Source organism: Anabrus simplex, chromosome 1 (genome assembly GCF_040414725.1).
Source record: "Anabrus simplex isolate iqAnaSimp1 chromosome 1, ASM4041472v1, whole genome shotgun sequence".
Lineage (NCBI taxonomy): Eukaryota > Metazoa > Arthropoda > Insecta > Orthoptera > Tettigoniidae > Anabrus > Anabrus simplex.
Window position 1 is genome coordinate 699,458,218 of NC_090265.1, and position 72,089 is coordinate 699,530,306.

The following is a 72,089-nucleotide window of genomic DNA, read 5'->3' on the forward strand; positions in this document are numbered from 1 at the left end:
TGGGAAAAACTCCCACGTCCTCCATATTCTCCTGACTTGACGCTTTTGAATTTTCATCTATTGCGTTTCCTCTAGAATGCAAAGTTTGGCGTTTCATTCAATAATGACTTAGAATTGAAGGCTTGGTTGGATTATTTCTTCGAGTCGAAACCAGATGATTCCTACCATCAAGGCATTGAAAAGCTTGTTGAACGTTGGGAAGAAGTTGTAAACAACAAAGGAGAATACATTATCGATTGTTTGATGTACATATTTTGTTCATTAAAAACGCCATGACTTAAGGGCCATCCAGGTTTAATATTTGGTTACTCTGAATTCTCTCTAGAATACCTACTGCGTGAAGTGTTTAAACTGTAAACTGCACACCTACCTAGAATTTTCAGGTCGTCTTCGTCATTCCTATCGTCCTGTTGAAAAAGAAGAGAAAAACATTTATACACATTTAGCACAAACAAAATGACCATCTTTAGTGAATCCCAAATTACTGGTTCAATGGCGCTATGTGACAGTGCAAAGAAAGAACTAAGGGTGCGCATAGATGTGTGCTGAACTGCCGAGCAACACATTCCTTGGTAAGCTGTGAAAGCAGGCATTAAAAGATCAGCGGACCTTGCAGACACACATCCACAGCTTCAGAGAATTAGTACTTTAGGCAAATAAATGACTAACTGAAACAAGTAATGTTGTGTTCCTGGCTCATTAGGAGCAACTGGGAACAACAAGTTTACATTCTGCTGATAAGTTGATTTTGTAGAGCAATCTACTGGGCAGGCATCAAACGATCACCGAAGACATCTTTCACAGAGTCATCTAGTATAGAATACAGTTAAACACAATGAACGCAGCATCTCATTTGCGACATCAGGGATTTTGCGTGTGCGTGTCCAGAGACAATTAGTTATATAAACCACCTGGACATAAAGATATAGATCGTTTTCCAAAATCATGTATGTGTGTATTGAAGCCAACTGGTTCATGTCATTGGCATGTGAATATAATGTAATGTGAGTAATATTTGAGAAGGTAGAGTTCATATTTAAGCATTATGTATGTAGCAATCTGGCCTGCTGAATCATATCTTTAATGGCACGCGTGTAGAGGATTGGCGGATGATGCATCATAAAGAGTGTAACGGAATTTTTCTTTTGGAAGAGAGAGAAACTTGAGATTGAGATGAAACAGAGCTAGTGGGATTAACTGGTGGAAATTTTGAACCGACAGATCATAAGGCAGCACGTAAAGGAAGAACTGGTTTAGTCGCAGTAGTGCCAATGTGAGAACACTACAAAAAAAGTTAAGTCCAGAAGAGCTGATTCATCATCATCATCATCATCATCATTTAACAGTTCCACTTTCCCAAGTACTGTTGGCAAGCCTCTTCCATTCTGTCTTATTGAGATGCGTTATGGTGTTAATGACGTCCTTCAGTGCCCTTCCCTGATCTGCAATGTCTATCTTTATGACGTCCATCCAGTGGGTTCGTGGTCTTCCCAACCATCTGTTTCCCTGCTACATGTCACTCCAAGTTAACATATGCTGTCCTTGTTGGCTCCATCCTCATTACTTGCCCAAACCACCTCAGTCTGGACATGCTGAACCGATCTAACAATGATGTAACAATCCCAACTTCCTTCCTAACCACATCATTCTTCAACTTGTCCACTTTGGTTTTTTGAATTGTGGACCTAAGGAATTTCATCTCGGATGCCTGCAACCTTGATGAGTCTTTCTTAGTGAGGGTGCAGGTTTCAATACCATAGGTTAAGATTAGTATGAAGTACTGACTGAACATCACCAGCTTTGATTTCTTTGGTACTTTGGGATCCCAGAGGAGTGTTCGTAATTGCTGGTCGAAGTGAGAGCTGTTCTGCACGCCATTTGCCACCCCCTTTGTGGCTAGTGTATCTCGAGATATTACACTGCCGAGGTATGTAAAGCTTTTCACAACTTTCTAGTGGATAGTTTCCTAGCATGATGTTCGCTGGTCGTCTCTCTCTGTTTATTGCCATCACTACTGTTTTGAGTTCAATTATCTTGGGATTGAACTCCTGGAACTTAACCTTCCATTCATTGAATTTTGACTGTACTTGTTCCTCAGTTTCTCCCCAGATCATAACATCATCAGCAAAGGCCATTGCATTTAACTCACCACAGGTTTTCTTGGATGTTCTTCATTATGTCATCCATGAGGGTGATAAACAATAATAGGATAGTACACTGCTTTGCTGGATTCCACTTTCGGTCTTGAACCAGAATGTATATCCGTCACCCAATCGCGCACAGCTGGTACAGTTCTCATACAGCATCTGAACTTCCTCACCAGTCCCTGTGGCACATTCTTTTTTCTCAGGCATTCCCATATATTCTCTCTTGCAATGCTGTCATATGCCTTCTCAATGTCAAGGAAAACCATAAAGAGATCTTTGCCTTTTCCCAATATTTTTTCATGAACATACGGACACTGAAGATTAGGTCTGTTGTGAATCTGTTAGGGCTGAAGCCATACTGTTCCTCTTCGAACTGTGGCTCTAAGATGACTCGCAATCTGCTCTCTAAGATTTTCTCAAGAATCATAAGCCCATGATATTCGCTGGTCGTTCCTCTCTGTTTATTACCATCGCTACTGTTTTGAGTTCGCTTATCTTGAGTTTGAACTCCTGGAATTCCTGGTGAATATCAAGCATAAATAAGACCCTTATGATTCTGTAAAAATGTCATTAAAATATCCTGGCAGCTTGTGTAATTAAATATGCGATTACCAGAGACAGGAATTGTGTGTAATAATGTAGGGGAATCCCTAACGTATGTTCTGTAAGGCACGCAGACTGGAAGATACCATGTAGGAACTCACTCTGAACTGTGAAATTGAACGTGTCGGACGTGTTCTTAAGATCGTCGCCAGAAAACATGGAATTATCATTGGACATTTCTGAAGACAGTAATAAAAACTTGAACTTAGTCTACAGGGATTTTTCCTTAAGGGAAATGATAATGATAAATTGTCACAGACTAATAATTATAGCGATGTGAAGTGTCAAGCTACTTGATATTCGAGCAGTATTAGAATCGATAAATAATGACGTTGCGAGTCAATCTAGAACTTCAATCTAAATAAAATTGAATAATAGATTCCGGTAAAGAATAGTATACAGATTGAACTGTTATGTGAATGGAATCTTAAGAAGGAGTATTTTATTGTGTTTCTTTAACTTGTATGATAATTGATTGTATGCTTTTATGCTCAGTGTATTTCGGACTATGTGGGACACGAGTTTATAAATTATGCCATAAATCAGATTGTGTCGGAACAATGTACTTCAAGAGAAGAACCATGGAGGAGAGCCCTGAGGATGGTCGTATTTCCAACATGATAATGGAGTGAGCACCGCATCAATGGGCCGACCCCATGGCTGAAATGATGAATTGCTGAATCATGGACCAGCGCAGGCAAGGATGAGTACAACTGATTTTATTTAATCTCACATTAAATGCATGCCAAGCTGCCTGAAAACATTTGTATATAGTAATTTCTTGCATTTAATATTAAAATTTGTTGATTTAATTTCGTAGCAAGGGTCAGTTAGATTAGTATAGAGAGTTTGTGGTACTAATGCCTTGGGGGTGTTTATATTTGTGTATATAAATTTTGTGTGATAATGTTAATTTGATCTTCAGAATATATTCTTAAGCGTGTGTTAAATTATTATTCTTACAGTGATATGAGCGTGTGTTAGTGTAATGTTAATAAAGACGAGATGGCATTAAGTACATTTTGAGTAGTTTGTGGAGCATGTTAGTCGTATGGCATGTTGCACGATTATTTTCGCTTTTCGAGAAAGGTTGGTTAGTGATGTGCTACGGACTCGAACCAGTGACCATCGGTGAATATTACGGTTTATATTTAAAGTCATCGTATGAGGATAAGTGATTTGTAGAGCCCTGCACGGATGCGGATATCTGTGGATAAATCTATGCATATGTGCGAAGTTAGTGTCTTGGCGGATACAAACTATATGCCAGTGGGGATAATTTTGCTGATAATTTCCAAGAGAATGACGTTTATCGATTTTCACTCAGGTATACTCTTACTTGTAGTTAGGCAACCCTTGACATTTGTATGCTAGAATGGTGATATAAAGAGCCTTCAGACCATAAAGCCGTAAATCTGATCTAAGCCTAACTGGCCTCTGCGCGCAGTTAGTGGAAGAAAGGTCAGTACGTCGGTAGTTATCGCAAGAGAGAATCCCTCATAACCTGTGACTGTAGGGGTTCTGGTGACTCGTGTCATTTCTATTGTATTATGTTAACAGATCTATCCGTTTCAAAACCTTGGGTATAATATACTGTAGGTAAATATTTATAATAACCGCGGATAACCATTTGCGGATGCGGATAACCTTTCTCGGATGTGGGTGTGGATGAAGGATGTTATTTTCTATACCCGCGCAGGGCTCTAGTAATTTGATTGTGGTCAAGCTAGCGATCTGGGCTGTGAAGTAGTTCATGTTTCTCATTGGTTCTTTATTGAGTTTATTTTGTGCTTTATTGAGATATGATATTTAACATTCAGAATGTTAGTGAGAGAAAGGAAACGAGTGATAAATCTGAGAGGAGATATTATGAAAATGATAATTGAGGGCAAGATATTGAGTATTCCTGAGTATAGATTTTGAGGAATATTCTTGTGAATCCTGGTGAGATCTGAACCAGTGAATATTACGAGCCTGAGAGAGGCCAGATTATAGATATATAGATAGATAGATAGATAGATAGATAGATAGATAAATGTCTTTATTGGCGTAGTTAAGGCCATTGGGCCTTCTCTTACACTAAACCAATTAGTATAGATTAAAGTCATAAGTAATACTACCGTAATTAATACTAGAAGACACAATTAAAACACAATCAAAATACAACTGAAATAAAATTCTACCACAGTAGGACATACATACAACAGCAATAATAATAATAATAATAATAATAATAATAATAATAATAATAATAATAATAATAATAATAAAAATAATAATAATAATAATAGCTAGTAATGATATTGTAGTAGCACGATCACTGAAAGGCCAGAAATTCACAGGTCACTCGCATCCTGTTTTACCTCTTAACGCTCTGTTAAATGACACTGTAGTTGGTATTCCTCTGACGTCGTCCGGTAAACGATTCCATTCTCGTGCGGCAGACACCGAGAATGAGCTGTTATATGCGGCAGTTCGATGGTGAGGGATGATGAGCAGGTTGGATGTTTGAGCCCTTGATGTCTGTCATGAACATTTGAGAAGTAATGGAAACGTGAAGAAAGGTAGGATCGGGAAGATGTAGTAAGAACTCGATGGAGGAGAGACAAAGTATGATGGTTACGGCGAACATGGAGTCGCGACCACTCTAATTTTAGGAAAGATGGTGACACGTGGTCATATTTTCTTAAACTGCATATATATCCCACATACGCATTTTGAGCGTGCTGTAGCCTTAGGGAAAATTGCGGCCTGACGTCATTGAATACATCATCACAATAGACAAAATGTGGTATTACAAGGGCTTCAATTAATTTCTTTTTAAGCTTTATTGGAAATATATATTTATATTTATATAAAGAATGTACAGCTGAGTAAACGTTTTGACAGATATGTAAGATATGTGCAGACCAAGTCATGCGTTCGTCCATGATAACACCGAGATTCTTCACTTGTGATACAAAAGGAATTGGGACATCCTGACAACGGACGTTTAGTTATACTTGTTATTTGACTTTGATGGCCAAGAAGGTTTACTTGCAACTTTTTAGGGTTCAATTTCAGGCCGTGCGCAGCAGACCAATCACTAACAGACTGTAAGTCAATATTTAGTAAATCGATATTTTCCTGGAGGTCTCGTGCTGTAGAGTCGGTGTAGAGTTGAAGATCGTCAGCGTACATATGGTATTTGCAGTGTCTTAAATTGTATGATATGTCATTCACAAAGAGTGCGAAAAGAAGAGGACCAAGTACAGAGCCTTGAGGGACTCCTCTCTTCACGTGGCTCCACGAGGAAACGATTCCATTATTACCTTTCACACATTGTTGACGTCCGTGAAGATAAGAATGCATGCAAGCAATCGTACTCTGAGAAATATGTAGAGCCTTCAGTTTTACAAGTAAAATGTCAATGTCTACGCTGTCGAAAGCTTTACTGTAATGTAGTAGTACCAGAACTGTGAATCGTCCTCTGTCTATTGTTTGTCTAACATCCCCAGTCACTTTAAGTAAGGCTGTAGTTGTATTATGTCCTTGTTGGAAACCGGACTGAAGAGGATTAAGGAGATTGTGCGTTCGAAGGTACTCAGACATTTGTGTATGGACTACATACTCTAAGATTTTTGATAAAGCTGATAAAATACAGATTGGACGATAGTCTCCCTCGTTCGAAGGCGTTTGACTTTTCGGAAGAGGTAGCACAATAGCCTTCTTCCAGAGAGTTGGATATGTGGAGTATAGAAGAGAGAAATTGATTATATGAGTTAAGGTTGGTAATATACAATCAACCATGTCAGTCCCTATGTCATCAATTCCTTTTGCTTATTCTGAGGACTGCTTTTCTGACTCGGAGGGGCGTCACGTGACTGAAATAGAATTTCTCTCTGTCAGGAGTAGGGTGTGTACCATAATAATTCATAAGTCTCTGTTTGTCGTCATTTCGTACTGCGGAGCAGTTAGCAGTAAAGTACTCGTTAAGAGTCTCGAGAGGTACTGTAATTTCTTCTCTGGTCTTGTTCTTCGTAAGTCCAAGCTTATTAATAGATTTCCGAAATGTCGTCGCTGTTCTACCGGCGGGCGTAATAAAACTGTAAGCGTGTCGCAATTTAGCATTTCTTATTTGTTGTGTTGTCTTATTTCGTAACTTCCTATATTCGCCAAAGTTTTGTACGGTAGGGTCATTTTTGTACTCTCTGTGAGCGCAGTCTCTTTGTTTCATAAGTTGTCTAATTTTGTCATTTAACCACGGGGAGGGTCCTTTCGATATTCTCGCTCGCCGCTTTGGGGCATGCTTGTCGAATAGTTCCGTTACTTTGCTATTAAAGAAGTCAACTTTTTTCATCTAGATTGTTATAGTTCGTTATGTCATGCCAGGGTATTTTTCCCGCGTCCTCTGACGTCACTTGTCGATTTCAACAGCCACCGTATGTCGCCTCAGACCAGCTACCCTCTCCCGTCCTTCCGCTGCCCCTACTCCCCTCACCCTCTAGCACAAACCTTGACCAAAGTACCGCGAGTATCCTCAAGAATTTCGCCTCGCAACATCCCAGAGCCCTACACGTCTGTCATATATTTTTCAATGGTCGATAGGTGATGAATTTCTGGGAGGGTTTCGGTGGCCGGAGGTTATACGAGATGTATATTGCGTCATGTGCGGATATACCAGGTACGGAGGTTTGACCAACATTGAAAACTCTGTCTGAGTTGCTGGTAACTATAAGATCTAATAGTGTGTGCGAAAGAGATGTATGGTGAGTCGGAGAGAGAGGTAAGATTTCCATATTATAGGCTTGAAACAATGTTTTGAGTCGTGTGGATTCGGAAGAAGTTGCGTCAGTTAAGTCCGTATTTAAATTTCCCATAATTATTGTGTGAGGGTAGTCCGGCAGTAATTTAGTCAAGTCAGCTTCAAAATCCTCTAAGTGACCTGTATTCGGAGGTTTGTAAACTACGGTACTCCTACAAGCGCTTTAATCCCGTTCGTTGTTATTTCTACGAGCATGTATTCCGGTTTTCTCTCATATCTGCCTGGTGAATCACCGACCAACTTAGGTTTGAGGCTAGTTAGGAAATAGCCACATACCCCTCCACCCCGCTTGTGAGTGCGGTATTTCTCAGAAGCGAGTAGCCTTCAAGATGACACAAAGAAGACTGGCTATTGTCTGTTAACCATGACTCAGACACTAGCAGGACATGGAAAACAGGTGGAGTGAATATTTCAACAATCTCGTCCATTCTGTTGGCTGCTAATATACTTTGCGCGTTTATATGACAGACGTGTAGGGCTCTGGAATGTTGCGAGACGAAATTCTTGAGGATACTAGCGGTACTTTGGTGAAGGTTTGCGCTAGGGGGTGAGGGGACTAGGGACAGCGGAAGGACGGGAGGGGAGAGGGTAGCTGGTCTGAAGCGACATACGGTGGCTGTTAAAATCGACAAGTGACGTCAGAGGAATTTGTTTTGTTACTTGTAAATCTTGCCAACTTGGAACGATGAAAATTAACAAAATGTAGAGATAAACACAAAGAGCTAGGAGGAATTTAACGTTAATTGAAGTAGTGTAGTGCAGAAATATAATCAACTGTGCCTAGAATTACCTATTATTTTAAAGCGCGACTAAATTAAGGGTGTTGTATCTAAATTAATAAAATAAAAATTAAAAGTATTTAAAATTGAAAGTTATTAAATTAATCATAAGGAAATAAGAAAGTAAATGCAATTATTTAGTAAAATATATAGATAAATAGTTGCAAAAAAAATTTAACTAAGCTAAACGAAAATAAACGATCATTCACTAAACTATTCTAAAATATAACGATCTTGAGAGAAATAAATATGGACTAATCTAGGAATATAAACACTCAGTTCGGTGCACTCAGTTCAGTGAATTGTTACATTTAACTGCTGTCACTGTCCTTAGGAATGTCACTCAGCCGGTTAATTCTAATTTTACTGCCATCTGGTTTCTTAATAATGATGTCTCCACTCGAGGTCCAACAATTGCTCTGATTAAAGCGGAGAATAGCTGCCTTAAGAATTGACAACCTGGTGGAGGTTAGATCCTCGCGAATAGTTACTGGGGTACCTTTCAATTTTCGCTTACTGCGAAACACTTCCTGCCTTGTTCGATATGATGTGAATTTGACAATGATTGGCCGAGGTTTCCCTGGAGATTTAGGTCCGACTCGGTGACTCCTATCAATGTCTCGCAAATTCACATTCACACCTATCTCCCTAAAAACATTTATCGCAAGTTCGTCCGTATTTTCACTTACACTTTCCTGTACCCCAAAAATTCTAACATTAGCTCTTCTACTGTATTGTTCCAGTGAGTCACATCTTGCAGCAAAGTCTTCCCTCATCTCACGGATTTCTTTATCCCTTCTTTCGAGTTTTGCGTTCAATTCTGCCACAATTTCAGAATTGAACTGGAGAGATTTTTCTAATTCCTTTATGACGAGTTCCGTCACACGCTCCGATATGGCGGCTACTATTTTTTCAAGGAACTTACCAGAGCTGATGGTTTTGTTTAGTATCCTGGTGACTGCCTCTTCAACAGGGTTGGCACGGCTGCGGTTGGCACTACTGCTCTGGTCACTGGTGTTGCGCTTGCTACGGCACATATTGCCTGAGAAATCACTACTTAATATTGGTGAACTGATTGTTACAATGACTGATACTCCCTGGTTTGATTCAACAATGTATCACACACTCGAGTACCACTTATGATATAGCTCCCTTTAGAATAACACCTAATTCACTGAAACTGAGGAACCGGTCTTACGCACGTCCGTCACCCATGAGAGATAGTCTAAGGTATTTGGAAGAGATTGAATGAGCTTGCCTTATGGAGATAACATGGAGCACTGACGGATATATTATATGCCAGGGAGCGGAGAAACAGATATGATTTTTTCAAGTCAAGAAACTCTTCGCCACTGCATTTGAATAATAAAGATTATATTCTGTTGAGATAGGGTCATTGAAGACTAATTACGATCTTATTTCATACAATTCCAATTGATTTGGTAGAACCAGAGCATAAGGTTACTTGAATATTTAATGTCATCTGAATATCACTTTAGTTGGTAGTCAGGGAATTTCAGGTAGGCCGATACTGTCATTGAATATCTTGAGGCACATCGCTTCGATTCTTGACCAGGTCAATGGACTTGGGGTTTTCACTGATGGTTGTCGTCCTGGAATTATTTTGTTGATATGTGTGAGTTATATTTATTATATGTGTACTTGACAACGCAAATTATGCTTTGTGGTTGTTGTGATTTATTTGACTGCGGATTCAGTTCCATATGGCTGTCATGTTTTTAGACAGGGGTTTCATTTCCACTGCAGTAGAGCCAGTGTAGTTGTAAGTTTTTAGGGGATTTGGGTTTGTTTATATTCCGTAGGGCCCTTTTGCTACATATTTCTTTAGTGTGATTTACTAACGGATAATTTCCATGTTGGTGGAATTTAGTAATGAGACAGCTGTTTGTATTTGTTTGTGAGATTGATTTTTAAAATTGGATTTACTCATGTCAGTATTTAGATTGGATGTATTTATTCGGTCTGTGTCCGGTTCATTATAGTTTTGTAGGGATGATTCAGCAGAAAATGATGATTTAATAATTTGATAATTTAATAATTTGATGATTTTATAAATTTAATACACTTAATGGTTTAATTGATTTGATTTAATAAAATGAAATTGAATATTTAATTGATGTAATTAAAATAAACTTGAAAAGGTAACACAAGTTAACTTTAATTTTGGAGTAATAATCTTCAGTAATTCAATAATGAAACCCAAAAAGAGGTAATTAAAAGGAAATGTTATGTGATGAATTACGTCAGTTAAATTCCTCTTATAACCAAGCCATAAAGATGGATCCATAAGACAATGTAAATGAAGTTTCAACCACTCGATATGTATATTCCTTAGGAATTTGAGATTGAGAAAGAGTGTTGTTCTATGTCAGAGATTTAATGAGTGGAATTTAATTCAATTTTAAATAAACCGACTTAACAAATTTAACAAATGAATCATTTGTGCTTATTGGGAACTGCTACTTGGAAGATATAACCAACTTTTATAATATTTGTTGAATAATTAATGGGTTTCAGTTGACCTTGTGATTTTTTATTAATGAATTTTCATTCTTTTGATTGCTGTTTATTCACTTTTCGTTGCCGTTCTGCCAAAGTTTCAAATAAATTTGTTTGCGAAAGGTCCTCATTCATAATACTGCATTTTTATTGTTTGTTTCTCTTTTAAGCTTCCTGCTTCTTTCTTTTGTTTTGGCCAACTGTGGACCATGTTAATTCGATTTCAGTTGCTTCTGGGCTTTGATCTGCGTCCATTAATCCTTCATTCTTTCACTCTGCAATCTTCTTCTCTCTTCCATCCATGGTGTTTGTGTCCGCAAACTAACTTTCTCTTGGAAACTCTTTGTGTTCTTAATTTTCGACTTGTAAGTTTCCCTGTTGCTTATTTCCGATCCTTGTATTCCCATTTCTGTCAGTTCCTTCTTCACTTTCTGATGCCAGCGTACCACAGTTTTCCTGGTCTCAAAAAACCTTACTATCTGGTTGATCAGCCTTCCCGGGTCCATTCTGTAGATGTGTCCAAAGAACTCTTCCGGATGGTGTCCGAGATCTTTTCTATTTTGCAGTACAGTTCTTGGTTTGCTTTCTTTCTGTATGATCCATCCTCTGTTCTTTGGGCTCCCAGTATCTTCCTTAAATTTTTTTCCTCCACCAGTTCTAACTTCTAGACCAATCCTACCTTTATCAGGTTCACACATATTCAGCTGTATATGAGGCTTCTGGACGGATCACAGTCTGGTAATGTCTGAGTTTGCATTGACTGAGATCTTCTTGTTACAGGTTTTCATACTTAGCTTCTATGCCAAGTTCATTTTGTTGATTCTCGATATCAGTGCCTCTTTCTCTGACAGGTTGTTATCTATCTACTCTGCCAGATATTTAAACTTCTCTACTTTCCGAATCCTCCCTCCCACCACTGTCATCCCTCTGGGTGCTGTTTCGATGTTGGTCATGTACTGTGTCTTCTTGAAAGAGATCTGTAAGCCTGCCTTACTTGCTTGTTCCTCGAGCTGGACAATCTGGTTCCGTGTCTCCTCTATTGACTCTGACAGAATCGCAATGTCATCCGTAAAGGCTACACAGTCGACCACAGTCCCTCTATTCTTAAATCCCGTTCGTGTACCAGCTATTCCATGTATTTTCTTGTGCCACTCTCTAATGACCTTGTCAAGAACACAGTTGAATAGAAGGAGAGAAAGCCCATCTCCCTGTCTGACCCCGGTTTTAATCCTAAGGGATTCTGATATTATCCCCCTGAACGTGACCTTGGATGTTGTGTCAGTCACAATCTGTTTAATGAGTTCTCTGAACTTCCTATCTAGACCCATTTCTTCTAGGATATGGATCAGTGTTTTTCTATCTACCGAATCGTGGGCCTTCTAGAAGTCCACAAATGTGAGCACGAAATTCTTGTTCCTCTGTTTCTGGTATACTGTGATCAACTTCCGGATCTGCTGTTCTGCGCATGATCTGCCCTTTCTAAAACCTCGTTGATACTCACCAATTTGTGGTTCTAGATTTTTTCTACTATATCTAGCAGTGCCTTTGAAAAGATCTTATATGTTTCTGGTAGTAGCGATTTCCCCTGTAATTGCTGACGTCTGCCTTATTTCCTTTCTTGTGAAGAGGGTGTATTAACGCTGATGTCTGTCCATCCCAGCTTCTCTTCTTCCCAGATATTGAGTAGGATTCTTGTCAGTTCAACGATCGCTCTGTTGTCAGCATATTTCCAAAGTTCTGCAATAATCCCAACTTCTCCAGGTGCTTTGTTGTTCTTTAAGGTCTTGATGATTCTCGCGACTTCGTCCACAGTCGTAGGGTTCGAGTCTGGGTTTGCTTCCTTGTGACTGTACTCGAATTTCTGAGACGCTGGCTCACAATTGAGGAGTTTTGCAAAGTAGTCTGCCAGAATCTGGCAATTCTCCACATCACTGTAAGCTACTTTCCCTTCTTGGTTTCTGGAGTTGAGGCTAGGTGGATCATATCTTCTCAAGATGTTATTGAATGTTTTATAAAAGTCCCGAGTGTTATTTTTTTTGAAAATCCTGTTCGATCTGAATCAAGCGTTCCTTTTAATTCTTTCTCTTCAGATTCCTGATGGTCTTGAATGTTCTTTTCCTTGTTTCCTGGAACTTCTTCTGGTTCTCTGGTGTTTTCTGTGAACACCAGTTCTCCCACGCATTTTGGCGTTCTTGGATTGCATCATCACTTTCAGATGTCCACCATGCATGTTTCCTCCTTTTTTTCTAGAGGAACTGTGACTCTTGCAGAATCAATCATAGCCTCTTTTAACTGTTCCCATCCCTGGCACTGTCTTTTGTTTAATTCTGATGCAAAATCTTTGTGCATTTGGAGATTTTTCTGTCAACCTTCTTGTTCGAGTTGTGTTCCTGTTTTTCTGGGATCTTGGGATGATCTTGACATTGATCTTGGAGAGGAAGTGATCTGAATGTAAATATGCACCCCTCAGGACTTTGTCTCCTTTTCCGAATGTTTTGAGATCGCTACGTGATCAATCTGGAACTCTCCTAGGCTGGGGTTGGGAGATATCCATGTTTTCTTGGGAGGTGTCTGAATGCTGTAGATTTCATGACCAGCTTATTAATTTAGGATAAGTTTTATTTTATTTTGAAATATCACCGGAGATCACCCGTATATGACCCTGGGATTAATGCCGGTGCACAAATTGTAGACTGGAAGGGTAGAGTATAAATGTAATGTATGTATGTATGTATGTATGTATGTATGTATGTATGTATGTATGTATGTATGCATGTATGTATGTTGTATCTGTAAAGCCATATGCTAAGTAAATAAATAAATTGCTTATTGAAATAAATAATATTATTTTTATGGTCTTAAAATGGGGACATATATGTTGATGTATAAAATATAGGGGTTAGTACCACACTTTTTTCAAAAGTTTTCATTACACTTTCAAGTTATATAGCCGTATATACTGTGTATATATTGTGTTTCCTTGCATTTCCCAAGTTCCTCCCTTGGGACTTGAATACATGATTATTCGGTTGTCTCATGAGGTAGAATGCACTGTTTTTCATGAGAATGATTCAGCCACCCTTTATTGTTGTGAATGGATGGTCTAAGTTATATTGTAAGCATGTTTTCATGTTATTCACAGTCTTCGAGGTAAATTGTGTCTCTTGTTTGTAAAAGTGTCAATGATTTCATTCAATTCAATCCAAGTGTTGCTCATGGAATTCCAGTCTGCGAATTACATGAATTCCATTACACAAAGATGTAGGAAACAGCCTCTAACTTCGAGTTCCATCTCATGATCACTGGGATTGGAAACAATTTAGGGGTCTCAGACGGATACAGAGAGTCTCCATGGCTCAGGCGGCAGCACGCCGGTCTCTCACCACTGGATTCCATGGCCCAAATCCCGGTCAACTCCATGTGAGATTTGTGCTGGAACAAAGCGGAGGTGGAACACGATTTTCTCCGGGTACTCCAGTTTTCCCTGTCATATTTCATTCCAACAACACTCTCCAATATCATTTCATTTCCTCTGTCGTTCATCAATCATTGCCCCGGAGGAGTGCGACAGGTTTCGGCAGACGGTACAGTTCCTATCCTCGCCGCTAGTGGGGGCTTCATTCATTCCATTTCTGACCCAGTCGAATGACTGGAAACAGGCTGTGGATTTTCATCTTCAGATGGATACCGATTTTCATGACCTCTTGTATTGGCTTTAATGTTAGCCTATGATGCATTAAGTTTAGTCAATTCCTTCATGAACATTAAACCACCAAATGCTGCCAATGTTTTCGACAATGAATATTCTTAGCCAGTTCCCCGAGGAACACAGCCAGTAGAGTGAAGCACTTTGACATTTATCTTTCAGAGTCGCTCACCAAATCCAGGCAATTGCCATACTTGATTTGGTACTTCTGTATTGAAATATTGATGTTACTCTGGTACATGATTTTGCATCGATTATTTCAAGAGTACATAGGCAACATTCAACTCTTTCTTAAGTTTGCCTTGAGAGCATGTATCAATGGACAACTATTTCCACGCACCAATACTTCTGGCTCAATCCCTTGTGATAAGTATTTTGAGTAGAACCTGATTACTCTCCTGTCTCCTAAGGAAAGGAGACATTTATCTCTTTCTCACTTTGCACAAGCCTGGTACACATATCTTCTCTTGGCATACAGTTTCAGTTCTTGAATAAGACACACCTTCTTCTTCCTGTTCGTTGCTTAATCATTGATCTTTGCTTTTACGACAAGGATGAAAATCACTAAATGCAGCTCTATCTTGCTTAATCACTTACATGAAGAGAGTTAAAGAGATAAAAGTCTGTAAAAAGGAGAGATCACAGAAGATCCCAGTTTATGAAACTGCTGCTTGTGTTTCAACATCAGTGGAGCCATCACGTGATTCTTCTCTCCTCATCTGTTGGGCCTAGTTTTTCTTACCCTGGTTAGCCGAAGGTCAAGGGCTCCTTTGGTTGTCTATATTTCATCCTGTTCCCTTTCTCAAAGTATGTTTCCCGCACATGCTAAAGCTTTTCCTCGAATATCCCCTTCACTTGTAATGTGCAGATTCTGGATGAGACCTTTCTCTGAAACTCCTGCTTATTCTCCATGGCATTTAGACAATACCCAGCGTTTTGAAGCTTAAATCAGTAAAGGCAGCACCACTGCCATGTAGAGGTTTCCTTTACACTTTGGTGGCATCCGCTTATCGCAGAAATGAAGCAAAGTTTGTTTCCACTCCAGCCAGCCTACAGCAGCACCAGTCTATTTAAAACAGCCACATTTTCACAGTGGTTGTGAGTCCTACAAAATATCTGCCGTTGTAGCAAGGGGATCTTCGACAGATGATCAGCCTTTAAACAGCTCATTTTCTTTCCACTCTCTACTAGCACTTGTCACCATTTTTTTAGTAACTTCTGTTGCTGATCGATGCCATATAATATCATTACCAAATAGCAATATTTGAAGAAGGTCAACCGATTATTACCGATATCAGGAAATTCAGACAATCATGAATACGAGCAGGCTAAGAGCACTACACTGGTGGACTGACTTTGACATTTTTTGATAAACCTGCAGTGGATCTCACACCACCAAATTACCACCAACCAAAATATTGGCCAAACTGAAAACAGCGCTGTTGAGGATGGAGGAGAAGGAAGACCTTGAGAAGTTGCTGAATAGGTTCCCTGAGGTCATTACTGATAGAATCAGATTTACAACAATGGAAAAACATAGAATAATTTGTAAGGATAATGCCCCCGTTAAACAAAGGCCTTAACCACTTAACCCAGATAAACGAAAATTTGTAGTAGAAAACGTCAAGGAAATGAAGAACCAAGAATTGATTGAATCTTCAGTATCAGGATGGGCTTCTCCAATAGTAATAACTAAGAACAAAAATGGTGTTTACTGACTTTGTGTGGACCTACATAAGTTAAATAACAAGACTACATCAGATGCCTACTCCATGCTGGATCTCCGACATCTGATAAAACAAAGTGAGGCAAAAGTCTTCAGTACCCTTGATTTGAACTCTGGTTACTGGCAAGTGGAAGTCGACGAAGATTCTCAACCGATGACTGCTTTTTCTACCCCAAGAGAATTCTATCAATTCAGAGTCATGCCCTATGGTTTTAAGAATGCTTCAGCCAAGTTTATGAACCTGATGGACAAAGTCTTGTCCGGATACACAGGCGAATTTTGCCAGGTCTAACTGGACGATATCCTCGCGTACAGCAAGACGTTCTCGGACCATTTGGAACACCTAGCCAGAGCCCTAGAGAGGTTGAGGATTCACGGACTTACCTGCCAAGTCAAGAAGTGTCAGTTTGCATTGACAGACAGGGGCTTAGAGAGAAAAACAGAGAAGAATAGGGCCATTAAGGATCAGGAAAGGCCTAGTACGAAACACCAGGTACATCAATTTTCAGGTCTCTCTGGGTGGTACAGTAGCTTTGTACCACACTTTGAAACGAAAGCTGCTCCGCTAACCGACGTGCTCAATAAAACATGGCGTTTAAATTGACCCAAAGGGAAGGAACAGCCTTCCAGGAAATAGAAAGTTCTATTTGTTACACTTCAAGTCTAGCTTAACAGGGTACAAGCCGGGAGGCCTGCTTGCAGACGGATGTGAGTGACATTGGTCTTGAGGCTGTACCATTTGATGAGGGAGAAGGAGGAGGCAAGGATATAATTGAGTATGCCGGTAGGAAACTTTCTGCTCCCGAGAGAAACTATTGTACAGCCGAAAAGGAGGCATTCGCGGTTGTATGGGTTGTCGGGAAGTTAAGAGGATAACTGGAAGGAACGAAAGAACGAAGGAAGGAAGGAAGGAAGGAAGGAAGGAATTTCAGACTCTTTACAGACAACTCTTCACTTCAGTGGTATGCCCGTTGCATTTTTTTAGACGTTTTCAAAAATGGCGCCGGAAGAAGGCATGGCCCACTCAAGCTAAAAAGAATACACAATGAAGACATGATATCGAGATATAATAGGAGGCCATGTCTAACTGGAAGCGAATGTTTACCGAAGGCGGTGCAGGACAGTGGAAGGTCAAGTAGATTTAAAAAAAATAGAATAGAAGAGATTATTATAAAAATACTCGTGAAAAATTGAACTCGCAGAGACAAAACGTGGATTGCGATCGCGCTGCAAAAAGGACGAAATTTGACTAGATTTCAGCGGAAATTCATTTAAAAAAACGAGATTGATTAAGAAGAAAACGAGATAATCGGCCCACAGAAACACTGTGAATAGATAAAATACGTCCAGATGAGCGGAGCTTAAATCAAATACGTTTATTGGGAACCCGAAGCGCAAGACCAACGATATTGCAGGGAAGTATTGTATGAACTGCAAAAGAAGAAAAGGATTGAGAAAAAGTTATTTTATTGGAGGAGAAGCTGAGAAGAAAAAGAAAATAATCCTGAAGAATAATTAAGATGAATCTAAAGATTCCCTCGGAACAAGGTAAAAAATGTATTATACGCAATTACAAAGAGTTAGCCAAATATAACGCAGAAGAAGGTTTAGGACAATAATTTCAGAGAAATATTATTCTGATAGGAATTTTAAAATGACTATGTACTCTTCGAAAATGTTTAACTTTGTTGGCAGCCTTACGAAGATGATAATGAACTGCTAAGCATTCAAGATGGACCGACCTGGAGAGAGGTATCATCCGGACAGATGACCTACCCGAGATGAGAGATGGATATTGCCTACCAAGACCAGTTCTGAATGGGAGGAGGAGTCCAACCCGACCTCAGATCCAGACCGCAAAACTAGCCATGTGACGGGCCGAAGGAGAACAACTGACATCGGAGTAACGAGAGACGAGCTAAGTCCTTACAATTAGTATCATAATTCTTAACTTATATTATCTTTTGGCATAAGCGGTGGAATTGAATATATGTTAGAAATGATAATATTTGTGTGTGCAAGTGATAATATGAAGTGAAGTGTGTGATATTTAAGATATTAATGCTATATTAAGGCAGTGTAGAATTTTATGTATATCTCGCGCATGGATCACCTGTTTGAGCAAATAATTCAGTGAAGTAGTCGAGAATACGATTAGGAATGACACAACACAACAGCTGATTGCTAAGAATTAACATAAGTTGAAGGATATCGATAAATCTTGCGCTGTATGTATCTAAGGATTACGTCACAGATGGACCGCGCGTCAGAAGAGAATGATGGAAATCAAGTACTCCTTGAAGAGCGATATTATTATTAGTAGCACTTGTAACATATGTAAGGTTATGCATCGTGATTTTATTGAAAGGAATAGAATATGGGAAACACGTATTGACGTATTTAAGAGAGCTATATATCAGTAATTGCAAGGTATGTGTTGACGGTTATGTGAAGTAAGAGTTAATATTGAGTAGTTGAGATAATAATAATTGATCGTCGGACAAGGTAATAAGAGTTATATGAAGTGATGTGAAGTATTATATTGCGTTTTGTGGTAATTACAAGGTATATGTAAGAGGTAGATAAACGTTATATGTGGAAGTTATGGATCTTATGAAACGATGCGAATAATTAAGAGGAAAACCAGATATAAGGTATGAATTGTGAATATTCATATTTAGCCGAGATTTAGAAGGTGATGTAATGTCAAGACAGCTGATATGATGGAGGTATGTGAGTTGTGTGACACATTCTCGAAACGTATGAAATGCGAGATAAATGACTTATTATACATATATAGTTAAGTAGACGCGAAGCATAGTATTGAGATATTCACACTGCAGATGAGAATTAAATAACTTGCACAGTAGGATTTTGATTAGAATACGACGTATAAATGCATATTGAGCCAGAGATATATGAATTAAGAATTATGTGGATAGAATAGGAAGATTAATTATTTTAAAACATTGAATAGTTGAATTAGAATTTTATTAAAGGTTACTAAATAGGAAGATGATAGATTAGGAGCCGGATTTAGCAGGCATTAGGGGTGTAAAGCCTTAGCACATCAATCGTTACTGATTAATTGTCCAAAATGAAATCCGTTTAATTGAGTTCAGATTTTATTGTTTAGTGGTGATATAATTTCGAGAAGAAACTTAGAATTTTCATAATGATGTAATGATTGCAGCTAGAGAACGTATACCAGTGATACACATAATGTCTCAAGAATAGTTATGGACTGTGATTCTGATTCTGATTCCGATTCCATTTCAGAAACAATTCAAGTTATGTAATGCGCTGACTTTAACTTACGATTTTTAATTTAATTTAATTTCACACAATGTGCATAATTAGAGGACATACTCTTAAGCATTTTCACAGAATTTTGTCAGAGATATTTCTCTGCGCTTACATGTCATTACGTGATATCTGTCACATGGGTTATCACAAAGTTTGCACACGCATAGTTCATCCGGTTGGTGGTAGATGTCTCTCGTGCAGATACCGTGGTGAAAACCATGAACGGCAAAACGCGTCATGAAGTGTCTCAATGCGTAATTGGCTTTTATCCATTCTCTGTTGACCATAGCATCTGTAGCGTAAAATTCAGGAAATATTTCTTCTCTTTTTCCTTGCAGTTCACGGAGTAGACTCTGCTATGCTTCTGTTGATGGCAGGCATAGGTCGTATCTTAAATCCTCAGTGTAGAAGGATTCCCTGGCGAGAACATATGCCAGACGTGAGGGTGTATACTTCGAAATACACAAGGCCTTCTTCAGGAATCTTGCTTTTAATTTTTCGATTTCCGTCAGATTCTTCTTTCTTAATTGGTCCCAAATTAAAGTCAAACCATATGTCACTATTGGAGTGATTTTTAACTTGAAAATTTTTAACGCGGTATTTAATGATAACTTCCGTAAATTCGGTAAACTGTTCATAGTTGATAAAGCGGCGATAACTCTCTCCCGAACATGTATACTGTATACATTTCCGTGAGTCTGTAATATGATTCCCAAATATTTGTCATGTGTTACGATCGATAGTGCATCTCTTTTATAAATTATAACATCGCTAGCTGCCGGTTTGCCTCCTTTCCTGAAAGTCATTGACACAGTTTTATTTTCATTTAATTGAAGTTCGTTCTCAGTTGCCCATACTGTAAGTTTGTTGAAAGCCTCCTGGATACTCAGTGGATACAAGCACCATGTCGTCCGCGTATGCGTACAATTTGACCTTTTCTGTTCTAATGCTCATACGATTTTTGAATAACTTATTCTATGTAGTGATAATTGTAGCTCATACCCAAAACAGTTCTCATTTCTTTAGGGCATTTCTCTAGTTAAATAAATGTGGTTCATTATTTCTTTTATAGAATTCTGTGAGTGTTAATTTTTAGTGATAGTTAATTCTTAATCTTAGTTTGTAAGTTGATTCACTGATAGACTGCGTAAATATGAGTGCGGACAGTGGCGAAGATTTAACATTAGCATTGGTTAATGACGATCGTTCAAATACTATTGTGTATGGCTGAACTTTTCTCTATCTGATCCCACGTAAAGCGAAACCGTATGAAAATTTTTAAGATTTTTCTCATTGAACGAAATACCCTGGGATTACATCGAGCTGTCGGGAGTTATTTGCGACCCGTTCGGACCCGAGTAGGGTGCAGTGGTTAAACCGAGTTTCTGGTACTAAGTCCAAACTGATGCGATGGGCCTTGATCGTGGCCGATTTTGACTTTGAAATTTGTCATGTTCCTGGCGTAGCCAATCAAGTTGCTGACAGTCTATCAAGAAATCCTGAGGACGGACAGAAATCAACCACGAATTTACCAGAGAGTGAGACAGAGTCTCAACCCAACCTCTGATTCTCGCTATTCAGCTATGCCTTCAGCTATAACACACGTAGCAAGAAGTCTACTGTTGCAAATACTTCTAACTCATAACGTTACAAGCTATCTTTTTCACCGTCAATTGATTCCACTATTATATGTCTTTTCAACTAGAATATCTACAAACTCACAATTTGCAACATTTGAGCATTACTTCAAATTTTGAGATGGTCCATAGAGATCCTATTTGAATCTGTTCTTCAACTTCTATTCTACAACTTCATATCCTCAACGTGTTCTACAACTTCACCATATGCCTCTGACTTTCGTTTTTTACCTTCAAGATCATGATTAACTTCAAATCTCTCGACTAACCTTTGACTTTTATTCTCTCTTCTTTACTTTGATTATATACGATTTTTCGCCATTGTCTAATTATAACCACCAGACTATCAACTTTATTTTTTTGCAATCTTACTACTTGTTGTATAACAATCTGTTGTTTTATCCATTGTACTTATTTTAGCAGCCTTCTAATGTTGACTTTATTAATACTTCCACTATTATATCTCATGACATTGTTTTTTAAACCATGATTGTTATTTTTAATGTTATTTTACTTCAAATCTCTTCAAGATTTTAAAATTCATTTCATTATTACATGTTATTTAGACGCTTATTTTAAATTTAAGGTTAAGACTATGGCTGATGATGCCTTCAGAGAAGGTGAAACATGTACCACTATTAGTTAACAAATTTATGTAAATCATCCAAGACTAGATTTTGTATTGATTAGGTGGTCTAATAAATAACTTACTGTTATTATTTCAATCAGTCAGGAATATTCAAGAAGGTAGCTATTTTTGTAAGGTAACTTTCTAGATGCCTGGCCAGGCACCTTTACAAAGAGGCAATCTTGACGGTGAAGTCAGTTACTGTTGAGTTATTGAAGTTGTGGTTTGGAAGTTATTGGAATAGAGTGGCTGACATGCCGAGTTAAGACCTTCTCCAAGTTGAATTGATCGGTAGTCATCTGTTTTCAACTGTGTTTCCAAGTGTAACCTCAGTGGTATTTGGTGTCACTTGTCAACTGTGTAAAGATGGCGGCATTGTTGATATTCTGCAAGTGAAGTGTTTTTGTTTTGTGATACTGTGATTAACTTATGTGTGTGTATTAATTTGTAAATATATGTGAAAATATAATGTTATCAACTGACGGCATCTCGTGTGCGTCTGTGTGGATACGTTACCATCCGCAGGCGAATCCCACTGAACGGAGAAACCAGGAGCTAAAGAAGATGTTTCGGATTCACTTGGTCGACAGAGAACAAACCTATATGAGTATCTTCTGGCCATCAGACAGCGCGTTAACGGCATCACAGGTTTCTCACCTGCAGAACATTTCCTTGGATGTCCAATGAAGAGAACTGGCGACTGGAACTTCATCCATGGACAAAGAGAGGGACTGGAGGATCCTGCTACAAGGCATGTGTGGAACCAGCGGCAGATACCACAGGTGCAACGCCAAGCAGTAGAGCATTCAAGGAGAGAAGCCGAGAACAACAATACACCGAAAGAAAGGTAGTTCTGACCTGGAGCACTAGTTCTTCGTCAAAACCATCCCCTCAGCAACAAGCTTCAGAAGTTCCACGCTGGGATGGCTCCAAAGTGGCTTGAACCTTTCGAGGTGGACAAAGAGTTGGGAACTTGCGTGTAGCTCCTGAAAACTACACCGCTGACGAAGGTTTATATGTCGGAATTGAAGCCGTTACCTCGACCCCTACAAGAAGACAGAGACCGAGGAGTTGACACTCTCGATGGGACCAAAGAAATATCTGGACTCCATGGAGGACGAACACACACTGACATTTACCTTGGAGGATAAGGGAGATGAAGATATAGATATAAGGACACCTGGATATAATTTAAGACTTAGAGTAAAGAATGTACAGGATAATTATTGAAGGTTTTAGGGGGGATAATTGTCGTAGGTACGACATTCTAACTGTTGTAAAACCTTCAGTTATTATGTTTAATACTTGTTAATTATATTTTATTAATATCTAAATATATTTTATTAAATGTTAATATGTTATACATTTGTATAACCTGAAATACGTATCGTGTATAGTCTAACCTCAAAATTTGTATAGTCAAAAGCTGTAGAAAACTCTATAATGTTCATATATTAGGTGTATTCTGCTATAATTTTGTACATATGGAGGTTACTGTAAGGTTTATTATCCAGACACCTGTAGAGACATTAATAATGTTGGAGAGATCTCCTTGTGTATTGGTAAGCAGTAACCCAAAGTTCGAGCTGGATGCATTACTGGAGTACGCCATTCGACTAGCTGGTCGATCGATGTTTCGAGTGTGTTCCATATAGAGCACTGTAAGAACCTTTCCAGAAATCGATAATTCTAAATTGTTGATCGAACAGTATACATATCGATCTGTCAGTCAGTGAGTCAGTCAGTTCAAAAGAGTGTATGTTATAGTGAGCGAGTCAGTGTTGTTGATATCTGTACTTGTCAGAACCGACTTCGGGGTACTCCGCTATTAAGTGTTCTAGTGTCACTTGCTATTGTATGTAATTGTGTGTTGTGACTTATAGTGACACAAGAAAGTGAACATGTTCTCGTGTGATATTTATTTACGTCAAATAAATTTGCATTTGAGAGCGGAAAGTTCCCATTATGTCTTGCTTTCGCAATGACCATTAACAAAGCACAGATTCAAAGCTTTGTCAAAATAGGAATTTATTTATCTCGGTGCGTTTTCAGCCATGGTCAGTTATATGTGGGATTTAGTAAAGGTAAAGGTGCAAAATTAAAATTATAACTACACCATATCATGGTCAGTTCCACAAGAATCATAGTTGACAATGAAATACCAAAAATCATCCTCGAATAGGACAAACACAATCATTTACTGTGAACTGTAGCCTACTTTATTAAAGTTATTAAAACATGACTGTTACAAGAAAGCACAAGAAGGTTATGATGGTGCAATTTCCAAGGTACAAAAATTACATATACAGTATATAGTCAGAATGGAAATTTAAGTTTAAAGGGAACAAAAGTTCTTGTGGTGTTCAGTATTTTTTCCGTTATATTTTTTATGCTTCGTTTATCATCAGTTTCATTTATAGTTTTTGTTCGCAGCTGTTGCTGCGACAAGCCACTACTTTAGCTGTTACTTACCTCCAAAGTTATAACCTGGATTTGTACCGTTCTGAAAGAGAAAAATTAACATTTAATTATACACAGTATGAGCTGACTGGAGAAATACATGATGATGATTTTGATGATGAGCATTTGTGGGGTCATTGGAGTTACTTGGTTTATTCTGCATTTTATCCGAGGCTTAAGGCCAGACACCATATGACACGCCATACACTATATTCCCTGCCAGTCAGATAAGGCAACTCTCAACTGAGAGCATAGTTTGGAGATCGTCAATTCTTGTTCCATAATCTAGTAACTTCATTTTCCGTATTTGATAACTCCAATGATCACGGGAGGACTTTCCACCTGATCAATAATATTTATTATAAGGTACTTGGAATATTTTTACATTGCAGTACCGGTTTCGACCATCTGTGTGGATAATCCTCAGCTGCTGAGGAACCTTGATCTTATTAAAAATAACATACAAATTTTTAAAAAAACTTATTCTAATTTCAAATTACTAATTCTAAATTACACTGATGCGTTGTTGTGTTAAAAATGTGCTTGTTAACACATTATGATATTACATCCAAGCAGGCAAATCGCACAGCTTATGGTTATCAGAACCTAAGGATTAAGAGTACAAATATATTCAAAAATATTACTTTTCTAAGAGAATGCGTATCGAATGATCTAACACCAAATTTTTCTCAAAATACATAATAATAGACACAGGAACACCACTCAAACACACAACACACAGATAAAAACCAGCACAAAATCGTTAAGAGACGAGATATAATTCCTCCATAGGAAGAAACAATTTCTCAAAACAAAACTCTATGAAATACATCCATGATTTGCCCAAAAACTATTGGGATAATTTTCAACAACTTACTCAAGATAGACTAATAAATATAGCAATCTGTAAACGGAATACATTAAACGAAAGTTAAATGCACTAAGACGTTCACAAACCCAATATAAACAAGAAGAAGTCCCCAACAGAAATGCCCCCATTAAACCAAATGAAGACAGTAAGCACATATTCCACCCACTCAGGAAAAACTTAACAGACATAAACTTTAACGAAACAGAAACCAATATATTGAGCAAGGGGTCAAAATACAATTGAAAAAACACTTCAATTTTCCAAAACATCACAACCATTATTGCAGAAACCAGAAATGCTCTAAACAAAATTCCATCTGACCTATGTAATGAAATCAGATACGAAGTCAAAAATAGATTGCCACAATACATTAACAAACTCAACAATAACAAAAACAACAACAAAATGCCATCGACGGTATACAACTTAAGAAACTTAAAGACAAAATTAAGAACAACAACTTATTAATAACAAAGGCAGATAAAGGTAACACTACTCTCATTATTGATAAAAATGAGTACATAACTAAAATCAAACAATGCTTCCTTGATGACACACTTCAAATAAAACAAAAAGATCCTCCACCAAAATCCAGAAAAATCTAAAAATATTACTTTAAAACACCCATTTTCTTCTAAACGAACAAGAAATCTCAAAATTAACCATAAAGAATCCCAGATTATCGACAGGTAAGTCATATCCCAAAATTCACAATGAAAATTTTCCTGTGAGGCCCATCATAAAGTTTAGATCAAGTCCAACATGCAAAATATCACACTTCATTCAAAAATTGCTTAAGAAGCACCATGTATTTTTAGCTAAAAAGGCAATTTGAACTCAATTGAATTTTGCAAAACCACAAAGGACTTGAAAATTGAACATTACCACGGTTTAGTATAATACAATATTATTAATATGTACTCCTATATACCCATACGAAAAACAATAAAACTAATAGTGGATTAAGCTTCTCAAAAATAGACGAATTAGCAAATCTGCTCGAATTTGCTCTCATTAACTATTTCAGACTTCATGATACTGTGACGTATCCACTCTTGCCCAAAGATGAGTGACAAAATTTGACGTGGCAGGTCACCTTAATTTTAATGTAAATGTAAATAATATCTCATTGTTTTCCCATAAACAATATCCCACTGGAGCTAGCCTTCAAGCTTATGGCTTGAAAACGGTAGTTGATAATTAATAATGATAATAATACTAAATACTCCCAGGGATGTGGTGACGTAACACTAACCATTAAGTACACGTATAAGACAACTATTTATTATGATGAAAAACATGATGTAACGGCGTATTAATGAAATCTGAACTTATGAAATCAAAAGAAAAATTGAATGAAATAAACTTTAAGAAAATGAACTGTTATGCAGAGACTTGCAGTAATTTATGCCATTAGCTCACCATTTATAGTTCTGTTATCTGGATACGATCTATGTAGCAGCTGATGTTTGATGGACCTCTCGTACAGGCATCGTCATCTCCCGTTGTGGGTCCCAGTCCTATTTCTGATTCGTCCATAGTACACTAGCTGAACTACGACTTTCCTTACTTTAACACTTCGTACGGTACATCCTTACATAAAGTCGTAATGAGTCCTAATTGTAATAGCAAAACCACCTTAGGTTACGTTAATGGGGAGAATACACTTGTATTCTTCCGTATTACAGAAATGTAGCATAACAAAATACATAACAAGATCTCTCCTACCCTATACCAGTCAAAACCAGTCTCTCGTTGACTTTAACTCTCGTCATAGAGATAACAGGTCCAATGAGTGTATATTTTGAGTAGTACACTACTCAAATGCAAAGTGAACTAAGTTAAGGTCTTCTCCTATGCAATGATAGTATCTTCTTTCAATTGTCCACAGAATAGTAAGTAGAATCGTCGAAGCGTAGAATCGTCAGAGTAGTTATCTCCAATTCTTGTCGTCAATGTATATAGGCTCCAAAGTCTCCCTCCATCAACCATATCACATAGCCCAGTAAAATATAATGTACTATCCATTCTCCTATCCATTGCTGTGAATCCATCATGTTGTTTCATAACGTCCATTCACATAGGTTGAACTTTCCCGCGGAATCAAAGCGTCAGGTAGCGAACTTCGAAAAGTAGGCGTTAACAAGTCTTTAACTGTCTCTTCAGAGTATGAAAAGGTGAGATCTCTCGTAAGCTTGATGACGTACATTTCCTGGCAATGGTCTGAAATTAGCCTGGTGATTCCGGTCACCTGACCTCGGCTATTGGAAATTTATTGCAAGCTATCAATACGAATGATATTGTAATACTTTACTCAATAAGTCGTTCGTTCAGAATACGTTATAGCCGCGATACAAAGAAATGAAATGATAATGTGAAATGGATGACTAATAACCCTATATATATAATATATATGTATATAATAATAATTTAAAATGACGTACCAGTGATGAAATATATACATCTTTTCAATTAATTACACAGTTTGATAATTTAGTACGGACATGCTGTGATGTTCCAAACATCACAATACTATCTACAAATAACAGGGCCTCCGTGTGGGGTCACTAGCCTCGTGTATATTAGCTGAAATTTATATAGCCCATCTAGAACACTCAAAGATCAGTAATATTGAAAATATTTTCTTTTGGTGTAGGTTCGTGGACGATATTTTTGTTGTATTAGTCGGATTCACAGATGAGAATAACATACTAGAACAGTTAAACAAACTGGACCCTCGCATAAAATTCATAATGGAGACCGAAAGAGACCATACTTTAAATTATCTAGACATATCTGTCACCAGGCATAACGATTACCTAACATATAAAATATACAGAAAACCTACACAGACATCATACACAATAAAACAAGTTTCCACTCATCCCAACGCCCATAGCATTACTTCAGATTTTATACTACTGATCACTACTCGCTCCATATATCTGGCAACTCTGCTTTACATTGTCAAGGTGAAGCCTGAAATCAACAGAGGGTGTTATTGGATTGTTTGTTGGCAGCGAAAAATGCTTGGAATTTGAGATTGTGTCGAGAGGAATAAGGATGACTGTTGCTTTACTTTGTTTGTAAATGTTGACAGTACAATTATCTATCCCGGGTTTTTTATTGCATGACTTGAAATAGCAAACAATTGGTCAGAATTTCTGTAGTTGTTTTTATGACACTAATTATTATTTCGTTGGTACAGTGTAGTACCGCACGGTGCTTGCCGTACCTTCTTGTTCCTTCTCTCCTCATTCTAGATGTGATTCGAGAAAAAAATTCATACTGTAGTCGCAAATAATGACTTATATGGGCCATTGAATTGTATAATTGTGGATTTTACTCTAAAGTCTTTGTCATAATGCATGAGGAGAGTGCGATGTATTGCGTCTAATAACGTGCGAAATTCTTTTCGGTAGCTTGACACTTGATGTAGTTCTGTGCATTCTTGAAGAGTGGTGGTGGTGATTATTGTTTTAAGAGGAAGTACTACTAGAAAATGAAGATTTCGTCCAAAGAAAGACAAGGGCCACGAAGGGAGTGATCCTAATACCGCCGGCGTCAGACAAGAACAAAAGTTGACCAAGAGAGTTCAAATACGATAGATGAAAGTGAGGAGCCTGGCACAAGTAGCCTCTTACGACGGGCAGGGGATACCGTGGGTGTTATTCTGCCGCCCCCACCCACAGAGGGACATTCTTGAAGAAGAGGATACTGAAGCTGAAGTGATATACATTGAACCACCGGAATCCAATGTATTATCCGATGAAGATTCGGCTGGGGAAGATGAAGGCGGTTCGCAGATAACCTTACGGGATGCCAACTCTGAGCACAAGCTGAAGTAGGGCTGAAGCAGCAAATTCCACACAGCAGTAGAGAATTCATGTCTGATAATGGGGAATTCATCAAGGCAGTATTATTGGACCTTTATGTTTTCTTATATATCAATATGTGTAAAGATGTGGTATCAGAGATAAGGCTGTTTGCAGATGATGTTATTCTATAGAGAGTAATGAACAATTTACAAGATTGTGAGCAACTGCAAAATGACCTCGATAATGTTGTAACATGGACAGTAGGCAATGATATGATGATAAATAGGGTTAAAAGTCAGGTTGTAAGTTTAACAAATAGGAAAAGTCCTCTCAGTTTTAATTACTGCGTTGATTAGTTGAAAGTTCCTTTTGGGGATCATTGTAAGTACCTAGGTGTTAATATAAGGAAAGATCTTCATTGAGGTGACCACATAAATAGGATGCACATGGTTATGAGGGTTTGTAGTAAGGATGTAAAGGAGAGAGCATATAAGTCTCTGGTAAGACCCCACCAACTAGAGTATGGTTCCAGTGTATGGGACCCTCACCAGGATTACTTGATTCAAGAACTGGAAGAAATCCAAATAAAAACAGCTCGATTTTTTCTGGGTGATTTCCGACAAAAGAATAGCGTTACAAAAATGTTGCTAAGTTTGGGCTGGGAAGACTTGGGAGAAAGAAGACGAGCTGCTCATCTAAGTGGTATGTTCCGAGCTGTCAGTAGAGAGATGGCGTGGAATGACATCAGTAGACCAATATGTTTGTGTGATGTCTTCAAAAGTAGGAAACATCACCATGTGAAGATAAAGCTGGAATTCAAGGGGACAAATTGGAGCAACTATTCGTTTATAGGAAGGGGAATTAGGGATTGGAATAACTTACCAAGGGAGATGTTTAATAAGTCTCCAATTTCTTTGCGATCTTTAAGAAAAGGCTAGGAAAACAACAGATAGGTAATCTGCCACCTGGGTGACTGCCCTAAATGCAGATCAGTAGTGATTGATTGATGGTGTGCAACTTATGTCAAAAGTTAGTCGGTACAGTGAAGCTGAAAAGAAAAAAGTCTCAGTACCACTTCCAAAAATATTTGGAAAGTACAACAGCTGTATGGGTGGCACCGATCGTATGGATAGAATTGGTAAAAAGTGGTGGTGGTCAATATTTGCGTGGCTTTTAGACATCATGGTGAACAATTCGTGGATGCTGTTGAGGAAATCAGGCAATGAAATTAAGCAGTTGGAATTTAGGAGAGATATTGTAATGACTTACCTGAGGCGTTATTTACAACCTCTTAAGACAGGTGGACGTCCGTCGATGTCACATGGAAGCACCATCGGAATAACGTACGTGCAAAATATCTAGTACGATATATTGATTACGATATATATAATTGGGTGGTATTTTGAAGAGAAATAAGTACAGTTGTTCTCACTTCTTTTCATTTTAGAGTATCTGATACCTTGAGGTTCGATGGCCTACACCACTATATCGCTCCATATATCGCGATGTGCAGTCACCGGGTGTGAATCCTGCGCCTGCACAGAATGTGTCAAGTACAGTGTGGGCGTATGTGTAAACTGCTTTTTGTCATTTCACACCAGTGAAAAGTGAAAGTAGGTGACTATGTATCATATCTGAGCTAAGTAATCCTAAAGAGATGTCGCAAATGAACATATAAACACCACTTCTTTCTTTACTGCATTTGTAAGTGATATTCTGTAACAATATTAAGCATTAAAATACATGGTATTCTAAAGAGGAAACAATTTTTTTTAAGTTTTGCCCAAGAGCTATATCAAGCGCCGTACGGTACCAGGCCGTCGTTTAGAAACCAACCATCCAATTCTTAGAAAAATTACTTTTAAGTGTTCTTTAATACGTGAATGCAGGGAATATTAAGTGGAAATTTAAAAAAACGAAAATTGAAAACTCCGGCATTCCCGGGTTAATCCATGAAATAGCTAATCAAAACGGACACAACAAAGATTTGATCAACAAAATCATCCAGAAAATAAAACATCAGCCAAAATCAAAATTAATCAAGGAAAAAAAATCAAAGAAAAATGTGTGATTTTCACTTCTAACAATGCCAATATCCACCCCATAACTAACATCTTTAAAAAACGTAATTTAAGAATAGCCTTTAAACTTTATGCAATGATGCCACTATCCTGCATAATACTAAATCCTTTAACGAAAACAACAAGTACAACTACTCAGGAGTATACCGAATGAAATGCAATAATTGTGAGGCCAGTTACATCAGACACACTGGCAGGAGCTTCTTCCTGCGGTATAATGAACACGTAAACGCTATGAAACACAATCATTTTTCATCCATAGAAGAACAAATAGAAGATTCTAAACATAAATTTTCTAATATCGAAAACGATTTGGAAATTTTAAGAGGGATTTTAAATCAATATGGATACCCAAATTTTAATCTTAAAGAAATAACAGAAAAAAGGGAACATTCTCATTTTAGATAATGAGACATCAAACTCAGACAACTTGACCCTGAGCAAACTACAAGAAGATTTTAAATTTATTTGCTCAAATTACAAGACTAGCACCTGTTTTATTGTACAAGCACACCAAGACATTGCTAAACTTTTAGAAAATAGACTTACTACTGACACAAGTTTTACAAAACATAGTACCATTTAACTTAGAAACAAGATGTTTCTAAAACTTAAAATAAGGGTATCAACATTGTAACACTGATATCAAATGAATGAGTGTGTAATTGGACATCAAGATCAGTGACAGTATAACGAACTGATGAACAATTTTAGACTTTTAAATCTCTCGTCCAAGCACATTTTACAACAACAATGCATCAATGTAATTACAATAAGTAGTTCTTTAATATTTTATGTTATTTTTAATAATATCAAGCTTCTTCAACAGCTGCTTTACTGCAATGTAAAAATGTTCTAAGTACCTTAATGGAAAGTCCAATCTTTATACTTGCGATCAATTCTTGTTCCTTTCCACCGGTATTAGATACGAGAGGCCTAGGGAGTCTTTCACTTTCTCACTGCTTCTGGCCATTCCCCTATTTTTTCCAATACCTTCGTTCTTCTTTACTGATTGTTGTTAAGAGAGCCGAGCATTTGGCGGCATAACCTGCCACCCTAAGCAATCCAACAGCTCTGAGCTCCCTTAGGAAGGTAGTGGACAGAGAGTATTACTGAATTGAGGCTTCTCAGGCTCATTTTTTCAGACTACTGTGGGCACAGTTAGTTCAGCATATGTGGTTGTAATGTCGCAGGGTGAAAAGCAACAAGAATCTATCACTCTAAATTTCTTAAGAAAACAATCATCACAGAATCCCTAACAGTTTTAACCTTGCTTTATCAATGATTTCAAACAAGTTGGAAATTTATCGAACATTTTCGTTGATACATTTTTCCACCCTTAATTTCTCTTCCTATAAACAAATTCAGCTCAATTTGACCCCTTGAATTCCATATTTATCTTCATATTATGTTCTTTGCTATGTTCAAAAGCTCATTTCAAGCAAATAATGTCGCTCCATGCCATCTCTCAGCTGACAGCTCAGAAGATCCTGCTTAGTCGAGCAGCTTATCTCCTTACTACCAAGTCTACCCAGCTAAAACTTTTCAGAATGTTCTTAACTCTACTCTTTAATTGCAAAATCACCCAGAATAAATTGTTTTGTTTTCCTTTGGATCATTCCGGTTCATGTATCAAGTAATCTTGGTATGGTTCTGATAACCCTTTGTTTCTTTTACATCCTTACTACAACCCGTAAATACCCTCATTACCATAAGAAATGATATATAACCTTGTTAATGTGATTACACCAAAGAAGATGTTTCTTATGTCCTCACTGTTATCAGCCAATCAACATGGTAATTAAAACTGGGAGGATTTTTCCTTTTGTGTTTGTCCTGTGTTCCCACCTGTTGTTATCTTTATCTTATATTCCTACCCTAATCCTGTTTTTACCACTTCCCACATCGAGATTGAAGATGTGTCATTGAGTGTTTGATGCAGATGGGAGCCAGAAACGAGCTCGTTGGAGGAGATAGCCTCAGAATGTCAAGATGTGGAGATTGTCCTGCACCGACCTGCCATTGTAAGTGTTGAACACCACTATCTAGAGACAAAGTAGCATTTTTATAATTCAAAGAAAATATTTAGCTCATATATGTTAGTATAGCCACCTGCAGTGAACTTCTTATCACAAAGTACACAGTGATTTATACAACCTCCTCCTTGCTGAAATCTACATCCCATTATACCTTGGAACACAAAACATCTCGCACCATAGAACACACTCTTGCTATTTTCTGTTACGTTGGGCATCCAGTGGATTCTGTCTTTAAGAAAGGAGTTGAAGCAGCCAACATTACTATCAGAAAAATCTTGCAAACACTAATCTGGTCTCTCTTTTGTCTCTCTGTTAGTAAGCAGAAAAAATTATCTTTCCTGAGACCAAAGAAATTGATTGTGGAAGTACATGTATACAATAGTTTGACCAGGAAAACCAGTTACAAGTTTGCCTGTACCTGCAAAAGAATTATGCTCAGTTATGTAAAGAAATGAAGAGGAACTGATGAGGGGATTCATGAAACATCATCCCGATCTGTCCATAAGAATGCTCACATCTACAAGTTAAAGCAGGACAACTATTTTTAGTGTTGTTTATTGTTTCTTCAGCACTGTACCCTCTGCACAAATTTGGGTCTGCAAAAAAAAAGGATTATCTGATCTCAAAACACCAGTCAAGACAGTACTGTAGCTCCAATGGAAATAAGGCAGACTGGGGTTGGCAGACTTGTAAAAATTATTTCAGCAATCAGAGTGACTGAGATCCATAATCCTCCATTGTTTGAGATTTCTTGAGTTCATTTCAGAATATTCTGTGGTAAATTGCCTATGTTGATTAGTGCTGTTACTCTCTTAAGGTAGCCAAATAAGGTAACCTCCGAGGAAATTTATTAAATGTGTAAAGCCCTCCAAAAGACAATGTGTTCTGTGTTGTTGGTGGACTGTCTCTTTTTTCTCTGAAGTCTTCCTATAATCAGTTAGTACCATACATTCATAGCGTGTCATCATCCAGGACAGAGCTTTGACATCTATGAAGTGGCGGAAATTATGGGGAAAGCATGATCCTATACACTGACTCTTAAGTACACTATGAATGTTTTTCAAATTAATTTCACGTATTTATTTACAGCTATTTCCCATTTGCATTCCCTGTGTTCCAAGGTAAATGACCATGTTTTATCACAGAACACTGTACACTCGCAACAAATTACTTTTTAAACTCTTAATACAACTGCAAAAAACAAAAATAGGAACAGCAAGATTTAAAACATACCTTGATTTATGGAATTTGAAATTCTACTACCAAAAATTCAAGAAAAATGAATAAATGTAAAAAATATTTCAAGGTGCTAACTCTAGAGGACTAGAAGCAGTCAAGTTCCTTATATTGCTGGTACTTACTTGACTGACGTGGCTGCATCTCGGCCTGCAACAAGCACAAACATTTAATTAAACACTTCTTTTACCTAGGTACAGTAAATATACTTTTAATTATTTTGATGTCTTAACATGGCCAGTCATTTGAAACTGTTAAGATATAGTGAGATAATGAGAAAGATCTTACTGAACAATTAACTGAAACACAACAATAACACACACATTTTGAATTTTGTCCTTCCTGTTTTAAATTATTTTATATAGATTCCATAAGCTTTGAGCACTTACTGTATTCTTTAGTTCATCATTATGAACCCATAACGTATAAGAAATGTTCACTGCACATTTCTCCTGCAGGAAGATGTTTCTACAAGTTAAAGCAGGACACAAATCTATGATGAATATTAGAAACACACAATTTCACTCCACAGTTCGTGAGCCAAATGCGAAGCAGTGAGCCTCAGGTTTGATTCGCTTCTGAGGAGGAGGAAATGTTCATCAGTTGAAGTAGTTTTTTTTTACATTTCACAGTTACCATTTCTATTTGGTGAAACTGAACCAGTCTATTTGTGCTGCTCAATAATTCTCTTTATACTGCCTACACTGACACCACACTTAGAAGCTAACTCTCTCTATGTTGTGGAAGTATTCTGAGACAATGCAGCAATCCTACAATGCCTGCTGGGGGTCGTATCCAATGAAACCACCGTTGGGAAAATTAGAGATAAAACCTTGTGCCAGTTAATTCCAACAGTACTGTTTTTTATATCCATTGCTACTCTTCAACATCATTTCCTACAACAGGGAGTAGTATTACATGAGGGAGCGATAAAGAAGGAGGTAATTGGGAAATGGAAGGCCTCACATTTATAGTCAGTGTGTCGGAGATGAAGTATGAAAAAGCAAGTACACTGTAACACCAAGATGGATGTGAGGCATCGCATCCCCCTGTGGGTGGGGGCGGTAGAATAACACCCAGGGTATCCCCTGCCTGTCGTAAGAGGCGACTAAAAGGGGCCCCAGGGGCTCTGAACTTTGGAGCGTGGGTTGGCGACCACCACCACCACCACCACCTGAGGCATCGCAACTCAGTACTACATACAGAATATGGTCTACTACATGATGAGGTATTGAGTGGGAGATATCTTCAATATGTGCCCAACGTTCATCCATTGTGCCCAGCGGACCCTGTGACAGGTCAGTCATCATCCAGTCAGTGAACGCATGTTTCCGATGGGTGAGAGATCCAGTGAACGTACAAGTGGTTGTGGTGGTGATTATTGTTTTAAGAGTACGTACAACTGGGCAAACATCCTCTGTTAAAAATAATGAGGGAGAAAAACAGAAGGAATTTGATAATTCAAAAATACAAAATTAACACTGAAAAACAGACAAGAATCATGGAGGGCATGAAAATGAAAAACTCCCTAGGTCTTGAATGCTCTACCGTTGGGGTCAGAAAATAACAAGAGTTGGCCAAGAGAGGTTGGATAGGATAGATGGAAGTGAGGATCCTAGCAAAAGTAAGTGGAAGCAATGCCAGGTCTCAGCTAAGATCGCCAACCCATCTTCTCAAGTTTAGTCCCCTCTTACGACAGGCAGGGGGCAAGGAGCTATTTGACAGGGTGGCCAGATGATGTATACTCTTGGTACTAGGCCCAGGCTGATCATACAACAGCAGCCTCCAACTCATGCTGGTACACAGACCAGTGATAAGGACTTGGTGCGAACAACACTGATATTTGATAACTCCAAGTGCTTGTGCATAACACACGACTTGGCCACAAATGTGTCACAGTGTCACCAGACTCGAATGCCACCACTGTGGTGCTGCAAGAAGAACTGGCATTCATCGGGACAGATGATGGGATGTTATTCGTCCCTCCATACGTAACGTTCCTCACACCATACCAGCTGGAGGGGCCTGTGGTGAGAATCTAAAGGTAGTCGCAGTAAAAGATGCCCCACTATTGCAGTCAGCGACGAGCCATGATATGGCTGATAGGTCCATAAATGTCACACACACATGATGTCTGGCCTCCTGCTCATTGGTACCATGTGATGAGGCTGTTGGTTTCCTGTAAGTCACCCCTGCTCATCATTTCTCAACCCAATGATAACATGTCATTTTCACTGTGGCTGCATTTCCTCCAATGTGAGAACAAATTTTGCAGTAAGGTAATGTGCAATCCCGATAGGCCCTGATTCTCCCATAGTTTGTATGATCATGTTGATGCAGCACACCAAGTTGATCTGTGGACCAGAACATCAGGGTAACAAAATGGCTTTCTGACTTCCACTTATCAGTGAATAAATAGTAATAGAACACAATCAGCTCTTAGAAATTTTAAAAATCAGGGGAAATCAGAGAGAGGGAATACCAGGGCTGAATTAAGCTCGACAAGAACTGTAGGAATGACCATAATTACTCAATCAAGTAATGAAAATTAAGAGAAATACCTATGAACAACTAAGGATAAAGAGAATGAAAAAAAATAACATCTAGATATGATATGGGACAAAGATCTGAAAAGCTGAATAAAACTGTTAATTCAATTCACGAATCAGAGCCAGGCACATTATAGCAAAGATCATGGTTGGTGGAAAGAATAATAGAACAAACATTGAGAGCTATAACCAAACTACAGCTCAACAGCTGACTCCATATTTGCCATTAAGGTGATTATAGAGAAAACTACCCCTGTGGGTAGGGGCAGTAGAATAACACCCACTGTATCCCCTGCCTGTCGTAAGAGGCCCCAGGAGCTCGTAACTTGGGAGCGTGGGTTGATGACCACGAGGCCCTTAGCCAAGTCCTGGCATTGCTTCCACTTACTTGTGTCAAGCTCCTCACTTTCATCTATCCTATCCGACCTCCCTTGGTCAAATGTAATACTTTCTTGATCCTGACAGTATTAGGGAGTCTTTCATTTTCATGCCCAAAGTAGTCCTTGCCTTTCCTTGGCTGAAACCTTCATTTTCAAAGTTTTGTATACCTTCCATTTTTTCCCCTCTGATAAGTGTTAGTAGAGGATTATTTCTCTGGTATTCTTCCGCTTAAAACAATATGTCTTCTCGGATACAAGTTGCACCTTTTGCTGCCGACAAGTCAAAAATAGTAGCAAATCCAATTTTCAGGATGTATATTCGATTTTGGACATCAGAAGATGAATTTATATTTTGAGTTTTCTGGTAATGTTTGCTTTTCCATGCATTCTATGTTCATTATGAAATACTGACATAGGAGTGTTATGATGATAGAAAGATTCTTTTATGGATTTATAAGGTTTATAAGAAAAGACTCTACTAGCTGTGTACAAATTGAGGAAGGTTGATCATCATGGTTTGAGACAAAGAGTGAAGTTCAGCAAGGAAGTGCACTGTCCCCACTACTGTTCATCACTGTTACAGACAATATAATGAAGAACGTCAAGGAAAAGTGGAGTGGCCTTTGCTGATGATACCATGATTTGGGGTGAAACAGAAGAGGAAGTACAGACCAGACTCAACATATGGAAATCCCAGTACCAGGAATATAACCTCAACATCAACGAGACAAAGACAGTAGTGATGGCCACTGGCGTAGCCAAAGGGGGGGGGGGGGGGGCAGTGGCCCCCCCCCCCAAAATGTTTCCTGAAACTAGAGCGAGGATCAGCCGTTGTTTTACGTACGATACGAACAACTTAAAACTTACGCCGAAATGACGAATTAACGTAGCGACAAAGAATCTACTAGCAGGGCTCAATACGGCCATTCATAATTCTCCATATTTGTACTGCTTGAATGAAAGGAAGACACTTAGGATTGTGATGCGCGGGGATATTTCACTGCAGAGGCCTCAGTATTGGGAATGTGTTGACAAATGCCAAAAGATGAGGAAAGGGGCAATTAGCCAGGGATTACTCAGTAGGGGGCCGGAACGTGACCACCGAGATAACGGGGTCCACAGCCAGAAACAGTTGAACAACATCGTGTCAGCTTTTGCAGATCAGTTCCAGGAAACTGGGGTTGTACCGTGGTTGAAAGATGTGCTGTGTTTAAGTTGCAGCGTTCGGAAGACTGTGACAGGATTGTGAGCTGCACGTTAGTTTCTCATTTTGTGCCATATAATAACTTTATTTGTCACTAAGGGCAAAATAATGTGCATCCTCGGTAAGTTATGATTTAAAAAAAAAATTCTAATAGCAAGACAGATCGCAGATGCGTACCTTAGTTCTATAGGTAGGTCTATATATTTTGTCAAATGCCCGGGGACTGATTGGAACTTCAAATGGCACCATCAAAAGTGCATGTAACTATCTTGTAATTAGCGGACGTGATAATTCAGTTCCAATGGTTCTATCTTCTCATCAAGACGGCCGAGGCTTGAGTCGCAGTCGATGCATGAAACATTTTTAAAATGGGAAGTCACGTTCTATTGATACAGATTCTACTTAAACACTAGGTCGCGTGCCTTACCTTTCTTTAGTACTTTTGAGTAATAACCGCATCATTTATGATGGTGTATTTTGAGTATCAACCATTCTTCGGGCTTACCTTGTACCTTAAATGGTGAGTGGATGCAGTGGCGTACCCACGAAATAATTTCAGTGGCCTAGTCTACGCCAGTAGCGTGGATACAACTTTTCCATGGAAGGGGTTGTGAAAAGATGTTTTATTTTGTATTTAGAACTTGCTTACGTCGCACCGTAGGTCTTATGGCAACGATGGGTAAGTAAAGGGTTAGGAGTGGGAAGGAAGCGGCCGTAGCCTTAATTATATGTTGTATGTTCAGTCTTCAGTCCTAAGGCTGGTTGGATCCTCAACAGCTCCGCCATCAGCTGTTATTAAGGTGTGAAAAAGGGAAACCACGGAAAACCATCTTTAGGGCTGCCGACAGTGGGGTTCGAAGCGGATTCAAGCACATAGCTGTGCGCCCTTAACCGCACGGCCAACTCGCCCGGTGGATATGAAAAGAAAGCCGGTCCTACCGAGTGCGGTGACGGATCTTCTGTAGATATTGATGGTTTTGATTGTTACCATGTAATTATATCCAACAATCGAAATCATAGCTTCTGTACTCTTAACCGTAAAATTGATAATATCGTTCTTCGTTTGTGAGGTAGTAGAATCTTCATTTATTTATTTTTTCTAAACAAAAGAACCATTTTGGTTCTACGCCCCGTGAAGGTGACTACCTGCCAGGTCGTAGATATTTCGATCACGGGAGACTCGTGGCCAACTCTATTGCACCCACAAACAAGGCTGTATCTTCCCGATCCCATGCCTTTCTTAACTCTGTCAGTGGCGGGCATCGAATGCAGGATGCCTTAAGTCTAATTCTAAATAAGGTGACCTAAAAGAAACAAGCCGACCCCGCGGTGTAGGGGTAGCTTGCCTGCCTCTTACCGGAGGCCTCGGGTTCGATTCCCGGCCAGGTCAGGGTTTTTACCTGGATCTGAGGACTGGTTCGAGGTACACTCAGCCCACGAGCTTATAATTGAGAAGCTATCTGACGGTGAGATAAACGCCCCGGTCTAGAAAGCCTAGAATAACGGCGGAGAGGATTCGTCGTGCTGACCACAGGACACCTCGTAATTTGCAGGACTTCGGGCTGAACAGCGGTCGCTTGGTAGGCGATGGCCCTTCGGGGCTGTTACGCCATGGAGTTTGGTTTGGAAAAGTGTACAGAGAAGGAAGCGACACCCCTGCAAGGCTCTTTAGCTTCCAGCTAGTTCTTCCATCCGGTCTCGTGCATTTCGGACAGTTGGAAAACGTACGCCGTAATAAATGCTCTTCATAAAACCTGTGTAAACATACTAACTGAATCTATTTATAACAATAATCACAAACGCCTCCTTTTCATGTGGTTCAGTTGGTTGAGTCGCTGTCCGTCTGAGTCCAAGTTCGCAGGTTCAAATCCCGACTTTGGTCGGTGGCCCTCAAAACGGTGTTGAAATGGCAACAGCTCCATGTCGTTGGTTTCTGGCACGTTAATAAAAATTATACATACGAATATTAGCGTCATAAAACTGTAACTTAATGCTACTATATTCTGCACCCCAGGCTTGCGAGGGAAACGAATTAACAATTTGCTTTACGTCGCAACGACACTGATAGGCCTTATGGTGACGGTGGGATAGGAAAGGCGTAGGAGTGGGAAGGAAGCGACCGTGGCCTTTTTTAAGGTACAGCCCCAGCATTTGCTTGGTGTGAAAATGGGAAACCACGGGAAACCATTTTTCAGGGCTGCCGACAGAAGGGTTCGAATCCACTGGCTCCCGGATGCAAGCTCACAACTGCGCTGCGGTGGTGGTGGTGGTGATTATTGTTTTAAGAGGAAGTACAACTAGGCAACCATCCTCTATATAACACTAATCAGAGGGAAAAATGGAAGGGATCCGACACTTCGAAAAATGAAGATATCGGTCAAAGAAAGACAAGGGCCACGAAGGGCGTGAAAATGAAAGACTCCCTAGCCCTCGCAAACCTAATAGCGTCGGGGTCGGAAAAGAACAAGAGTTGACCAAGGTAGGTCGGATAGGATAGATGAAAGTGAGGAGACTGGCACAAGTAAGTGGAAGCAATGCCAGCACTCAGCTGAGGGCCCCGTGGTCGCCAACCCACGCTCCGAAGTTCAGAGTCCCTGGGGCCCCTTTTAGTCGCCTCTTACGACAGGCAGGGGATAAACTGCGCTGCCCTAACCGCTAGGGATAGTAATAGGATAAGGTAAACACTCCCTAGCATATGTTGTGACATATATTTTTCTTTACCAACTAACAAAATATCTATACCCATATCCCTTACATTCTATATTTATTTATTTATTAGTGCCTTTTTTACAGTGGCGAAGTTAGGGCTCGAGGCCCTCTCGTATACTTAACCACATACTAATCAAAATCTTAAATAAAATACTGAGATACGTAAAACAGTTAAAACTACATAAATTAATAGTTTTAAAAATAAATTTAAATACATTACTAACTAAATTAATATTAAAACTAATTAATATTGAAAAGTGCGGCTGCATGGCTAAATGGTTAGCGAGTTGGCCTTTGGTCACAGGGGTCCTGGATTAGATTCCCAGCAGGGTCGGGAATTTTAACCATCATTGGTTAATTTCGCTGGCACGGGGGCTGGGTGTATGTGTCGTCTTCATCCTCATTACATTCTCATCACGGCGCGCAGGTCGCCTACAGGTGTCAAATAAAAATACCTGCACCTGGCGAGCCTAACATGTCCTCGGACACTCCTGGCACTAAAAGCCATACGCCATTTCATTTCAATATTAAAAACTCTTAAAAATGACATCCTCAGGCACGCACACATTCACACTTCAACCATTCAGTCAGCTGTCCTCAGCAGTTAGTCTCGGCAGGTTTAATTTAATTTCGTGTGGCTATTTCTAGCTGAGTGCAGCCCTTGTAAGGCAGACCCTCCGATGAGGGTGGGCGGCATCTTCCATGTGTAGGTAACTGTGTGTTATTGTGGTAGAGGATAGTGTTATGTGTGGTGTGTGAGTTGCAGGGATGTTGGGGACAGCACAAACCCGGGACCCTTGAACCGAAGGCCAGTACGCTAACCATTCAGCCAACGAGTCGGACGTCTCGGCAGGTGACCTTAAATCTTAATAAAGAGCTAGTTTCTCTGACCTGAGCTGACAGGGAATTCCATAATGTGACGCCAATAGATAGATAGAATCTAGAACGTGTATTTAAGTTGTGAAATGATAAAAAGGTGAATTTAGAAGAAATATACAGTGGCTGACTTTCAGCTAACACTCCTAAACACCATCGTTAAAGTGTGTAGCTGCCGACGTTTATCAGGCTTCAGCCATGAGACAGCCTGATAGTATGGGGTGGCATGAACATCGTACCCGATGTTGTAAATAAATCTCAGGCAGGAATTCAGTGCTCGTTGAAGTTTAAGTGTTTCTTCTCTCGTCATATCAACTAATACAACGTAACAGTAATCAAGAATAGGGAGAATAAGTGTCTGTATTAGTTTTGCCTTTAGGTCAAATGGAAATATATCCCTCTGCCGTTTAAGCGGGTGAAGCACTCCAAAAGTCTTTTTTACGTATTTCTTTCGTGTGACCAGAACAATCAAGTGTTTCATTCATAATTAAGCCAAGATTTTTAACCGGTTTACTGTGGGGAATAATGTTCCCATTCAGTAGGATAGGCGGGATTGCGACATTGTTTGAGCAGCTCAGTAATTTTCGTGGTCCAATTATGATTGCCTGAGATTTTGTGGAGTTTAGTATAAGAGAATTTCGTTGTGCATATATACTGAGTCATCAGAGGTCATTGTTAATATCTTGTCTTGCAGTGTCGATATGTTATTTCGTGTCACGAATGGTATGTCACTGATATAAATACAGAAAAGTAAGGGCCCTAGAATACTGCCCTGCGGGGCACCACTAAGTTTCATTTTCCATTTAGAGGCCTTGTCGTTTACTGTTACACGCTGTTGATGGTTACTCAAATAATAACTAAGAAACTTAAGAGCAGCCAGGTCGAAATTTAGCAGTTCCATTTACTTTATCATAGTCGGAATTTCTATAGTGTCAAAGGTGCTACTGAAGTCAAGAATGATAAGTTTAGTGAGCAGTCGTTTGTCTATAGCGTTTCTTCTTACCTTCAAAAGTGCTGTCGTGGTACTGTGACCCTTCTTAAATCCAGATTGCAAAGGGTCCAAAGGAGCATTTTTATGTAGGTATTCCAGAACTTGCTCATATACTAAACGTTCAAAGGCTTTAGAAAGCGCAGGGAGTATGAACACAGGACGAATGTCAGAGAGAGATTGTGGGTCTAAACTCTTAGGTATCAGTATAATATTCAATATTGTCTGTTTTCCAGACAGTAGGAAACATTCAGTTTAGTAAACAGTAGTTCAGTATGTGCGTCAGTAGAGGCAGGGCAGCACCAATAATGTTATGTATAAAAGTAATAGGATTATCATCTACACGCGTGGCCTTTGATTTAATTGAGTACAAAGCCTTTTTAACCTGATTTTCTGCGACACTGTGAAATGTGAATGGTGGATTGGCTGGAGGGGAGGGAGGTGATTCGGTGCTGTTTATTGGGATAGGTTGAATATTTATTCTACTAGAGTAATCGTTCAGTTCGTCAAGTAGAATGTCAGGAGTTGTCTGGCTCTGTTGATGTTTTCCTATTCCCAGAGCTCTAAATTGGTCCCATGCGCGATTGGAATTAAAGTTGTTAGCTAAATTCCGGAAATATGCACATTTTTTATTTCTGATTAACTGCTTTGTGCGATTTCTTAAGATGCGGTAAGATTCGAAGTGTCATCTAAGGTTTGTTTATAATGTCGAAATAACGAGTCACGGTGGGCCATCATTCTCTTGGTTTCAACATCTAGCCATGGAGAAGGGCGAGACACCTTTATTCGACGTGTATGTGTGTGTTTTTCTGCCGCATTAATCGTATAAAACGTCACTTCTTTATAGCTTATCACATGACCATTATTATAATAAAATTACCGTATTTATATTCTTGCTTGGGGACTTGGTATTTGTCCCAACATTTTCCTCTTCATATTCAGACAACATACTACACTACCAAGCACCAAAGAAACACACAACAGTGATTACATCCCTCCATATAGGGTTGGCGACGGGAAGAGCATCCGGCCGTAAAACAGGGCCAAATTCACATGTGCGACACAGTTCGCATCCGTGACCCCACAGATGTAGGAAAACGGAAGAAGAAGAAGATGATGATGATGATGATGATGATGATTACTATTAGCTTCCGGAATCCGCACGAATCCACCACTCTTACTTGGATCCAAGGACACTCATTTCCTTTTTAGGTATTCTATACCACCTAAACTCTGGAAGTTTGATCACCTATCAAAATAAATGGGCCCCCACAAACTGAATCCTGGCTACGCTACTGGTGATGGCAGTCAACAGAGAAAGGCTTCCAGCAAGTGCAAAACTAGGAGACCACCAGTTAGAGTGTGTGGATAGTTTTCCTTACCTGGGAAGTGTAATCTTCAGTGATAATTTGGTCAGAAAGGAAATTACAAACAGAGTGCAAAAGGGATCACAATTCTACCAACAAGTAAGAAGACTTTTATGGGATGATATGATTCCAAAACCGGCCAAACTAATGATGTTTAACAGCTATTTTATACCAATATTGACCTATGGTATTGAAGCGTGCACCCTCACAAAAAGAGATTCATCAAGACTGCAAGCATCAGAGATGAAATTTCTTAGATCCACCATCCAGAAGACCAAGATCTACAAGTTAAAAAATGAAGAGGTGAGGAAGAAAGCTGGAATAAAGACATCGCTATTAGACCAAATTGGCACATCCAGACTACAGTGGTATGGGTGTGTGATGAGGATGGAGCCTACAAAAACAGCCAGAATAAATTTGGAAAGACACGTGGAGGGGAAAAGACCTGCAGGAAGACCTAAAACCTGATGGATGGACATGACCAAAGTTGATCTAGTTACCAGAGGATGGACAGTGGATGATGTTCTGCATGACAAGTTGTATATGGACAGGAAGAAGTGGAAGAGGCTCATTAACAGTACACGGGAAACTGAAAGTGTACAATGATGATGATGATGATGATCATAAGAAAGGTAGGAAAGTCCACTATTTTAAAGTTCTTAATTTTACCATGTTTGTACCTTCTAGGTTTATAATTCTTTTCTTTGATTTTTTGCTGTGATGTGATCTAAAACCCAATTCAAGGAATTAAGTACAATAAACAACAAAAATCTAGAAAACATTCTGCAATTTCTTAGGAAATATATGTAGGTTCTGACAGACCAGTCAACAACTAAATGACTCCATCCCCAATATCAATAACCAGTTTAAAACTCTTGGCTATTGGATTGACTGATGAGGTGCTGAGTGAAGTGAGTAACTGGAATAATATGTTTTAAATAATTGGAATTCAATATTAGTCACTACAAAACAGTTGAATTGCCCATCAATACCAACATACATACCACCACCACTTTTGGTAGAAGAGAAATGGTGAGGGAATTTACTTGATTTGTTCATTTCAACCTATGATGAAATCATAAATAGAGTATAGAGAAGATTCCAGTTTTACCACCCTGTTTAACATCTCCTCTACAGCAGTTACCACATACAGTAACAGAAATATCAGCTGTGATGATGAAGATCCTGGAATCTAAAAGAACTAAGCCATTACCAATAGCTGTTCTTCTCTGAAATTAGTAGGTCCAAGCGCAGCAGAAATTTTACTAATCTCTCAAAGGTTATGAAGTGTTACGGAGGCCACACAGAGTACTTGCAGAATGTGACCCAGTCTTTGCAAATTGAAAACCTGTGTTCTCTTGAGCTTGGATTTGAATCTTGTATAAGTTTGATTTATATTCTGTGTTTACAGTGGATCTGATTATTATAGCAAAGATTTTTTAATTCATAGATGATATACCGGTACCGTATTCATTATATTCAGTGTAACATTCTGTAAAGTCTGCTGAGTTCATTAAAACTCTAGAACAGGAATCATGTTCATATCGCTTAAGGAGAACACCTCCATTTCTGAGAAATGTTGAATCCACTTGAGTTTAGAAATAACCCAAGCCTTTGCTTTTAAGACAAGAAAGGAACATTAAATATCTCACTAAATAGAGGACTAACTTGCTCAAGCACTGACATCAATAGAGCCAAATAGTTAACATCTGAAAATATGCAAGATTTTAAAAGTTCATCGCCTGTTTGAGTGTGATATAATGGTATTTGATTAGTGGAATTCTCTGTAGTATCCTTACTGCTTGAAATGCTTAAACTAAATACCCACCTCTCTTGGATGGTCCCTCCTTCTCCTCCTCCTCTCTTTTCTGAAAAAGAAGAGAATATAATGTTTTTAAATAATTACGTAACTGTGAATAGTCAAAAATGAAGGAACTTGGTGAAGAGTAGCAGGGAAATATTGACAACACGGAAGCAAGGAGAAGAATTTCTAACGTATTAAGAGTGAATATGTAAATGTTACAGGTGATAAAGAATGGAAATACGTAATCCACAGAGTACTTGCACTTTGATAATGTATAAAGTTTGGGCAATAATGAAGAATGGACCAATTAAAGTAGAGGCAGTGTCACTTCTAATAGCAAGTAACATGATAATTAGCTCAGAGAACTTAAAAGGTGAAAAGGTAAGGGTGAAAGGATACTGTTACTTACTTAGTGGACTCCTGCATAGGTAAATAAAATTTGTAAGCGCTGTGTGTCAACTCTGGAAACATTAGTAGGCGTGAAGGTTGTTACCAGCATTGCCAACTTAACAGATTCTAAATTTTCTAGCAGCCAAAAAATGCATTTAGCAGAATTTTTGGTGGAATTGTGTTTTGAAGATTTTTCTAGTGGCTTTGTAAAATGTAAGTAAATGGCATAAATATCATTGGATCAAATTAGTGGGAAAAAGTAGAATGTCCTCGGGACTCCCAGGGGAAGTAACTGTCAATCCCCATTCATGTAATTGGGAAGTACTCTTCTTTCACTGGACGAAATCTGTTTTCCTTTGTGACTGTGTATCTTAGTTCACTTCTTCAATGATGTCTCTGCAGGACTGAGTCATCCTACTGCAGCACAACAGAGTTCAGTTTTTAAAGTGTTTTAGTGACTTGTGCATGCATTCTGTGCTTATAATGTTGAAACGAAATACCTATGTCTTAATGAAATGTAACCTTGACTCACTGTATTTACTGTGAGTGTATGTTGAAATATCGAGTGTTTGACTAAGTTTTATAAAAATGCCAAACCCACAATACACCCAAAACTTTAGGAGTGAGTGATTAAACAATAAATTGTTTCACAACTGGCTTCTTTCAAATCCTGGGAAAGAAGGAGTTATTTATGTGGAGTGTTAATTTTGTAGATGTACTCATACGTTGGAGTTGCGTTATATAAAGGTAAAAAGCATATCAAATTAGCGAGCATATTGTCCCCAGCATGACAACAGGTTGTCAATTTTCCGAAACAAAGCTCAGTTATTACATAAAAATCTGCCGAGGACATCGCAGCTTTATTTATTCTGGAACACTGTAGTTTATTAACCAGTGATTATTTTGTTTACAGAATTGGTTGTTGCCAGACATTTTCAGATGCATAGAGCAAAATGTACTGTAATAATTAAAAACAAACTTGGCCCTCATTTCGTGAATGAGTTGAATCGTCATTGATGAATCTGCAGATGTTGTGGTCGTAAAATTCCGTGGAACATTTTACAACGTAATAGCTTCCAAATGCCTGGTCATTGTGTTGTATACAAATATCTGAAGCACATCACACAAATTATTGTGGGTTACTGTGGTAACGTGCTAGTTTGTGAACCATGGGCAACAGCTGAGTGGCCTAATAAGTGGTCCTGAGAGTTGGGATACCAGTTGCTATGGAGTGGGTGTGGGCATCTCAGACATATTCTAAATCATGGCCCTCCATCTGCTCAGGTGGCTAGGACTGTGCAATCCACCGGTGATCCCTAGACTATCAAAGGAGAGATCCTCACTTGGACTATCTGTAAGTAAGGGTAACATCCTGCCTCACAGAATTTTCATTGAACATGCTAGAACGTTTTAACTGAGCCTTGGATCTATGGGAGTAATAATCCCACTCCCATTTGACAGGCGAGGGACTCCTTGGAAGAAAGTTGGCGAATGAAATGGAAATCGATATGGAACTATCAATATTAATGGAGCTTATGGAAGAAATAAAACAAGCAGAACTGGCTGAGTCAGCAAAGAGGATGTGTCTGATGTATTAGGAGTTAATGATATTCAGGTAAAGGGAGATAATGAGGAAGAGATTATAAAGTCTACTCGACGGGTATAAAAAAGAGAAGTGCATAGTGTGGGTTAGGACTGTTCATCAGGAATACTACTGCACGCAACATAGTTTCTGTTGGGCACAAAAATGAGGGAATGATGTGGGTTGATTTGGCAGTTGGAGGAATTAGGACAAGAATTGTCTCAGTGTATTCAACATGTGAGGGTGCAGATGAGAATGAAGTTGAAAGTCTTATGAAGCATTGAGTGACATCGTAGCCAGGGTCAACAGCAAGGATAGGATAGTGCTAATGAGCGATTCCAATGCGAGAGTTGGAAATCGAACTGAAGGATATGAAAGGGTGATTGATAAATGTGGGGAAGATATGGAAGCTAATAGGATTGGGAAGCGCCACTGGACTTCTGGCTAGTATGGGATTAGCCGTTACAAATATATTCTTCAAGCATAAGACTATTCACTGCTACACATGGCAGGGTAGGGGCACAAGATCCATAATAGAATATATCATAACCTACTTTGAATTCAGGAAATCTGTCAGAAACTTGAGGGTATTCTGGGGATTCTTTTTATGATACATATCACTATCTGATATGTAATGAACTAAGTATGTCTAGGCCTAGGATAGAGAAAGTGAAGTTTTTCTATAGATGGATAAAAACTCCGCCATTGTCCGGTCCCAAGTCCGGAATGAGAAAGGAGGAGGGTTTGCTGGTCTGGCACCCAGCTGTAAAATTGCCAATGCCGAGTGTTGGGCGGCGGGAAATAACCTGACTCTCTAAGGGGGCCAACGGCTTCGGGCGAATGAGCGCCTTTGAGTGGGGTGATGGTCCCCACAGTGGAGGAAATGCCACTGGAATCCATTATGCAGCGTCTGTTCTCTAGGTTAGGGGCGGCTGCACAAGGCGTCTGTACTCCAGAGGAGCGGCCTCATTATCACCTCACTGGATCACATCCAGAGTTGTAATTCAGGACCTAGTCCCACACAGGTGACACCTTGACAGTCAACCATGGAAGGTCTTTTAAGGAATACTCCACCGGCTGAACCAAGAGTTCAGAAAAGGCAGCATTCGGATACGGTGGGCTGCCACCTGAAAGATACCGTGAAGTCGGAGGCACGGAAATACCCCAGTACCACATACACGAATGAGACAAAATCAAGAATCAAACCAAAGCAGATAACATACTTCTCTACACACAACATAAACTCACTCATGCAAACCGGTAAACTAAAAGTGATCACCGACATAATGGACCAACACAAAATTCTTATCATGGGATTACAGGAAATTAGAAACACTGACCAGGATGCCTTGGAATCTCAAGGGTACAGACTTTATAAAGGTATACCCGGGAAGAGAGTGATGAAGAATGTCCCACAATTTGGAACAGGATTTTTGGTCAGCCTTAAAATAATAAACTCAGTTCAAGAATTCAGATCACAGTCTCCACGACTCTCAACGCTCACCTTAAAGGCAACTGGACCACGTCTGCATAGACAAATACCACCACAAAGAGATCTATAACGTCAAAGTCCTCCGAGGAATAGACACAGGTTCAGATCACTACGTAGTTAAAATTAAAATTAAACTCACTCCCCAGAGGAGACAACAAAAGCAAGCCCTTAAAACGAAAAGAAAAATAGATCCTACCCAGCTAATCAACAACAAAAATTACCAGAAAGCAACTGAAAAAATAAAAATCACAGACAAACTTGAAGACTTAGTACACAACCTTAAACAAATTGCAGAAGACCTAGCTCCAATTAAACCACGTAAAAAACACCAATGGTGGAACAGTGAATGTGATGAAACAGTGGAGAAAAGACATCAGGCATGGCTATTACATCAGTCCCAAAAGACAGAAATATCCTATCAAAAGCTAGTAAAACAGAGAAAAGAAACTACCCAAGTCTTAAGAAGAATAAAAAGACAACATCATAAGGACACCCTGCAGTTAATTGAAGAACAGTTCAGTAAAACTAAATCAAGGGACTACTACAAAACCTTCAGAAAGCAGCTCCAAAAATATGAACCCCCGACCCTACTGATGAAGGATGAAGATGGTAAGCTGGCCCATAACAATAAAGACAATGCAGAAATTCTGGCTAAACATTTCAACAAGCTTTTAAATTGTGAGGAACCTACAGAACTCCTTCATTTGGACACCAACACCCCGATAAAAACATCACCAGAAAACATCAATCCCCCCACAATAAAGGAAGTCTACCAAGCTCTGAATAAATTAAAAAACTACAAAGCGCCAGGAGAAGATCAGACCTTTGCGGAAATCTGGAAATATGCAGGAACCTCAGCAAAAGTTGCCCTCCATCAACAACTTGTCTCTATCTGGATTAAAGAAGAACTACCAGAACACTGGACAACAGCCCTCATTCATCCTCTGCACACAAAAGGGGACAAAACCGACCCTAATAACTACAGGGGAATCTCGCTCCTAGACATAACATACAAAATATTTTCAATAATCATCCTTAATAGGATAAGTTTACAACTTGAGAAAGAACTAGGAGAATATCAAGGAGGTTTCAGACCCTGGAGGAGCTGTCCTGATCAGATCATGAGTCTTAAGTTGATAATGGACTATAACAGGAGAAGAAACAGAGATATGGTGATAACATTTGTAGATTTCAAGAAAGCTTATGATTGCATCCATAGAGAATCTCTGTTTAAAATTTTAAGACACCTTGGACTACACCCCAAATTAATAAACATGATAAAATTGACTCTCACCAATACCAAGTCAAAAGTGAAGTTTAGGGGTGAAACATCAGAGACATTTGAAATTAAAACTGGACTACGGCAGGGAGATGGGCTCTCACCACTATTATTTAACTGTGCTCTAGAAATGGTAATGAGGGAATGGTTTAGAAAATGTCCCCCCAAAATAAAGATTGGCCGAAAAATCAAAACAAATTGCCTGGGTTTTGCTGATGATTTAGCATTACTAGCAGTGGACATAAAAGAAGCAAAAACCCAGATATCAGAACTTCAAAACATTGCAAATAAAATTGGCCTCAAAATATCATTTGAAAAAACAGAAATTATGCCCCAAAAACCAACACAGCTAAAAGAAGTCACCATAAATGGTAATAAAATCAAAATAGTAACTCAGTTGGAGAAGTAATAACGCATAACTTAAATGAAAAAATCTCAATCCAAGTAAGAACAAATAGATTAGCTAAAGCACAAAAATTAACATGGGATATCTACAAAAAGAAATGTCTATCAATAAATACAAAAATAAAACACTACAACACAGTTATAAAACCGGAAGCTACATATGCAGCAGAAACACTCTTTTACCTGAATAAACAATCAAAGACTGACAGACTTCAGAAAATTGAAAGGAGGATTGGAAGAACCTGTATCAACAAAAAATATCAGAAAGATGGACAGTGGCAGTTAATACCTAACAAAGTCATGTACAAAGAGCTAGAACCCATTACAGATACTATGCGTAAGAGGAGACGGGGATTCTTTGGACATATCATGAGGATGCAGGACTCGAGACTTCTGAAACAACTAGTACAACACAATCTCGTCTCAAAAAATACCACAACAGGATGTAAATGGATCAGAGAAGTAAGAGAGGATCTGAAGGAAATAGGCCTTACAACAGAAGACACCAAAAATAAGATAAAATTGAATACAAAACTCAAGAATACAAACCTCCGCTTTACCCTTACACAAAACAAACCAACAACACGCACATCTTCAACTGAGGAAAGGGCACGAAGATCGGAGCATCTGAAGAAGTACTGGGAGGACCGCAAAGCCCGAACAATCCCTTCAAAGAGACCTGAACGACGGACTGACTAAAGTGATCCTATGTGGTCATAAAAGAAGGAGAAGAAGAAGATGGATAAAAGTAAAAAAAAAACTTGAGAACGAGGAAATTAGACAGAAGTACATGGATAGGATTAGTATAAAGTTCCAAACTGTGGATAGTAAGCAGGTTCAGGATGTAGAAATAGAATGGATGGCATACAAGGATGCTGTTGTAGAAACAGCAAGGGAATGTCTAGGAACAACTGTGTATAAAGATGTGAAAAAGCGAACTTCTTGGTGAAATGATAAAGTGAGAGCAGCCTGTCAACAGAAAAAGAAGGCATATCAGAAATAGCTCCAAACAAAGACTAATGCAGACAGAGAATTGTATGTAGAGGAAAGAAGCAGAGCAAAACAAACGGTTGTTGAATCCAAGAAGAAATCATGGGAAGATTTTGATAATAACTTGGAAAAGCTATATCAAGCAGCAGGGAAACCTTCTTGGACAGTAATAATGAACCTTAAGAGAGGGGAGAAAGAAGAAATGAATAGTGTTTTGGGTAAATCAGGAGAACTCATAAGAGATCCCAGGGAATCACTGGACAGGTGGAAGGAATATTTTTAAAATCTTCTCACTTGTGATGTCGCAAACAACCGAGCTCATGGGGAGGAAGACAATTGTGTTGGAGAAATTACACATTTGATGAAGTGGAAAGGATGGTAAATAAATTTCATTATCATAAAGCAGCAGGAATAGATTAAATCAGACCTGATATGGTGAAGTATAGTGAGAAGGCAGGGATAAAATGGCTTCCTACAGTAATAAGATTAGCATGGAGTGTTGGTAAGGTACATTCAGATTGGACAAAAGCATTAATTGCACCTATCTATAAACAAGAGAACAGGAAGGATCACAAAAACTATCGAGGTATCTATTAATCAGTAGCCTATACCAGACAAAGGCAAAGGGTACACTGGCATCTTGGAAGGGAGGGTGTGATCAGTGGTTGAAAGGAAGTTGTATGAAAACCAGTGTAGTTTCAGACCACAGAGTGGCTGTCAGGTTCAGATTGTCAGTATGCAGCAGGTAATTGAAAAATGCTACAAGAGGAATAGACAGTTACCGGTATGTTTATGTTTTGTTGATCTAGAGAAGGCACATGACAGAGTACTGAGGGAAAAGCTGTTTGCTGTACTGGGGGACTGCGGAATTAAGGGTAGAATATGAAAATCAATCCAAGGCATTTAGGTTGACAATTGGACTGCAGTGAGAATTGACAGTAAAATGAGTTCTTAGTTCAAGGTAAGGTACTTACATGGCTTAGACAAGGCTGTTCATTGTTCATAGTTCACATGGATCGTCTGCTGAAAGGTATGAAGTTGCAGAGAGGGATTCGGTTAGGTGAAATGTAGTAATCAGTCTGGCCTATGCTGATGACCTGTTCTTAATGGCAGATTGTGCCGTAAACCTGCAGTCTAATATCTTGGAACTTGAAAATAGATGCAATTAGTATGGTATGAAAATTAGCCTTTCCAGACCAAATTGATGTCAGTCAGTAATAAATCCAAGAGAATTGAATGTGAGATTGGTAATACAAAGCTGGAACAGATAGATAATTTCAAGTATCTAGGATGTGTGTTCTCCCTGTGTGGTAGAGTAAGTGAGATTGATTCAAGGTGCAGTAAATCTAAAGCAGTGAGCTCCCAGTTGCAATCAACAGTATTTTGTAAGAAGGAAGTTAGCTCCCAGACTAAATTATCTTTTCATCAGGCTGTTTTCAGACCAACTTAGCTTTATGAGAGTGGAACTGGGTGCACTCAGGATATCTTATACATAAGCGAGAAGTAACAGATATGAAAGTAACGAGAATGATTGCCGGAAAAACCAGGTGGGAACAATGGCAGGAGAGAACTTGGAATGAGCAATTAAATGCTAATTTATGAATGAACTCGATGGAAGAAGCTGTACTTATAAACTAACTTCAGTGGTGGGATCATGTGAGGCAAATGGAAGAGGATAGGTTACCTAGGAAAATAATGGACTCAGTTATGGTGGGTAAGGGGGGCAGAGGGAGACCAAGACAACGATCTTTAGACTCATCTTCCAGCTATTTAAAGATTGATATAGAACTAAACGAGCCCAAAGAACTAGTTACAAATAGAGGATTTTGGTTGCAATTAGTAAATTCACCGAAGCTTGCAGACTGAATGCTGAAAGGCTTAACAGTCTATAATGATGTATGTATGTATGTATGTATGTATGTATGTATGTATGTATGTATGTATGCGTACACAAATTAAGGTTCAATGAGTGTGACACAAATTGCTGTCTTGTGATACTTCTATCAAATTATATATATATAATGTATTTCATTCTGTATTGCTACAACACAAACTGAAGTTTTGTAGCAAAAGTATAAAGTGTCTGAAAGGAAATATTTGGCTAGATGTTTGAAAATCCTTTTATAATTCTGTAAAGGTTATTGCAGTCAACAGATATAACTCTTAAGATTTGAATTTTGTCATTTTGAAGGCCATGACCCTAATTAAATGTGAAAAATAAGGCTATTATGCATGCAGTCACTTATACCTTGTGGAGAAAACTTAGGAAAGGATCGTACATTTTTGGGGATAAATGGAGAACAGAAATTCAGGTTGTAAGTAACGGAAATTACACAATTTTTTTAACAATATTAAGAATAAATAATCACATTAAAAAAAGTAAAATTTTACAATCGTTAAAAGAAATTAAGTGCGTCATATTGAGCACAATCTTGCAAAGAAATTAAGTGCATGACCTTGAGTCACGGGTACTGCACATTGAATGTCTGTCTGTCAGGTCATCAGCCCAGAGGCTGGTTGGATCCTCAACCTAAGGTTATGCAGTTATAAGGAAACCCCAAAAACCCATGGCAGCACCAAAATGAGGCATACTAGGCAAGATGAGGGGTGAGGTAGTTTGCCATTGCTTTCCTCACTGGGTCAGAAAGTACTATTGCAGCACGACTGACCCTATGAGCAGCACCATTCATAACACTCAGATGCACTAGTCATGCTCTGAATGTCATTACTCAGCACTACCCATACCCCAGCAACTTCCATATTGTAACAGCCATGGATGTTGACTGGGACTTCGGTGGAAGCTAAACTTTACTCTGGCCTGTGCCAAGAGATGGATGCAAAAGTACTGTATCCATCAAGAAATGACAGCAGGCAGGCACATTGAATATTAAATGTAAATAAGACTGATGTCTTATTGAAACTAGAAAAATTCAGCATAATCCAAAAGAAAACCATGTAAACTACATTGCAGTCTGACCAATGTCAAACCATGATTTAAGTTACAAAAAATTTAAAGTGAATTAAAGTTTACAAGAAAACGTTAAATTTAAATAGAGAAAAAAATTGGTTGACAAATGTTCAAAAAGACTATTTAACTAGATAGCACGATCTTGAGAGAAGAGATTTTCTGTAATCTGTAGCGCTCCTCCACGGGAAAAATGTAAAATCCAATAAAATTTTTGAAAAACCAAGTAGCAGCATTTAGAACCTTCAGCCATAAAATTTCAATGACTAGCAGAAGAAAATAAATAGGGTGAACAATTCTTCACCGATGGCTAGACGAACCAGTCGTCAGCAATATTTTCCAAGGAAGAGCCATGAGAAGTGAATGCTACTGGCGAATGCGAAGAAAGGCAGACAAATAAATCATCATTAATGTAGAATTCCTACTGCTATCTGATTTGTTTCTGCGTTGAATATGAAAAGCTCTTCCAAGCAGGTGGCAACTGAAGTTTGTGCTAGCTGTTATCTTGACATGGCGTGGCTCAAGGCTGCAGCGAGGGCACAAGTATGCGCTGGCGAGTGGTTGACCTTCTGATGGCTGAATGTGGCTGAATGCAAGCTAGCTCGTCTCCTGCTAGTATTATGTAGAGAGATGGGATGTTCTAGAAGCAGCAGATGAAAAGTAGCACTGGAAAACTAACAGTACAGTTACTACAGAGAATAATAACAGAATTTTTAAAAAAACAGAAAAATCTGAAAAATGTTCCTAAAGGAATATTAGTAATCATCATCATCATCATCATCATCATCATCATCATCATCACTGGTGGTCTGCTTATCGGCAGGTCTTCGCATGAATTCTCCACGCTGTTCTGTCTTGAGCCATTCTCTTTGTCTTCCAATAGCTTCTATTTACCTTTACACTGTCTACTAACTGATAGGTACCTCTTCCTTCCTCTCTTCAGTTTTCCTTGTATCTTCCCTTCCAATGCTTCGGTTATTAAACAGTGTCATCGCAAACAGTGGCCTAACCAATTTTTCTTCCATCTTTGAATGCATTCCAATATCGTTCTCTTTCATTCACCCACTCTTTTTTAATACTTCCTCATCCTTACTTTTTCCTGCCAGCTGATTTTCTCCATCTTCTGCCAGATCCATATTTCAAATGCTTCTAGTCTTCATTCTTCCTCTTTTCTTAATGTCCAGTTCTCAGCCCCATAAATTGCCATACTTCACACAAAGAATGTAGTCACCTATGTTAAATCCCATATGAACCACCAAAATCCGATTTCACATCGGTCGGGACACAATAACGGCATTCGAACTGCAACCTTATTTCATTTCGTACTGTCGTTAATAATGGGAACACCATGTCCCTCCAAGACAAATCTCAAATCCCATGGCACCTTGCGGCTGGGAATCTCCCTCCAGTCCCTGCGAGTGCTAAATTATTCCTTCTCATTTGAAGTCCTTTCATTCCACCGGAACTCTTCAAACCATTTAATTTATTAATCCTCGGCGCGTGGACTCTTCTGCCACTCATAACGCCGGAATCGGCGTATAATATCAACGTAGGTCTCGAGATTCATCTATTTCTTCATCAACATCAGTACGACTCAATTTTATCTCATCCTGGATTTTTGTCCCACTCGAGTTCCAAAATTAAAAATGGGCTTAAACCACTCTGCACCTTCAACATAGCGTGACCATCATACGCTAGTGCCTCTATCGTTTCTAAACAAATTATTATTATTATGGAGTCCATAAACGTTAAATCATCAGTTAATGATAAAATCAAATTTTCTGCTCGAATTAAAGTCTTCCACGCCACATGTTATCTCCAAACTTAAATTACTTTAACTTACAATTATTCTAAAAAACTAGGCCCGTGCCATTATTCACAAAGTATTATTAAACACTTATTTAAACATTACCCGTGTTCATTTATCACTCGATACCTCTACTGGTTATTAATATTGCTGTCCACTGGCGAAATTTCGCGGCACACATAATCATTGATATTTACAAACAAACGGACTTCATTCCAGTCCCACAACCTTTAAATTCACTGGCAACCCTCTACCTCTGGATAATCTTACAACATGCCTTAATATCTATAAAGTTTACGATAACTGACCTAAGTCAGACAAACACATTGGAGCACTTCTAAAACAAATATCAATTTATCTTTACGTGAAACGTGCTCCTATACAATCACGAACACTTCAAGCACTTGAACAAATAAAATCAACCCTCATCTACTCTACTAAATAATCAAAAATATTACGAGTGCTTATCATTTACATATTAACTTGTCCCTTTGTCTACCTAGATCTGTATTTGACGAGCCCGGAAGTGGCTCGTTTAACAATCAACTTACCATAATTAAAGAATATGACCTTCCGCTAACGTCTAGCAATCTACAAAATTATATTGATATGGTACTCATCTCAGCCTGTAGTCTGCTGAACCGGACGAGGAACACGTGCCCCATCCAGTTTAGCACACCATCCTGCTGATCAACTTTTCAGCAAGTAGAGGTAATCGTTTACACTTTTCAATTTGACACATTGTAAATTGTAGAAAACAAATACAAAATTAACACTTGGAAGATTTTACACTCTAATTTTAACAAAGGAATTTTTACACTGCTGGCCTTTTATCTATCCCACTTAATGTAAACATACATTATTCATTCCGTCCCGGCACTAAGGTACCTGTTGTGCCCATTGCATTTTCTGACGTGTTCCAAAATGGCGTCAGAGTGGAAGTATGGACCACACAGGCCAGAATTATATAAAGTGAGCTATATATAATTTAAAAGTTCACAGGATTCCAAGGTCGAGTAAAGAGCGCACAATTTCAAAGGCTGTGAGTAGTGAACATAAAAATATCAAGTGCATTGTTTGAAAAGAAACAAGTAAATATTAATATATTATTTACACTTACTAATCTGCCGAGATACTGGACGGAGACGAATCATTTCAGCTGCGTCGGAAAAGAAGATATAAGCCAAGAAAAACGAAATACTCAGATATTACTCGTTCTAAACGAAAAGATACGGCGTGATAAACAGTATACAGCGCAGAAGAAAGGAATTGCGGCCTGAAAGAAGGAAATTTGAATTAAATAAGTTCAGCAACTGGACAGACAAGGAGCGATTCGACACGTCGAAACTTATTAAGATCAGAGATTGGATGACCGAAAAATAACCAAGAATCTTTACCAAGGAGCGAAATTAAGAGATTCTTAAGCCTTCAAGAATTGAATTATCATTGAAGACTATATGTATAAAATAAGGCAAAGATAAAATCGAACATATTGTACCAGCAAAAGTTGATTTCAAGAGCATGAGGTCTTTCTGAGGGATGCCTAGTCCTTAGGAGATGGTACAGAGAGGGAGGATCGCAAGGCGAAATAATAGATATTATATCTTTCTTTCCTTTATTCAATCTCTGGGAGGTCACCCTATTATATCGCCAAATCACAGATATTTACTAGAAAATAAATCCCAATTTCAACAACGGAATATCGAAAAATCAAGTTGATCAAGTAAGATTCAACTGAATACTGTCCTTCTCAATCAGTTATGTCCATCATAACTTTCATGTCATAAATTAATAATAAAGTATGTTGTAAGTAAATAAGAAATCCTAAAGTCTTTTCTATCGGCACTTGCGATTTCATATTACTCTTTCTACATACATTAAATAAAGTAAATTTGGTAATTCCTTCTTGTGAACACATCAAACTCAAATATGAAACACTTGAAATTAAATCTGATCTTCTAGTATAAAGTTCTGAGTATTGTCCTACTTTTTTGTAAATTATTGTACACTTTACGTAAATATTGTAAATTGAGAGTTTACGATACACTTCCACTATGAATGAAGCACTCAATTGATATTTCAAAGTTCCAATAAATGAGAATATACGACGAGAGCACACTGTTATTTGAAAGTCTGTCTTTACTTAAGAGTTGTAGAACGTTAATTTTCCAAGTAAAATATTAAGTAAGTGAGCCTTTAATGTTCTTTGTCAGTAATGACACTGTTTATAGAAGTTCTGTTCAAAGTCAGAATTATATTTTTGAATGGAAAAAGCACTGATATCACCTGACATACGCCTTCTTCTTGAGCTCGAACAGTTGAATACTGCTCTGCAAGCAGCAATCTGGAACTCAGCTATCAGCAAACACCACGATGTTCCATAGTACCACGTCCCTGGAACTGTCCCTCGTAGTACCGAGTAAACGTTGATCTGCATCAAATCTCCGTCGTTCTTCGTCGATCTCCGTCGTCTTGAGTAAGGATTTCTCATGTTACTAAAAGAGTGGCTTTAACACGAGAAAGTCCAACTGACTAGGTTGAAAATGTGCACCATTTGATTTTGCACTGTTAGACGTGATTATCACTGTTTCATAAATAACCACCATTCACTGGATGAGAAATACGTCGGAACACTGTCTATTATCGTAAATTATGATAATTGAAAAAATGAGGAAAAACACTTCCATGCATAGTTTATCGACACTTACTGCACACTGTTCGTATTGTCAAAAATAACTTCCATTCGAAGCACAGTTTATCATGGCTCACTTTCACAGCAAAGAAATAAATAAATAGCTCTCTCTCGTAATATTTCGTAATGCTCGTTCCCACTATCACAGTTTTACAAGTATTCGTGTATGAGTCCTATACTTCACAATATCACTGAATTGCGAAGTTCATTATACAGTCTATCCACACGGGTTGTTTTAAATGGTACAGTCTGTTATGATGATACGCGAACAGTCTTTCGGCAGAAATTAAAGTGTTCTAGGCTTTAATAATACTCAAAATGGTCAGCATGTTGCAACCTACACTCATGATATTCACAGTTGAAACAGTCCAAGACCATTAGAATGTAAAGTAGCCGTGCTAACTTCAAGTTTGTTATGGTTATTCACATGAAAATTAAGATATTTGTCAGGTTCAAATATTGGTGAAATATTACAAGTCTTATGACTTTGATGTTATACACACGTTAATTTCATAAGTTTGAATGTCTGACGAATTGCAAGTCCCACAATTTATAAGTTACTCACTGGCATTCACAGAAACTAAGTGCCAACATGTCGTCGAAATTATGTAAGTATTACGATGTCCGGCAGTATGAATACTGAGTTCGACTCGTCGCGTGCAGCTTGACATGCGAGCCAGCTGTAAAGAATGCGAACTGATTTGTTACGGTCTGGTCCGCTGCTTATATTCCGTATGACCCAAGGCTGCTTGCCATGTTACTGGGGGGAGTGTGATTCCTTTCTCGCCTATATCTCTTGAGTGCTGTGATGGATTTTATTGAAATTGACTTATGTTTACGTTCAGAATATGAGCTACACGGTTATGTATGTCTCATTTCCGTAACTTAGTCGGCTAAAAAGTTAGACACTTTCCTTCTAGTACATTCGAGAGAAAGGCGCACAATATGTGGCAATGACGTCACCCGCAGGTTCATTGCTCGTAACGTGTCCAGCTCGCCACAAGGAGCTTCGCATCGCGCTCGCACAAGATGTCGAGCATATGAACACATATTATCGCCGTCCCTTTTCCATATATCCCGGCAATTATAAAACAATGTACAGGGCTGAAACAGTTCCTGGTACAATATACTGAACCCAGTGTCAACTATTTGGCAAAAGTCAGATCAATAAGCAAAATACAAGAGTACTGACGAGATATTTTGATATTAAGTAGCTCCAAAATGAATTCTTACTTCTTGGGATTATTTTATGTTAACACTAGCTCAAGAGAGAAAATGACTATGACTTGCTAATTTCGAGATGGACCGACCTGGAGGTGAATATGTAAGCAGCCAGCCGACTAAACCTGATGAAGGGGAGGATTCCAGCTGATCCACAGATCCAGCCGGCCAAGGACTACAGATGTAGCGCCGAGAGCCACAAAGTCGCCATACCCGCTGAATGACAACATAAGTTTGCTAAATAATGGTTCATAATTAAGTTGGACGTGTTAATCTCATAAAATTTATAGTAATTGTGAAGTATTTAAGATAAAAAGTGACTCAGTGAAGGTCAATGTTTGAATTATATCTTACGAGGTTAAGTTGTGATAAAATCGATATAGGCCTCTCTCGAAGGAGTGATTATACAAATGTTGAGTGTATTATGATAGCTAATGAAATTATGATTATTTGCGAGAATGAGTGTAGATTTCACGCAGCAGAATGAGAGTATTTGCGTGTATTAGATTTCTTAAATGGGTTTGGAATCCGAACATGCTAATTAAGCGTCATAATGAAATGGTATTGAAAGGGAATGTAATTTATGTGAGTTATTCCTTGTCGAGGTACGTCATGATGTGGTATTATGAAATACTAGAGGTTAAATATTATTCTGTGGGATGAATTATGGTACAGTGGAGTGAATAGAAATGCAATGAAGCTTAATACGTCGTAGGAATTGTGTTATATATGAAGAGGTTATAATGTGAAGATAAATGGTTATGTTGATGTTTATAATTGATTGAATTGAGCGATATACAAGTAAATAGAGTTATATGAAGGAATTGAAATGAAGTGTTGAGAGGATAGTTGCAATGAAGACGTAATGAGGCATGCTAAATGTAATTATTCATATTGTGTATCAATTATGAGAAGCAAGCACACGGAATGAGCAATACTTCGAGGCAATATCGTGAGACAAGGTAGGCATGGCAAACCCAGACGCGTATATCAAAGTAGATGGTTTCTGCAATGTTAAAGTAAAGCTGTGTTGTAAGGAAATGTCCATAGCAAATATCATACAGATGTAATACACGAATTGAAAGATGAGATGAGTGTGTAGCTGTGCAGAATAACATAGATGTCAGAGATAATATTGAGCTATGATATTAAAATTGAGAAGAGTAACTTATCTTAACTTGTCAATTAAAATAAGGCTTCATGTAAAATCAACCATGGAATATGAGGATGAAATTATGGCTAATTAAGAACTAGTAGAGTTAGTAGTGATGTTTAGATTGTTTTTATTTTTGAAAGATACTTGATGATTTTACAAATACGCAAACATAGTAAGACTAGGATGGTAGGGGCCAAGATTATAAGTGGCAATAGGGATTAGTAACCTTAGCATGACATTAACGAAAACAACAAAGATGAAACTATATTTATAAAATAATTTGGATTGCGTGACTTGAAAGAAAACATTCAAAGAAGGATCATGTGTTATATTAATCAGTGATATGATTGATTGTATTTTTGTAAAGTTGATTATTATTGAATAAAGTGATTGATTAATTTAATATTTACATATCAAATGGAAATGTGAAACGAGATGTTAGCTCATGTCAGGATTGAAATTCAGTTTTATTAAGCCAGCGCTGACATAAATAAAATGCATGCATAAGCTTAGTGTTAATTTATTTTATGATTCACTGAACGAATATTTGAACAAGGTACTTTCTCTTTTCTTCTGAATTGAATTAAATTAATAAATTTCCTATCATAGATTTTTTAAATGTGTGTGTAATAGATAATTGTCGTAGAATAAGTTAGTCTTAAGTTGATTTTTGCGATTCTCATGGTACTTGCGTTGGTGAAACATGCGGTAGGATGGCGACGTTCATCCGGAACTGAATTATTTCGCACGTGGTCGAATTTCTCTTTTGAATTCACGTTACGCCGAGTCATTTTCATGAAGATTTACCCTGAGAGATTAACGAGCTGTCGGAGTATTCTTATTTGTGTCATACCTGGACGCACAATGGGCGCACCTTGATACATCGGTATCACCTCCAACTGCCCGGTGCGCACTCGAGTTTCGAACCCGGCTTACGTTCGCATGGCTGACGAGGTATCAGTTTGTAATCGACTGCTCACTGGCAAAATTATGCCGAACACCCGCGACCGTTCTCGCGTAATATGCACTGTTCCCGAGATAATATATTACTCCTATCCATAGGTTTATATTGAATTAGTTCCGTAAATGTTTATACATTTCTATTGAATTGTCGGTAGGCAAGTACTTGTAACTTTCTCCGGTATTCGAACTCCCGATAAAGGGTGAAGGTTCAAGTCCGTAACGCGTACTACTTCACGTACTCGATCACTGTGCTAACGAACGTATTAACAGCTCAAACAACTTTTACCAAGTGTCTACACGCACCGACGTAGTAACAGCTCAAACAACTTTTACCAAGTGTCTTCTCCGTCGCCCTGACCTACTATTTAAGTGGATTCCATCCCCTCTCCGAGTTCACGAGAGGTCACTTGGTGAAGGAGCAGTTCCAGTATCCCCATTTAACCATATGCAGACTTGACAGTGGCTTGAACTTGGGATCCACTGATGTGATTATGTTATTCTAGCCTCTATGTCAAATATCAACTAAATTCAATAGCTGGTAATTAATATAATTGTGAATTTAGCTCCTGTATTCTGGGCGGGCAAATACGCGCCATTTGTCGCGTCCCTTGATTTTAGCTAATCAGAGAAGAGCGTCATTGATTTCTCAGAATAATGACAGTCAGTCTTCATTAATTAATAATTTTTAGTATTTGGTTAGGCTTCAAAATTTCTCCTTATCTCGAATTTTTAATCAGTTTTCTTTTATAAATGTAATCAGTGGAGTTACATTTGATAGCGCCTCCTGTAATATGAAGTTGGTTCGACTGCTTTTCCCGGCGAATTTTATTATTGGTCCATAGCTACGCGGGAGTGTGAAATTTCATATTTTTTCCTTAAGTGCCAACAGCTCACTTCACCTCCGGCTGCCACTCTGGTCTTTCCCTGTCGTTATTTCCAGGCATCTTGCTCGCCGTAATTTCGTTGTTCTAACTATCACTTCGCCCTCGGGCTGGGGACTTTCCAATGACTCGGAAATAACCATTCCCTTATCTTCCCAACTTAGCGATAATTTCTGGGAAAACTAATTTTGCTGGCCATTGTGTTTCATAATCTCTAGTGGAGACAACAGCCTGTGGTAGATTTCACCATATCTTCCGACTGGCCTGTACTTACAATATATATTATAAGATATTATTGCTTAGCGAATATGAAATATATTCATTAGTAAACAATTAAGACTGAATGACGCAACTGACACCCCCACCAGGGTACAGTACCATAGGCATTAATGACCACAGGGTTACAGAGAATATCCTTCATTAAGCCTGTGACATGAACACACGCCAAGGAGGGAACTTATACTCTTCCAGATTGAAGAGCTACTTGAATTGGGAGCAAGTTCAAGGTAAGATTAACATCAATAAATAACGAAGTTGATTAAAAAACGAGAGGACGGCCGTGCGGTTAGAAGAGCGGCTGTGAACTCGCATCCAGGTGTCGGCAGCCCTGAAGATGGTTCTCCGTGGTTTTCCATTTTCACACCAGGCAAATGCTGGGGCTGTACCTTAATTAAGGCCACGGCCGCTTCCTTCCAACTCGCATTTCCTATCCCATCGTCGCTATAAGACCTATCTGTGTCGGTGCGACGTAAAGCCACTAGCAAAAAAAAACGAGAGGTACCAAGATTAGAAATTGTGAATGTATATTTATCATCAAACTTCAAGTACGTTCATGTAAAGCATGAACCACTTTATGTAGAGGAAGACACAACAATTACACACATAAAATGATGAACAGGTGACCACAAGTTACACAAATTGTCTGAGCCAGAAAAAATAAAACACATGCTGTATCATATATGATACATGGTCAGTAGAGGACATGAAATAGGATGAGATATTCCTATCATATTTCACTACTATGAACAACCATTTCTTTTACTGCGTACTCACCCTCTTCCTTGTTCTCTCCATCCTGGAACAGAGAAGAAGACATTTTTTACACATTTCAAGTATTAAACATTCCAATACACTATGCTTTACAAAGCGATAAATAGTCTTTAAAGAGGCACGTTCAGGCACGCTAGGATTTCTACACTTGGTACCAGAGTAACTCCTAACCCATAAACAAAATTCCCCATGGAGTGCTCGGAATTATAGTTCAGTAACAAAAGAGCTCAGTAGGCAAGCCTGAGTGATGACGTACAATGATCATGTTCCTGGCAATCCATATTAAGTTTCAACATCACAGTGGTGGTGGTGGTGATTATTGTTTTAAGAGGAAGTACAACTGGGCAACCATCCTCTATATAACACTAATCAGAAAGAAAAATGGAAGGGATCCGACACTTCGAAAAATGAAGATATCGGCCAAAGGAAGACAAGGGCCACGAAGGGCGTGAAAATGAAAGACTCCCTAGCCCTCGCAAACCTAATAGCGTCGGGGTCGGAAAAGAACAAGAGGTGACCAAGGGAGGTCAGAAAGGATAGATGAAAGTGAGGAGCCTGACACAAGTAAGTGGAAGCAATGCCAGGACTCAGCTGAGGGCCCCGTGGTTGCCAACCCACGCTCCACAGTTCAGAGCCCCTGGGGCCTCTTTTAGTCGCCTCTTACGACAGGCAGAGGATACCGTGGGTGTTATTCTACCGCCCCCACCCACAGGGGGATTTCAACATCACACCCCAGTTTGAGGTAATCTACATTAAAATCTGCAAGCCAAGCGTATCGGTAGATATTTACAAAGGTAGACAGGAATTGAGGTACTTCAAGTTACTTGGAGGTAAAAACCTGCAAATTCCTTAGGAAAGTCAAGAATTCCCTGAACGCCCCAAGTGTTTTTTAACTGGAAGCAAAATGACATAAGTACGATAGTAGAAGGACTGAGAAAGTGAAATATAAGGTAGATCGGCCTGGAACCATATGTGGACTGGGTCACCTCTTTATGGCCCATCCCATTCACCTTCTTCTTAAAACTGCTCTTATGGTTTATTCAAATCAAAATAATTACCACTTGTTATTTTAGTTAAGAGACTTGTGTTTCTTAAGGAGGAATGTAAATTGGTAAATGAAATTAAGATTGTTTATTTGTCAGACCCCTCTAGATCAACTTCAGTGCTCTTCTGATGGTATTACATTTACATGTGTACTTCTTTCTCTTTAATTGAAGGGTCACAACACTTTTGTTTCTTCAAAAGGATGATCACACTGGTTTGTCCATCAGTTAACATTACTTTCTCCAACATAGCTGGTAGAGTATTTGTAGGTCCTATCCCTTGCATTACAACTTACATAATAAATCTGATGTTAATATCCATAAGCAGTGGCAGTGTCCTAGCATAAACTTTTGAGAGTTGTTGCCGGTCAAACCAGTAATGAAATGATGCATTGAACTAATGTTATTGTTTGTCCAACCCTTGTCCCGTTTTTCTGCGGGGTCGGGTATGAGGTGAGATGAATGTGTCGTGGCGGGTTTTTACGACCGGATGCCCTTCCTGACGTCAACCTCATCAGAGGAGTTAATGAGATGAAATGAATGACGTGATATATGATAGTAGGGAGAGGGTGAAACCCGGTGCCGGCACATAGCCTACTCCTGTTGAATAGCACCAAGGGGTCTGCTCAAGGCTTAACGTCCCCATCCGACGGACGAATCACTATCAACAGCGTCATATGCCCTCACTCCATATGAGCACTGCGGAGAGGTTTGGAATTTAATCCAGGCTTTTGGCACGCATTGAACTAGAGTATATTAAAACGAAATGGCACTTACAGGGCTTCTGCTTACTTTGATATTACTTCCTTCCCACAAACAGAGGGGCTCTGGATCAAAACCTGCTTAATAAATTTTTGGCCAGTTTGTGTTATTACCAGTGTCTGGAAGTCTGAAACTTAAGCTATTGAATTGCGCGAATGTCTGTACCAAACTCATTTATGTTAAAAAGATGTTGAATATGAGGCTCCATTGCAAAACTTGCTTAATTCACTTACCAATTAAAAGCCATTTGTCAGGATTTGAATTAAGGCCACTTCCTTCCCACTCCTAGCCCTTTCCTATCCCACTGTCACCACAAAACCTATCTGTGTCAATGAGATGTAAATCAACATTTAATAATGAAAAATTGTCAGGATTTGTTGAAGGTCTATAATCAGAAAATTAACCGCAGTATCACGGGCATTACAGACAGTACTGCGGAGAACATTGGCACGGGGCTGTTGAAGTATGGAGGGAGCATCAAGACCACTGTCTACAAATCCCAAGAACTCCAGGAGTGGAGTCGCAAAACCCAGGATTATGGAAACGAGCCGTAGCCGTCAGACAGAAGTATGGGGAAAACTTTTTTTTTTTTTCGTCAGGAGCCTGATACTTCACACACTTTGAAACATTACATACGTTTGCATTTTTTCTGTAGGTACAGCAAAAAGCCATTGAAGTTTTCAGCATGTGTTCACAAAACCAAAACAAAGCCTTGTAAATGCAACAAACTGACAGAAGCAGATATCCGTCAGATCAACATAATATTTTATTCTCATACGACCAAGCAACTGCAAGATGTATTAATACTTAAGTAGATGTTTATCCACACCCTACTTAATGAGAACTCTTCAAGTATCCTACCTGTGTTATGATCTATTTCTAGGTATACTGAATATAAAACATACGCGTGTGGAGGGAAATTGCTTCTCATTACTACTCGACAGATGTGAACTGAGCACCATGGAGGTGAGGGAGAGAGGGTGGCTGTGAAAAGGTTCATAGAGAAACTGGCTGTTAAAGAAGTTCACTGTTACAGGGCAAGATGTAAGAGACAGTATTTGCCTGCTAATAAATTACACCAAGGCCTGGTTTCTACGACTCTGTGTTACATTTTACTTAACAAATGTTAACTAACAATTGTTATTAATGTAATACTTCGGTTAAAAGTACCCTCTTTCACCAACACATTTCCAACATTTGTAGGCGGAGAAAGTTCGCTCCAGATAACGTTCATGTAGCACCGGATAAGCGCAAGGCGATCGACTTAGTTTCTCCCAGTCAGCTGAGAGGAATGTACAGATTGTGACCGAGTTCTCTAAGCTAAAGCAAATTATATCTCTAATTTCACTCCAAGACTGTATCAATAGGTATATCCCCTAGTATATTATGGACAATTTTCAGCGTTTAAGCGTTAAACAGCTCAAAAATGAGCTACGGACCGGAGGCGCTAAAACTAGCGGGAGGAAGTATTAGTACAGCGGTAATTACTACACAATTTTAACACGCTTTATTATTCAAATAATGAATAGGAGTCAGCATGCCCTCTCCTCTTACTTGAGTATTGTACAATGATAGCCTAATTATACCTCCACAGGACTTAAATCATAAACAGATTTAAATACACTCTTGCTTCCCTTGCTTAAAGACTTCGATTCCTCTATTTTTTGGGGTTGATGGCTTACAAGAAACTGCAGATACAGCCTTATCCCCCACCATAGACATGTGAATTTCTTGAGTTTCCCAGTGCCGGTTCCTTTGAAGATATGACCAACAGCCATAAGGTGAATATCACTATTACAAATGTGCATTTGATGGATTATTTCATAGTTAGAAAATCGGAAATAGATGGAGCACTTGTTTCCAACTACAAATCATTGTGTGATGCTGGATACAGACTTTTCAGTGAAAAGTTTGTTTATAAATTGTTTATTTCAATCGAGTGAAATTCTAATATGCAGTGGTGTGAAATTCGAGTATCGTACACAAAACATAAGACCTATAATGTGAAGCTTATTTTAGGAGTACCGGTACCTGGTGACATTATAGAAGGGGAAAGTGTTACTGAAGCAGGCTCCAGGGCATGTTGCAAGCATATTGCTGCTGTAAGCTATGCATTAGAGCACTTCTCCAAGACGGATATTATGCAGTGTTCAGAAACATGCTCCCAAAATTTACATACTTTCCACCATCCCCCTACCAAACTGTTGAGGCCACTTAGCCCTATGAAAGTGGAATTTTTGCCCTTGGAAAAGTTCTCCAGGAACCCTGCCATGATGTTAGGCCATTGTCAGGAGTTAATCAGCATGGATATCAGCAATATGTTGAAGGCATTGTGAAATGTTCCCAACATAAGCTTGCCTTTCCTTTTTCTGTCAAAAAAAGAACAGCTCAGCTGCTTTGATGTCATTCATCACCACCATTATGGTGTGGATCCATGTGCGACTCAAGCTGAAAATCTTGTAAGAGTCAATGATGATGAAAGGAAAAAAATTCAGGAAAATACTAGACAACAATCCCAGCAAAGTCTATGATTCAAAGAAAGTAGCAAGTAATTTTGGGAAAATCTGTCACAAAAACTCTGAAAGACCGAGCAAAAACCTTATTCAGAGGAAGTTTTCTTTTATCCAGTGATATGAAATGGGGACTTCAAATGGAAGACTCAGCAAGGGACAGGTATTCTGAGCTAACAGGTCACGTAGTTCAAAAATGTGGCCTCATTCATCCTACCAGACATTCCCTGGCAGCACCTTGTGATGGCTTAACTGGGCAGGATAAAGTCTGGAGCTTAAAGGGTTGCCAAGTCATGAAAATCAAGCAATTTCAATCAAATGTGTTCCATACTTGGGAGAGAGCAGTGGTGTAGTTATACTCAAGAAAAATCACAAACATTACTTCCAAGCGGAAGCCCAGCTGTTTGTTACAGGCAAACATTATTGTAGTTTTGTTGTGTATACTGCTGTTGATATTCTAGTATTGGACATAGAGAGATGACATTTTAATTCATGAAACGAAAATGGGCCTCCCTGATTTTTGCAAAGAGGAACACTGCAGTAGCTCGGCCCAGTCACGAAAGTAACAATTTAAACAACTTGAATTCTGGGATATTAGCGGATGAGTACACAGGAGATAAATGAAGAGCGCCTTGCCCTTACCCAGTACAACAGCAGTAGGCTCATTCGGCACTAGTTCTATACGTCCCAATTGTTAAAAACAAATTAACACATTTCCGTGAGATTTCTGAACGCGTTTGGCAGTGAGCGTCTTGTGTTTCTCTACATAAAGCATGTAAAATATTTACGGCACAAAGCTAATTCTTATTTAAATCTCCTCCGAACTGTTACACGCAGAAATTTGGGGGCTGATCCAGTCGTTGCTCTTTCTTTATATAAGGCTACACTCCGCTCCCAAATGGATTATGGGGCCCATGTGCTAGATATGGCTTCTACCACGACCTTAACGCACTTAAATACAATCCAATTTAGTGCACTTCGCATTTGTATCGGTGTTCTTAGTACTACGCCTACTAATGCTCTACTTGTGGAAACTGTCGATCCCCCTCTACAAATACGGCGCCTTATGTTAACCACAAAATACCTTCTTAAGAAATTTGCCATAATCGCTACTCCTCTCATTCCAAAATTACAACTTCTATTTGAACTTTCTGACACTTTCCGTCATCGTCTTATTAAAATGCCGGCTCTATATCATGCATATAATTATTTACATGAACATCGAGATTCCATTTTACGTATGCCCAAACTACCGTATTACTCCTTTTCTTATGAATGTTTTAACCATCGCCCTTATGTTATTAAACCTCCTGCTTCTAATTATAGCCGCGATGTCATTTTGCACAGTACACAAGTACAGATTCACAAAAAATTATGTGTCTCAACCCTTTCCTAATTCTGTAGACATTTTCACAGATGGATCGAAGTCATCGACTGGTGTTGGAGCGGCCTTTTTTTGCTGTACAACCACAGTTTGTCAAACAAATTAGATTACCCAATTATTTTTCCATTTATTCTGCTGAACTTTTTGCCGTCAGACAAGCCCTCCTTTATGTTATACAACATCATTATAGTCCGCCTCTGTGGTGTAGTGGTTAGCGTGATTAGCTGCCACCCCCGGAGGTCCGGGTTCGATTCCCGGCTCTGCCACGAAAATTTGAAAAGTGGTACGAGGGCTGGAACGGGGTCCACTCAGCCTCGGGAGGTCAACTGAGTAGAGGTGGGTTCGATTCCCACCTCAGCCATCCTGGAAGTGGTTTTCCGTGGTTTCCCACTTCTCCTCCAGGCGAATGCCGGGATGGTACCTACCTTAAGGCCACGGCCGCTTCCTTCCCTCTTCCTTGTCTATCCCTTCCAATCTTCCCATCCCTCCACAAGGCCCCTGTTCAGCATAGCAGGTGAGGCCGCCTGGGCGAAGTACTGGTCATACTCCCCAGTTGTATCCCCCGACCAAGAGTCTGAAGCTCCAGGACACTGCCCTTGTGGCGGTAGAGGTGGGATCCCTCGCTGTGTCCGAGGGAAAAGCCGAACCTGGAGGGTAAACAGATAATGATGATGATGAACATCATTATACCAAAGTAACTATTTACACTGATTCAATGAGTGTATACAATCACTCTCCTCCATCTCCTTTTCATTCAACTGGTATTTACATAACGTGAAACATTTAATTTACACCCTTGAATGTTCAAATGTCTACCTTACTTTTGTTTGGGTGCCAGCTCACATTGGAATTTACGGTAATGAACAAGCTGATATTGCTGCTAAACAAGCGTCACGTCTTCCACTCCCCGCTTTCCCTATAGCTACTCCACCCACTGATTACGCTATACATGTTAAACATAAGGCCCGTGAAGATTGGCAATTACAATGGCAAAATACTGCAAACTACAAGGGTCGATCGTACTACCAACTTCAACCTCTCATACCCCTACAACCCTGGTTCGTATCAGGTCAGTATTCCAGACGACACATCATTACTATCATCCGTCTTAGATTTAATCATGCGCTTACACCATTGTATAAATATAAATTTCACCTGCCAACTCACTCACTTTGTATATGTGGTTATCCCGACGCAGATGCTAACCATATCTTTTTCAATTGTTCTTTATATCGTTCAGCTAGACTCCGTTTTTTACATCACCTTGTTCAGCATAAAA